The sequence below is a fragment of the Conger conger genome, chromosome 7 (genome assembly GCF_963514075.1).
Source record: "Conger conger chromosome 7, fConCon1.1, whole genome shotgun sequence".
NCBI classification, from domain to species: domain Eukaryota; kingdom Metazoa; phylum Chordata; class Actinopteri; order Anguilliformes; family Congridae; genus Conger; species Conger conger.
In genome coordinates, this window is record NC_083766.1 from 61,022,500 (window position 1) to 61,077,782 (window position 55,283).

The window sequence follows — 55,283 nt, forward strand, 5'->3', positions numbered from 1 at the left end:
AATAGAATTAAAAACTTACAAACGGAATTATCCAACCGTATATATAATTTTCACCAAATTATATATATGGTTAGCGATATGGTTTCTGGCTACGCCATCTAGCAAAACGCCTTCTTTGTCATGTCATGTTTTATTTACATTATTTCAATATCTTTGTCATAGTACCTTAAATTACTTTGCCATCAGGGTTGATTTGGCAGAAGCACCATCACATTACTGGTGTAATTCACTATTTTCTATGATTAGCTGACATTTTCAGTAAAAGCGCACCAACAAGCAAAATGCACCAACAAAAAATCATCCATCCATCCATCCATCCATCCATTATCTGAACCCCCTTATCCTGAACAGGGTCGCAGGGGGGCTGGAGCTTATCCCAGCATACATTGGGCGAAAGGCAGGAATACACCCTGGACAGGTCACCAGTCCATCGTAGGGCACACACACCATTCATTCACACACTCATACCTACGGGCAATTTAGACACAGCAAATGAAATGGAGAAAGGCCATGCAGGACACTGTAGTCTTAAAACTGGAAAATATTGTTACTTTATTCACCGCCACGTCTAACAATATCTCCATTTCCTTTGCTATGAAGCTGTGGGACCGCTTATTTCAGTTTTTTTCCACCATATCTTATGGAAAAAAATAAAATAAAATAAAAAAAGATATATATATGTTGATTTCGTATTGGTGCGTTTTGTGGCGGTGAATAAAGAAACAATATTTTCCAGTTTTAGGACTACAGTGTCCAAAATGAACAAGAAAGAACTATGGTTAAACATTGCTCCAGCACACAGAGAGAGTGGGAAATAGTCAGTTTATTAATATAATTTTAAAGGCAATTAGGCAACATGCATCCTTCGTAATTTACAATTTTATTATTTGCATGAAAACAGTGCCATTAAAGTGGTATTTTAGTAATATTATTAGCCAACTACAACTGTAGAATTATGAGTGTACATATTGCTTAACAGATTGAGATGTAACTAAGAGCAACAGCTGATTTCAGAGGCTTGCGGTCGTAACAGTGGTGGCCACTAGCAGAGTGAGCTGACAACATCGCTAAGATATAGCTAAGAGTGGTCCAGAACAACCTTATGAAAGTACGATGTACAGAAGGTATACTTAGCTAAGAACATTTCGGGAAACAGGCTGAAACGTTCAGGTAGAGCTTAAGGTACAAGTTATGAATGACGTAGCGTTAAGAAGGCTTCGGGAAACGCAACCCTAACCATTCTCCTCTGACTTCTCTCATTAAGAAGGCATTTTTGCCCATAGAACTTCTACTCACTGAATGTTTTTGGGTTTTTTTGCACCATTCTCTGTAAACTCTAGAGACTGTTGTGGTTGAAAATGCCAGGAGAACAGCAGTTTTTAAAATACTCAAACCATTCCGTCTGTCACCAACAAAGGTCAAAGTCAAATTTCTTCCCAATTCAGATGTTTGGTCTGAATAGCAACTGAACCTCCTCGCCATTTCTGCATGCTTGAATGAAGTGAGTTGCTGCTATATGATTGGCTGACTAGATATTTGCATGAACAAGCCGGTGTACAGGTGTGACTAATTAAGTGGTCACTAAGTGTATACGACAGTGTAAGACACTAGTTTAACATGTATTAAGAGCATCCATTATGCTGCAGTTGGTTTAAAGGCCACATTTTTTCATTACTGCAGCTGGGTTACTTTTGGATAAAGTATCTGCACAATCTTGGTCCTTAGTTCCTTGGTCTGTATAGCGTATATGATGGGGTTCATGTTGGCGGGAATGATGAGAAAGAGAAGTGCCGCCAACGTCCGGTAGCCATTGTGAATCTGGAGACGATGCGAAATGATGACGAGGAATCCGGACCAGAGCATGATCAGGTAGAGGACCAGATGGGTTGCGCAGGTCTGCATGGCCTTTCTGTTCAGCTCCTTGTTCTTTTTGGAGACACAGCTGATCAGGATCCTGAAATATGTGAAGGCCACGCCGGTGATGGATGACCCATGGATTATGACACTGGAGGTGAGCTCGGAGATAATGTTGATGCTCAAGTCCTGGCAGGAGAGCTTAAACAGAGATGAATTGTCACAGAAGGCATTAGGAATAATAGAACGGCAGCGTTTTAGCTGTACTGTGAGGCCCAGTGGAACGGATACCAGGGTTATCGCTGCGCTCCATGCGGACACAGTCAGCTTAGCCACCATGGTGGGGCTCATGATGGAGGTGTACCTCAGAGGGTGGCATATGGCCACATACCTGTCAAAGGCCATGATCATCATCACCATGTGGCAGGATGTGCCATAAGTGTGGCTGAAGAAGGCCTGAGAGAAACACCAGGTGTAGCTGATGGACGGGTTGGTGGAGACGATGTCCAACATCATTCGAGGCAGAATCACCGTGTTTCCCAGGACGTCGTTGAAGGACAGGCTGAAGAACAGCAGATACATTGGCTGCTGAAGGCTCCTGTCCATCAAAATAAGCAGCATGACCCCTATGTTGGTGGTCAGGATGATCAGGTAGGCAACCAACAGCAGGGCAAACGCTGGGTAAATGAAAGGATGGGGAATGTCGATGCCCTGAATCAACAGGATGGGACTGTTGTAGGTTACGTTCATCCTAGATCTCCAGGGTAATTCTGTCAGATTGAGAAAAGCAGAATATTATGCAGTGTCTAAGTATTTGGACATTAAAAGTTTTTGGTGTTTTGGCTCCATACACTAGAACATGAAAAGTAATAAAACCATGAATATGAGGTTAAAAATGTAATATGAAATGTGGGCCAAGCCTTGTACGAGATGAAATTCTATTTTGAATGGAGATGGACACAACTTTTACCTCCTCTTGTGCCATCAGGTCGACTTTCACGTTTCCTTAATTAAGTTCAGAAAGCTGCTTGACTGGGTGCCTGAGTGCCCCAGTGTCCCAGAGCAGATCCGGAAAACAGACAAAAAACTGACGTGTGATTAGAGAAATATTATATCAGTGAAATCCCATTATAACTGGAATAACATATCTTTATGTCTAAGGGCTGTAAGAATCATCTGTACTGTTCCCAATGCTCACACAATATCATCTAGCACAACTTGAATCACAGTCACTGAAACATTCTATGGCTGTACTGAGTATAAAGTCGAGGTCATACCTGTCTCAGGTTTCAGGTGGGCAGTCCTCTCTTCCTGATGGGCTCTCAGGTTTTATCCTATCCTTTAGGGGCCCTCTCCTCTCTGTCCTGCCACAAGCCCTCCCCTCTCTGTCCTGCCACAAGCCCTCCCCTCTCTGTCCTGCCATGGGCCCTCTCCTCTTTGTCTCCCCCAGACTCAGTGATGATGTAATGAATGGAAACACGGGTGATGCTGCTTCTGACATATTACTGCAGTGTAACATGCAGCCTAGGGAATCAGAGCCACAGGTGCAGCCTCCCTGTGAGATACATTATTAATGCGATATTGCAGCAGTTCTGTTCTTGCCCTGGATCCAATCAACATTTGTTATTCCCTGTCTCTCCCATTATTTCTCCAGGGCCTGCTCACAGAGGCGACAGATGCTGCAAGCAAAAGGGTAGAGCGAGAACCCACCTGTATTGCTGTGCTTGGCGCCTGGTGGTACTCTTCACTGAAGTGAAATTTTTGCCGTAGCTCAATCCAGCAAGCAATCCAGCAGGTGTCCTCACAATCATTTTTTTTATGTTAAACCAGCTGCAAAACAGTATTGTTTACCCTTCTCTCATGGCACTTAAGTGTTACACTGCGATCTTGCCTGGGCCCAATTCTGTTCAAGAAGAGTTTTGCTTTCTGCTGGAACATGTTCTGTGTATGAGCGCACACATAGATCACATGCACAGAGCACTTATGCATGTGCTTGTTCTCTCTTTCTCTCTCTCACTGGGGTTTGTGAATGGTTCAGTTGGCAGTTTGCCAAGTTATTTTTGAAATGCCATTACCTCTTTATTATCATGTATTACATTGGCCATATTTTAAGAGAAGGCCATTCAGTAATGGCAAAAGAAGTAATGACATGACATACGGCTTGACGCAGGAAACATGTAACACTGGATGGATGCAGCATAGGGGAGGTGGGAGGCTTAGACAGATGGCAGAGGGGGTGAGGACATGGCTCAATGTGCATGCCGGACTTATAGTTGGGCGGCTGGGACCTCCACTTCCCTCTCTTCTTCCGGGAAGACTGGTGGCTGGTACCAGACAACAGGTAAAGGGAGACAGTCCCGTGGAGACAGGGAGCGAATTATGCGCATACTCAATCCACGGAAGGGCGTTGACCCAGGTGGCAGGAGAAGTTTCCAGCAGGCAGCACAATGTCTTTTCAAGTGCCTGCTTCATGGGTTCAGTCTGTCCGCTGGGCTGAGGATGAAACCTGGACAACAGCTGGGCCTTGGGTCCGATGAGTGAGCAGAATGCTTACCAGAAACGGCTGGAGAATTGGGGACCTCAGCGGTCAGCGGTTACCTCCAGGGGGAGGCTGTGCAGGCAGAAGACGTAAGAAACAGCAATTTTGCGGTTTCTTTGGATGAGGGTAGTTTAGGGAGAGCGACAAAGTGAACAAACTTAAAAAAGCGGTCCACAATAGTAAGAACCACCAACATTCCTTTGGAAACTGGAAGCCCAGTGACAAAATCCAGGGCTACATGGGACCAGGGATGGCAAGGGATGGACAGTGACTGGAGTAGACCCTGGGGCCGCTGATTAGTGGACTTCCCTCGCACACGCTCCAGACTGGCAGTGGTAAATTCAGCCACATCTGGTTTCATGGACGACCATCAGAATCAACGGTTCAGGAGAACTAGGGTGCGTCTGACTCCCGGTAGACAGGCCAGAGGGGAAGCATACACCCATTCAAGGACCTGGGGCTGGACAGGTTTGTAAATGTAGAGGCGATTAGCCAAATGTCGTCAGGTGCTGGGCTGTTCCCTAGGGCTTTCTCTACTGTAGTAATAATATCCAGCTTGAGGGCGGCGACTAGGATGTCATGAGGTAAAATGGAGATGGGACCGGGAGTGAGTGTAGCCGGGAGAGGGCGATAGAATCGATTTAAAAATATGGACCAGCGGGCTTGTTGGGGATTGAGTCTTATAGTTCACTTCTGATACTCCAGGTTACAATGATCATTCCAGACGATGACCAGGACAGACAAGCTTTCCAATAGATGCCGCCATTCCTGAAAGTCAAAGCTAGTTTGATAGTAAGAAGCTCCCAGTTGCCGGTGCTGTAATTTCTTTCTGAGGGCTTAAGCCAGTGAGATAAAAATGTACAGGGGTGCATCTTGTTGTGCTTTGAGAAAGTATCGCTCTGACACCTGTATCAGAGGCGTCCACCTCAGGTGTGAACTATTTATCAGGGTCTAGCATGGAGAGAATAGGGGCAGTAGAGATGCGTATCTTGAGATCTTTAAAGGCATGCTGTGCATTACGAGACCAGCGGAAAGTGATCTTGCTGGAAGTTAGAGCTGTCAGAGGGGCAACGCCCAAGCTGTACTTTAAAATAAACCGGTGGTAGAAATTGGCAAAACCCAGGAACCTCTGAAGCTCCTTGTGGTTAGAAGGTGATGGCCAATCTTGTGTTTCCGGATCGATTTCTAAGCGTCCTCGGGAGACCAGGAATCCAAGGAACTGGACCATAGTACGATGGAACTCGCACTTCTCCGCCTTGACAAATAGCCAATTCTCAAGCAGGCATTGGAGAACTTGATAGATGTGCTGTATGTTCTTCCATTGAGGTAGAAAAAAATAAGGATGTCATCCAGGTAGATGAACTTAGAACTCTGAGCACATCGTTAATCAGGTTCTGGAATATAGCAGGAGCGTTATTGAGCCAGAACGGCATCACTGGGGTGTGAAAGGCAGTCTTCCACCAGGCACTCTCTCTTATACACTCTTATGGGCGACCTGTTGTATAGTGGTTAAGGTACATGACTGGGACACAGAAGGTTGGTGGTTCAATCCCTGGTGTAGCCACAGTAAGATCCGCTCAGCCATTGGGCCCTTGAGCAAGGCCCTTAAACCTGCATTGCACCAGGGGAGGATTGTGTCCTGCTTAGTCTAATCAACTGTATGTCGCTCTGGATAAGAGCGTCTGCCAAATTTATGTAATGTAATACGCACCAGATGATAAGCATTGTGTAAGTCCAATTTGGTAAAAAATTTGACAGTCTTGAAGGGAGGAGAAGGCCGATGGGGTATCTGTTTTTGAGCATGATGTTGTTCAATCCCCAGTAGTCGATACAAGGGCACAGTCTTTTTTTCCCCACAAAGAAGAACCTGGCTCTGGCGGATGATGAAGAGGGATAGATAAGACCTCACTCACCTACTACTCCATGGCTTGTGTCTCAGATGCCAACAGGAAAAACAGATGACCTCTGGTGGGCGTGGTTCCCAGTAGCAGGTTCATGGAGCAGTCGTAAGACCAGTGAGGCGGTAGGGAGCCAGCTTATGACTTGCTGAAGACCTGGCATAACTCGTGGCATGGAGGATAGATCAGTGAGCGGCACTTCAGCAGGCAGAGCAGGAGTAACATGTGCAGAAGCTGAGTGGAGACAGGAAACAAGGCAGCTGGGGCTCCAGCCCGTGATAGTCCTTTGGATCCAGTCATATCATGGGTTGTGGTGTAACTGCTAGGATCTGTCCAGAACGACAGGAACATGTGGTGATGTCATGATGTACTGAGAGATCTCCTTGTGATGGTTACTGGAGATCTGGAGACTTGGTTGACTATGGCCAGATGGGCGCCTGTTAGTGCGTGGGTCCAGAGGCCTGTGGCGAGTAGAGATGTGGGGACATTCAGTCAACTGACTAACATGGGAAAAAGTCAATAAGGCCCGCACCCGTTGTTGGAACCCCTTCCAGGACATTCCACTGCAACCAGAGTGGAATAGGAAGTGAAGGGGGTAGGATCAATGGAGGCACCCGTCAGAACCCCCTTGCTTACTGACGGGCATTGCTTTTTACTGGATAGTTGGTTATGTGATGTCCGGGTCCACAATAGAGTCATTCAGGCATCAGTCTTTCTCTACCTTGGGTAGACAATCTGGTTTGGCCAACTTGCATCAGTTCCAGTTCAGGAGTATCCGCCAGGGTCTGGTTGCTGGAGCGTGGGGTGAAGGCTGGTTCCGTAATCGGGTATCCGCCCAAACGGCCAGGTGAATTAGTCCGTTGAGAGTGGAGGGCAGTTTGCACGTGGTTAGTTCACCTTGAATGTGGTCCAAAAGTCCAATGTAGAAAGCCCAATGTAGTGCTTTGTGGTCCCATTCTGCTGATTGCCGATCAAGGTCAGCTGTGTGCCTTTCAATTTAAGTCCCACATCTTGGTTAACCAGGGCTTGTTTGTCATACTTCATCACTGTTGGACTTTTTAATTGAGTTTTTTTTTTATGAGTGCGGTCCACCTCATCTGCACATTCACATTTTTATTTTTAATGCAAAAATGGCTGGGGATTCCTTCTGTCTAGACCAAGAGTTATAGTGGGAGTATATTTCACCCTGTGCTGCACACTTCTCAGTTACATCTCAGTTTTTTTTTTTTTTTGCCTTGTGTTAACTGCTACCTTTGTTAAGTAAGGAACTGAGTTTAAGGTGGATGATGGAAGTGTTGAGGCCTGCTTGTAATTAAGATGATTGGCTCAGACTTCCCCCTCCGAGGAATCGCCACCGTAACGTGGTGGAGGGGTTTGTGTGTCCCGGTGATCCTGGGAGCTAGGTTGTCGGGGACACTGTTAGCCCCCAGTAGGGTCTCCCAAGGCAAATTGGTCCCGAGGGAGGGGCCGGACTAAGAGCGATTCAAAGACTTCCCTGACACGGCCACGCATCGACCCAGTTACCTCGCCCGGAAAAGGGAAACCGGGGCCCCCTGCTGGAGCCAGACCCGGGAGGGGAGCTCGTCGGCGAGCGTCTGGTGGGGTGTACTGCGGGAGTATGGGGTACCGGGGCCGTTGTTACGAGCCATCAGGTCCCTGTATAACCAAAGTGAGAGCTGTGTCCGCATTCTCGGCACAAAGTCAAGCACGTTTCCGGTGGGTGTTGGACTCCGCCAAGGTTGCCCCTTGTCACCGGTCCTGTTTGTGGTATTCATGGACAGGATCTCAAGGCGCAGCCGAGGTGAGGAGAGTGTCCGGTTTGGTGACCTCAGAATCGCATCTCTGCTTTTTGCGGATGATGTGGTTCTGCTGGCTTCATCGGACCATGACCTTCAGCACGAACTGGAGCGGTTTGCAGCCGAGTGTGAAGCGGCCGGGATGAGAGTCAGCACCTCCAAGTCCGAGGCCATGGTTCTCTGCCGGAAAACGGTGGATTGCTCCCTCCGGGTTGGGAACGAGTGAAGGAGTTCAAGTATCTCGGGGTCTTGTTCACGAGTGAGGGTAGAAGGGAGCGTAAGATCGACAGGCGGATCGGTGCAGCGTCAGCAGTAATGCGGGCGTTGCACCGGACCGTTGTGGTGAAGACGGAGCTGAGCCGGAAGGCGAAGCTCTCAATTTACTGGTCGATCTACGTCCCAACCCTCACCTATGGTCTCGAGCTTTGGGTAGTGACCAAAAGAACGAGATCGCGTATACAAGCGGTCGAAATGAGCTTCCTCCGTAGGGTGGCCGGGCTCAGCCTTAGAGATAGGGTGAGGAGCTCGGACATCCGGAGGGAGCTCGGAGTAGAGCCGCTGCTCCTTCGCGTCGAAAGGAGCCAATTGAGGTGGTTCGGGCATCTCATCAGGATGCCTCCCGGGCGCCTCCCTTTGGAGGTTTTCCGGGCTCGTCCAACTGGGCGGAGACCCCGAGGGAGACCCAGAGCCCGCTGGAGAGATTATATATCTCTCCTGGCCAGGGAACGCCTCGGGATCCCCCAGGAGGAGCTAGAATGCGTTGCTGGGGGGAGGGACGCCTGGAATACCCGGCTTTGCCTACTGCCCCCGCGACCCGACTCCGGATAAGCGGGTGATGATGGATGGATGGATGGATGGCTCAGACTTCCTGTGGCTTGGGGCAGGTGTGTTGTGTCGTTGTTCCGTGGTGTGCTGTTCCTAAGGCTGACAGCCACTTTCATTTGTGTCTTTATAGCGAGGTGTTTCTTTGTCACATTATTCAAAATGCAGTGTTTCCGTTCTTGTCATAGTTTAGTTTTGGTTATTGTATCAATTGTACTGAGGCTTTACTCCATTGCCAAAGGTAATATCCCTATGAGAGAACGTTTCCACATTCGGTACCCGGAGATCTAAGGAGGAGGTTTTTGTGGGTTGTGTAGTTAGGTTACTTCTTCGGGCATTGATGTTTATGTGTTTTGTTTCCCTCTCAGTGCAGATCTGTTGTATTTGTAATACTAGGTTAAATACGTGGCGGGGTGACATGGCTCAGGCAGTAAGAGCAGTCGTCTGGCAGTCGGAGGGTTGCCGGTTCGATCCCCCGCCCGGGCTGTGTCGAAGTGTCCCTGAGCAAGACACCTAACCCCCAAATCGGGGCTTTGCATGGCAGCCAATCGCCGTCAGTGTGTGAGTGTGTGTATGAATGGGTGAATGGAGAAGCATCAATTGTACAGCGCTTTGGATAAAGGCGCTATATAAATGCCTGCCATTTACCATTTACGTGGGTTTGGAGTTTTGCTCATCCCAGTAGGAGCGTTGCGAATCTCCCATAGCCCGGAGTTCTATACGGGAGATCTTCGTGGCTGTTCGTTATCTCACTTTCTCTTAGGTCTCTCAAGCTGGCAGTATAGCCTTGAAAAATGTTGTAAGTGTATCAATTGTAATGTATGCTTGCTGTTCATCGCTTTGGCTTTTCATTAAGTCTAACTGCACAGTGTTTGGAGCTCACCCCGCTCGGTTGGAGAGCTCTGCAACTCTCAGTGGCCAGGGGTTTCTGTGTCTGATTCCCATGTGGCTGCTAAAAAGTCCTGTTTTGTCAGACGTAATGTTGTTGTAACGTAGTTGGGACCCTGGGTACCCATCTCCATTGCGCTATAGGCATACCTATGTTCTACTCCCCTCGTCTTGCAACCACCGTGATCTGTAGAAAGTGATGTTGAGTTTCCCTGCCGTTTGTTTCCTCGCTCAACTCAGATTAAGCTTCTCTACCATTTTGATAGGCTGTTTTATTGTTTGGCTAATTGCCGGGGAGTTATTCAATCAGTTTGCCCCCAGAAAATATCAGTAGTTATCTTACATCTTGTGGGTAACTTTTAGAACCCAACTCGGTCGCATTTGGTCCTCCAACCCCGCTCCTTTACACTATATGTACATGCTCTGACATAAATTTGTTCTGTCTAAAAATTCTGAATAGTACAAGCCTCTTCTTTAATTGAAGTCTTCAACCATGTGTGCTGTAAATAGTTTTTGAGGCTTTTATAGGACTAGTACAAAATAGGTGTAAATTGCCCTCTTGTGGGGGGCAAAGTGGAATGGGTTAATAAGAAAGCGAGCACTGGGGAGCTCAGTAATCACAAAGGGCGAGGTACGACAAGGAAGACTCCCAAAGTCGATGACTGAAGAATTCTCACCATAATGAATAACAAAAGCCCAAATACCTGTCCAACAGATCAGAAAAACTCTTCAAGAGGCATATATGGATTTGTTCAGTGATGATAGAATACTTCACAAACAGAACAAAAGAGGCTACACTGCAAGATGCAATCCAGTAGTTAGCTGTAACTACAGGATGGCCAGGTAATAGATACTCAACATTACAACAGTGGTACGCAGAAAGCATGCAGATGGCCCCTAAACTCTGGAACAGTCTGCCACTCGATGTTAGATCTGCTGTGGCTGTCCCTGCTTTTACATCATGTCTTGAAATCCATCAACTGACAGAATGTTAACAAATGTTAGGCAGGTCGAGCAGAGATAAAACGTTGATGGAAAACCGTGCTTGTAACCTAATCGCAAGAGCTGGCATTTCTCAGGTTGCATGACAGCATGCAGGTGACCTTGAGGTGAATTGAATAGACATGTGGAACAGTATGCTATATTTAACAGGATTGGTTAAAAACCAATGCCAAACAAATTGTATTTTTAATCTCTTGGTGGTACAGTATACCAGCGCATACCAGCTTCTTGGACTTGTTAGTGCATTGCAGCGTTGTACTGTGATACTGCCAGGGCCCAGTTCCGACAGTATTATTCAAGAAGTGTCTTGTTCCGTTTTAACACATTCTGTAAATTACAGAGGAAACATGCACAGAGCACACATGCATACGCTCTCTCTCACTCTCTCGCCCCCTAAGTCCCAGATATATCCCTAGACAACCACACGGCACAATCTTAATGACACTACTGTAACAGACATCTTCTCTCTTGATGCACAGTAACATCAAGGCTGATGTCATGCTTGCTGCTCAGGGGAACACAAAGTTCTATAAAAAAAGGAACCATTTAATGCATCCAAGAGAAGGGAAGGATGGGGCCACGCCAGTCACACATTCACTGGGGTAAGTAAATGATAAGTGCTCTTAAATAAATAAAATGCCTACTTGATTGCTCTCTCTCTCTCTTCTCTCTCTCTACAATTGTAGACATATGCTCAGCTTTTATTTATCTATATATTTTGTTATTGATTTTGGTTTCATCATGTAGAAATTGGAGCACTTTTAATTCATAGCCCCCCAGTTCAGGGCACCACGTTTGGGACATATTGACAGTCCTCTATAGCAGTCTTCAGCTCATACTTGTTTTGGGTGCAAATTAGTTGCCTTCTCTTCAGGATATAAAATGCATGTTCAATTGGATGGGTGAATGACTTGGCCTTTGAAGAATTATTCAGTTAGCTGAAGTCACACCAGCCCAGGCTTTTTTTGTATTCTTTGCATTTTTTTAGCTGCAAGGAGAGGGAGTTTGGGACAGACAGGAAGAGGAGGGTGACGGGCGGAGGGAATAAATGGTAAATGGTTGGCATTTATATAGCGCCTTTATCCAAAGCGCTGTACAATTGATGCTTCTCCATTCACCCATTCATACACACACTCACACACCGACGGCGATTGGCTGCCATGCAAGGCGCCGACCAGCTCGTCAGGAGCATTTGGGGGTTAGGTGCTCAGGGACACTTCGACACAGCCCGGGTGGGGGATTGAACCGACTGCCAGACGACTGCTCTTACTGCCTGAGCCATGTCGCCCCTGACAAGTGCAACAGTGCAAACAGGTTAACGCAAAATGCAGTATTTTACACTTCATAAGACGCATGATATTATTTAGTTTCTATGAGTTCCAACTGCCTTGACATAGTTTAGAAAAAACAATGCAGAATGCTCATTTTTGGTGATATTGTCCTCAAATTTGAAAGGAATTTGTCCAATGTTGTGACTTTGCTCCATTGTGTTTCTAAGCACACCAGCCACAGCTACAATAATCTGTATCCAGTCAAAAACAGAAAAAAATTTCAGTCAGAAGAAAAGCTTCCACTTTCACTGTTTCAGTTTCTGTAACTTTGTTTTCGTAATATTTGGAGTAATTCTGACTCTTAAAAAACAAACTTTTCTGTCGAGACCAGAATTATGTCTGTAGTCAAAAGGGTAGACAAGTAACCATTTAATTGCGGGTATGTCATTTTAACATTTTAAGAAAAGGAGTGATATGTAAAGACAAGCTGAAATCAAAATTCACTTTAGTCAGTTCTCTATAACCATACAAACACGTCTTAAATGTTTACAATTGAAAAAAAATTCCATCCACTTACTGGAAAATTACTTTTTATGAGATTTTATGTCATCATGTACCAGTTAGCACGTGTATTGATCAAATGACTGTCAATTTACTGTTCTTCTCCAGTTAATATCCTTTTCACACAGGGGCACGCATCCTCATTTGACATTTCCCCAAAAGAGCTTCTTGGTGTGTGAGTGTGTGTGTGAATGAATGAATGCGAGATATTAATTGCAAAATGCTTTGGATAAAAGCACTATATAACTGAACCAGTTAAGTTTATTAAGTTTAAGGGGGCGATTACCTTTTCACAGGCATGATTTGGGTGATGGGTTTTTTTTCATGAAATAAATTTAATAGATCAAATGTGTTTTCTGTTTACTCTGGTTCCCTTGGTCTAATATTCCATTTTGTCTAAATATCTGAAACTACTCATGGCACTGTATATATATATATATATATATATATATATATATATATATATATATATATACAGTACTGAGCAAAAGTCTTAGGCACCCGAGATATTTTTTTTTAAAATGTGGTCTATTTTTTGTTTTCTGCTTAAGTGTGTCAGTTGAAAAGAGCAAATTTCCAAACATTTATTTCATAATAATAAAAAATCTATGTCAGAGATATTCTTGTACTTTTGCGCATTACCAGTCAGGGGTAATAATAATGTCTAATAATTCTGGAGGCCATTGTAGACATAGTAAAGAGTCAGATACATACATATATTTCAATGTTGCACTAAATGCTGAGTACACTGGATGAATCTTATCTGTAATCTAAAATATTAAACAATGAATGCTACAATACAGATTTGAAATTATGCATTTAAAAAAAAATGTTTTGTTTGCTTTTCATTTTCCCAGCCTGACAAAATTCCCCTGGAAAACCAGGATGAATAACTTGACCCACAACAGCCCCATTCTGGTGATTGAGGGCATCGACGTCCCCCATCGCTTCATTTACCCAGTATTTACTCTCCTATTGCTTATTTACCTGATCATCCTGACCACCAACATAGGGGTCATGCTACTTATTATGATGGACAGGAGACTGCAGCAGCCAATGTACCTGATGTTCTTCAGCTTGTCCTTCAACGACGTCCTGGGAAATTCAGTGGTTCTGCCCCGCTTGATGTTTGACTTGATCTCCACCGACAGGTCCATCAGCTACCCCTGGTGTGTCTCCCAGGCCTTCTTCACCCACACCTGTGGCTCATCCTGCCACACAGTGATGATGATCATGGCCTTTGACAGGTATGTGGCCATATGCCACCCTCTGAGGTACACCTCCATCATGAGCCCCACCATGGTGGCTAAGCTGACTGCATCAGCCTGGGGCACATCGATAACGTTGGTGGCAATCCTGTTGGGCCTCACTGTACGTCTAACGCGTTGCCGTTCTGTCGTTCTCAATGCCTTCTGCGACAACGCCTCCCTGTTCAAGCTCTCCTGTGAGGACGTAACCATCAATAATCTCTACGGACTAACCTTCACTGTGGTCCTGCTCAGCTCATCCATCGGCAGTGTGGCCTTCACATATTTCAGGATCCTGGTCAGCTGTGTTTCCAAAAAGAACAAGGAGCTCAACAGAAAGGCTGTGCAGACCTGCGGCACCCATCTGGTCCTCTACATGATCATGCTCTGGTCCGGATTCCTCGTCATCATTATGCATCGTCTCCAGATCCAGAACAGGTACCGGAAGATGGCGGCTCTTCTTTTTCTTATCATTCCCGCCAACATGAACCCCATCATATACGCCATGCAGACCAAGGAACTAAAGACCAAGATTGTGCAGATACTTAAGTCGAAGGTAACCCAGCTGCAGTAATTGGGAAGTGTGCCTCTGAGCTATCTCTAACACAATATACTGGATGGACATCCACAGATTACAATAGTGGTATACAGAAGAGCAAATACAATTTCTGAGTGGATAGGCTACAGCAGCAGAAGACTTCTAAGAGTCTAAAAAAAATAAAGTGCTCACTGAGTGTATAAGCGCATGTCTCAAGCATCACCAATTTTGTCCATGAACGTATATAACTCTTATGTACAATGCCTATGTGGTGTGTGTAGCGATTTAACATATTGTGCATTATTCTTTGGCATTATCACCTGGTCGATTTCTTTTTTGACATTTTCCAGATGTAGTGCCATACAGTGCAGATCATAAGTATTTGGATACTAGTGCAATTTCCGTTCTCTTGGCTCTGTAGTCCAGCACATTGGATTTAAAATGATCAATCGTCCAATTACATTTGGTCCCCTAAATTGGGGGGGATTATGTATCAAAAAGGATGCAACTCCTATAATTTACACCTGTTATGGATGCAAATACCCTCACATTAAAGATGCCAGTCTGCACCTTAACCTCATTTTTCATTGTTTCATTTGCAATGTACTGAAGTACAGAACAGAAATTGTATTGCTGTCGAAATACTTCTGGACTGCATTGTAATTGTATGTATAGAATTAGGTTGTCTTGCTGTGTTTTTCTTGTTGTTTGCTGAAACACCCTCAAATTGTATATTTTTTGTTCTAATAAAAAAGAATGTTGCTAATATTTTAAATAAATATTTCCTTTCTGTCCTGAAGCTTTAGGTAGTTTTGTTTAAATAACTTAATGTTTAAATAAATTATCATAGAGGGATGTATCCACTACACATCTACCAAATATCTATTCAAAGTAATGTGAAGAATGACAATAACAAACATTTAAAGTCAAATGTTTTTTTTCATCTGTATTGAAAAAGGGCAGGATAGTATGGGCGTGGTCTGAACACCTCAATCCCCCTCCTCCCTCCTCTACCAAAATGTGCCACCCACAAACCAAATAATTTGTGACTAGCATGGCTCCATCACTGTGCTGAAAGAGACGCTGTCTTTCAGATGAAACGTTAAACTCAGGTTCTGACACACCGTGGTCATTAAAGATCCCATGACACTCTTCTCATAGAGTCGGAGGTTCCCCGGGGCCCTGGCTAAATTCCCAGCCCAGGCACTTTAAACCTGCCAACTAATTATCCCCTGATTCAATTGGCAAAAAACCTCCATTGTTCTCTCCCTTTCTTCCTCAGCTGGTGTGTGGTGAGCATTCTGGCACAAAATGGAAGCCATGCATCACCTTGCTGGGTGTTACACATTGGTGGTGGTTGAGACGAGTTTCCTGTACTGCAGGTGCTTTGAGTGTCTAGAAAAGTGCTATATGAATGTAATGATCTATCTATTGAGAAACTAAATTCAACATAGAAAGCCCCCCAGATCCTGGATTCAAACACAGTGACATGAGGGTTTTATCCACTGCACCACCTTGCCACCATGAAACTTGGTCAAGAAGCCTGCTTATAAAAAATCTACTTGTATGATTGCATGAAACTGTGGGAGGAGATATGCAATGAGACAAAAACATTAGGACCTGGACCAAACAGCTCAGTTGGACCCAAAATGCACAACTCAGACAAAAGGGATGTAATGAAGTCCCATCAGGGCTTTATTCAGGGAATGTCCAGTGAGCGTAGTCAAAAAAGGCAACAATTTGGCAAAGACTTGACATGAAACTGAGCTTATATGCAGGTGTAGACAGGTGTAGACAATTAGCTTGAGAGCAGCATGAGAATGGAAATCAGATGTGGAGGATTGGCAAGTTCACAAGATAATTAGTAATCATTAGTAATAAACCTATCCTGCCCTAGTGTTAGTAAATTAGTAAATGACATGCACAAGAAACGTAAGGTAAACATGAACACATGGTTAGAATGTTAGTATTACCCAATCCGTTAGTAGATTAGTAAGAAGACAAGGGAAATTGAAACAATTAGGGAAGCGTGAGTGACAGAGAGAGAGAGGCATGAATGCAAGGTTTGCAGAAAGACACGAAAAAGTGTATGCTAAACAATGAACAGAACAAAATAACATGAAACAACATAAATCGTGACGTAAGTTTGCGAACTATGACATGAATAAACTACATAACGTGGCTAGACAAGACTAACAATTAAATCATAACAACTAAACCTGAAAATTAAATGTAACAAGAAATAAAGCGGCCACACAAAGACCCAGTTACCTCGCCCGGAAAAGGGAAACCGGGGCCCCCTGCTGGAGCCAGACCCGGGAGGGGAGCTCGTCGGCGAGCGTCTGGTGGCCGGGCCTTATCCCATGGGGCCCGGCCGGGCACAGCCCGAACTGGTCACGTGGGGTCGCCGCCCTGTGGGCTCACCACCTGCAGGGGTCGGCATCGGAGTCGGGTGCTTTGCCCAACGGGCAGTAGGCAAAGGCGGGGATCCGGGCGTGCTGATCCTCGGCGTCGCAGACTGGTTCTGGGGACGTGGAACGTCACCTCTCTGGTGGGGAAGGAACCGGAGCTAGTGCGGGAGGCGGAGCGGTACCAACTAGATATAGTTGGGCTCACCTCCACGCACAGTACTGGTTCCGGAACCAAACTCCTGGAGAGGGGCTGGACTCTGTTCTTTTCTGGAGTTGCTCAAGGTGAGAGGCGCCGGGCGGGTGTGGGGATACTCACAAGCCACCGGCTGAGCGCCACTGTGTTGGAGTTCCACCCGGGGAACGAGAGGGTCGCTTCTCTGCGACTACATGTCGCTGGGGGGAAGGCTCTGACTGTCATTTGTGCGTATGCACCAAATGGCAGTTCAGAGTATCCGGCCTTCTTGGAGTCACTGGGTGGCATCCTGGAAAGGGTGCCACCCGGAGACTCCATAGTTCTGCTGGGCGACTTCAACGCTCACGTGGGCAATGACGGAGAAACCTGGAGGGGGGTGATTGGGAGGAACGGCCTGCCTGATCTGAACCCAAGCGGTGTTTTGTTATTGGACTTCTGTGCTGGCCATGGATTGTCGATAACAAACACCATGTTCGAGCATAGGGTAGCTCATAAGTGTACTTGGTACCAGAGCACCTTAGGCCAAAGATCGATGATCGACTTTGTGGTCGTATCATCAGACCTGCGGCCGTATGTCTTGGACACTCGGGTGAAGAGAGGAGCAGAGCTGTCAACTGATCACCACCTGGTGGTGAGTTGGATCAAGTGGCCGGGGAGGCTGCCTGACAGACCCGGTAAACCCAAACGTGTAGTGAGGGTGAACTGGGAACGTCTGGCGGAGGCCCCTGTTCGCGAGGTCTTCAACTCCCACCTCCGGAAGAACTTCTCACGCATCCCGGGGGAAGCTGGGGACATGGAGTCCGAGTGGGCCATGTTCAAAGCCTCCATTGCAGAGGCGGCAAGCAGGAGCTGTGGCCAGAAGGTCATCGGTGCCTGTCGGGGCGGCAACCCAAGAACCCGCTGGTGGACACCAGCGGTGAGGGAGGCCGTCAAGCTGAAGAAGGAGGCCTTTCGGGCTTGGCTGGCCCGGGGGTCCCCTGAAGCAGCAGACAGGTACCGGGTGGCCAGAAGGGCTGCAGCTTCGGCAGTCGCTGAAGTAAAAACCTGGGTATGGGAGGAGTTCGGGGAGGCTATGGAGAAGGACTTTCGGTTGGCCTCGAGGAAGTTCTGGCAAACCATCCGACGACTCAGAAAGGGAAAGCAGGGCTTGTCTCAGGCTGTTTTCAGCAGGGGAGGAGAACTGCTGACCCGGACTGGGGATATTGTCGGGCGGTGGAAAGAGCACTTCGAGGAGCTCCTGAACCCGAACAACACGTCCTCTGTGGAAGAGGCAGAGCCTGAAGACTCGGGGGAATCTGCACCTATATCCCTGGCGGAAGTTGCTGAGGTAGTCAAAAAGCTCCTCAGTGGCAAGTCGCCGGGTGTAGATGAGATTCGCCCTGAGATGCTGAAGGCTCTGGACATTGTTGGGCTGTCTTGGCTGACACGCCTCTTCAGTGTCGCGTGGAGATCGGGGACAGTACCTGTAGAGTGGCAGACCGGGGTGGTGGTCCCCATTTTCAAGAAGGGGGACCGGAGGGTGTGCTCCAATTACCGGGGTATCACACTCCTCAGCCTCCCTGGGAAAGCTTACTCTAGGGTACTGGAAAGGAGGCTCCGACCGATGGTCGAACCTCGGATTCAGGAGGAGCAATGTGGCTTCCGTCCTGGCCGTGGAACAGTGGACCAGCTCTTTACCTTGGCAGGGTTGCTGGCGGGGTCATGGGAATTTGCCCATCCAGTCCACATGTGCTTTGTGGACTTGGAGAAGGCTTTCGACCGTGTCCCCCGGGGAACCCTGTGGGGTGTACTGCAGGAGTATGGGGTACCGGGGCCATTGTTACGAGCCATCAGGTCCCTGTATAACCAAAGTGAGAGCTGTGTCCGCATTCTCGGCACAAAGTCAAGCACGTTTCCGGTGGGTGTTGGACTCCGCCAAGGTTGCCCCTTGTCACCGGTCCTGTTTGTGGTATTCATGGACAGGATCTCAAGGCGCAGCCGAGGTGAGGAGAGTGTCCGGTTTGGTGACCTCAGAATCGCATCTCTGCTTTTTGCGGATGATGTGGTTCTGCTGGCTTCATCGGACCGTGACCTTCAGCACGCACTGGAGCGGTTTGCAGCCGAGTGTGAAGCGGCCGGGATGAGAGTCAGCACCTCCAAGTTCGAGGCCATGGTTCTCTGCCGGAAAACGGTGGATTGCTCCCTCCGGGTTGGGAACGAGTCTTTGCCCCAAGTGAAGGAGTTCAAGTATCTCGGGGTCTTGTTCACGAGTGAGGGTAGAAGGGAGCGTGAGATCGACAGGCGGATCGGTGCAGCGTCAGCAGTAATGCGGGCGTTGCACCGGACTGTTGTGGTGAAGAAGGAGCTGAGCCGGAAGGCGAAGCTCTCGATTTACTGGTCGATCTACGTCCCAACCCTCGCCTATGGTCACAAGCTTTGGGTAGTGACCGAAAGAACGAGATCGCGTATACAAGCGGCCAAAATGAGCTTCCTCCGTAGGGTGGCCGGGCTCAGCCTTAGAGATAGGGTGAGGAGCTCGGACATCCGGAGGGAGCTCGGAGTAGAGCCGCTGCTCCTTCGCATCGAAAGGAGCCAATTGAGGTGGTTCGGGCATCTCATCAGGATGCCTCCCGGGCGCCTCCCTTTGGAGGTTTTCCGGGCTCGTCCAACTGGGCGGAGACCCCGAGGGAGACCCAGAGCCCGCTGGAGAGATTATATATCTCTCCTGGCCAGGGAACGCCTCGGGATCCCCCAGGAGGAGCTAGAATGCGTTGCTGGGGAGAGGGACGCCTGGAATACCCGGCTTTGCCTACTGCCCCCGCGACCCGACTCCGGATAAGCGGGTGACGATGGATGGATGGATGGATGGAAGAAATAAAGCATAACAACAGGCGAGACTAGACTAACATAATACGTGACCTGACAATAACGTAACTAAGACAATAAGTAAACATGGAACATGACGTGACAAGCATAAAACGTGACACTAACTGGAGTGTGATTGATTTCTCTGCTGTTGCTTAATGCATATCCTAAGCACTCCATACAATGTAGTCTGAAATCATTCATGGATTTACCTTTAGTCACTTTAATTAAATGGGCATTTGAATAGTACAGGCATTTTGACCCTTTGAATATTATTAGGAGTCCAAGCACTATTATTATATCGCCCCTATTTTATGACTAAAAGCTGTTTTATATGTCTGCGTAGGGACTGTGCGGAATGTACAGCAAGTTGCAGACCACGTACACCATGTAGATGTACCATACATCCTAAAAAAAAAAAAAAGACTTAAGTTACCAACCACTGCTCGTATACAATGCACAGGTGATTCGTTGAATGATAACGTGACTTTGTATGATATTTGTATGATATTACCTCACTGTAAAATCCAGTTATACCAGTTTGAAAATTCAAGTTGGTGATGAACTGGTATAAGCTGGTCAACCAGCATGGCCAAGCTTGTCATGAAGTTGGCTAGCTGGGTATGAGCTGGTCAAACCATGTAAAGCTGGGAGCTGGTCTGAACTGAGCTACCTTTATCAAAAAATAGATCTAAAAACGTTTATATTTTACACCAGATGTGATTACGCAGCGTGTTCAACCTGCGCAACATGCTACATGAAAACATAAATTCTCTGCCCGATCGCAAGTGCAGCACACAACAGAAATCACGCAGCCTATGCAGAAAATGCAGACATATAAAACAACTCCATTCTTCAGTGGCATACTGTGTTACTGCCAGGGCCCAGTTCTGACAGTTCAAGACGAGTCATGTTTTGTTCTAACACATGTTCTATAGATGACTGCAGACATGCACAGAGCATGCATGCATAAGCGCTCTCTCTCGGATATTATGCTACTTGATGCATTGCATCTTGGTGTCTATAGTAACAGACATCCTCCCTTTCCTCTTCATGTACAAGTGGTTGGTCACATTTTCAAAACTGATGTCATGCTCGCTTCTCAGGGGAACACAATCTCCTATAAATAAGAAAGGTTGAATGTAACAGAGAGAGGAACAACTCAAGCAGCCACGACATCCACACATTCACTGGGGTAGGTGATAACTGTGTTGACTGTGACATTGCTTCCTGAACTTGAATAATGAAGAAAAGGCTAAGGGTTAAGCCTACCTGATTGACTCAGTGGAATGTCTGCTTGGAATTTCAGTTTCTAAGTTGGATCCAAACAAATTTCAAAAGTGCTCTAAATTGTTCATATGGTGTGCAAAAATTAAGAAAAAACATGGTTGTAAAGCTTGTTTTATGCTTTTCTTATTGGATTAATTCATATTTTATTTTGATTTAAAAGAGTGGCAGAATTATTTGAATGAATGTGTACATTTATTACACCTTATTCATGGGATTACCTAATCAGTCAATTGTGTGGCAGCAGTGCAATGCATATAATCATGTCGATACGGATCAGGAGCTTCAGTTAATGTTCACATCCACCATCAGAATGGGGAAAAAATTTGACTTTGGAACTATTGCTGGTGGCAGACAGGGTGCTTTGAGAGACAGTGGAGAATGGCCAGACAGGTAAAAGCTGACAGGAAGGTCACAGTAATGCAAATCCACATATTACAACAGTGGTATGCAGAAGAGCATCTCTGAACACACAACGCATCACAACTCTAAGTCGAGAGGTTACAGCAGTAGAAGTCTAAAAAATACATAAAAATACGTAATAAAGTGCTCACTAATTGTATCATATAAATCACAACAGGACTCAACATTAAAACAGGTCATCCTGAATTGATGACCTGATTAATGCTTAACTGGAGTTTAATATAAATTATATAAAACATGTCAATGTAGATTGCTATGAATACATATGTATAATAATGCAATTACATTATTATAAGATTCGGCGCATGGCGTACTTCAGAGTGTATCTTCAAAAACCGAGCAGATTTGTTGAGTGAGGCTCACGCAGACACCTCCTTCTGCGTCTGTGCAACACACTGGCCCCAGAAGATCCACACGCCTGTGCAATGCTACACGCTCAGGTGCTTCCTGTCCTCAGCTTCTTGGGGACTAGCACAGGACACGGACAACATATCGCTGTCACCCTCCAGGCATCTCTCCTATTTGCCCAATGTGTCCATCCAGTGCAGACAACTGGGAAACACCCTGTGCGTGATGTGCTTCCTTTAGGATTATCTTATTTTCCTCCAGTTTAATGTGAACCCATTTTTGTTTGCATAGTATGTGGAACCGCAGACAGTTTACAATAGCTATAAACCCCCCCACCCCCAATATCCCTCTTCTATACCCTGAAAAACAAAACTACACTTACTATGACAATTGTTTTTGTTCATGACTACTCTACTCCTTTTTTTGCTATCTTATTCACTTGTATGATGCTTTGAATTAAAAGTGTCTGTATCTATGTGTGTATGACAAATCCGGCAGAATTTTTCGCTCGGTTCTGATTACACATTAATTTACAAATAGATTTATGAAAAAAGGCCCTGGAATAAAGAACATCCAAAACATTAGGAGACAAAAAGTTACGGTCATTCAAAAATACTAAATCATGCCACTTATGTGCAATTATGTTTTAATATTTGATGGCTTACTCCAACAGTTCTACTTGGTGTATGACTTCCAAACTTCTGACTAGTACATATTTTGGTTAAAAATAGCCGCAAGGAAAATGAAGTCAAATAGATTATTTATTCAGAAATTATCCAAATTATGCCAAATTTGGGTCTGGCCAGAAAATGACCAAAACATGTTGTGTGTCATAACATAACATAACATAACATAACATAAACATAACATAAGGTAATGGCAAGAACAGGTAATTCAGCCCAGCAATGCTCACCTTTTCCTACCCCTAAGTGTACCTTCTGCCTAAATTGCCTAAAAGCTAAATAAAATCTAACACCATATCAAGCCTGGTCTTGAAAACCGCCAGTGTTTCTGCATCCACTACATGCACTGGTAAGCTATTCCACACATTGACCACTCGCTGTGTGAAAAAATACTTCCGAATATCCATCCATCCATCCATCCATTATCTGAACCCGCTTATCCTGATCAGGGTCGCAGGGGGGCTGGAGCCTATCCCAGCATACATTGGGCGAAAGGCAGGAATACACCCTGGACAGGTCGCCAGTCCATCGCAGGGCACACACACCATTCACTCACACACTCATACCTACGGGCAATTTAGACTCTCCAATCAGCCTAACGTGCATGTCTTTGGACTGTGGGAGGAAACCGGAGTACCCGGAGGAAACCCACGCAGACACGGGGAGAACATGCAAACTCCGCACAGAGAGGCCCCGGCCGACGGGGATTCGAACCCAGGATCTCCTTGCTGTGAGGCGGCAGTGCTACCCACTGCACCATCCGTGCCGCCTACTTCCGAATATCTGTATGGAATTTCTCCTTTGCAAATTTCCATTTGTGCTATCCGAACTCAAGAAGAATCCCCTAAACTTCACTTTGTTAATCCCTTTAATTAATTTTAAAGCCTCAATCAAATCCCCCCTAAGCCTCCTTTCACAAAATTTAAAGAGATTAAGCATCCTAAGTCTATCCTCGTAATTTATCTTTTATTCCAGGAATCAATCTGGTTGCCATTGTCTGAACCTTTTCCAGTGCTTCTATGTCCTTCTTATAGTGCGGTTCCCAGAACTGCACACAGTACTCCAAGTGTGGTCTAACAAGAGTATTGTATAAGGCGAGTATAGCTTCCTTGGACTTATAATCAATACTCCTGGTTATGTATCCTAACATCCTATTGGCCTTCTTTACTGCTACCGCACATTGACTAGAACCAGAAAAGCTTTGGTCAACTATGTCCCCCAAGTCTTTTTCTACTTGAGCACTATCCAATTTTGTACCCCCCAATAAGTTTTCCCACGTGTAGAACTTTACATTTAGTTGTATTTCATTTGCCAGGTTTCCGCCCACTTCTGGATTCTGTTTAAGTCTTCCTGGATTACTTTAGTAGAGTGTATACTATTAGCTAAACCTCCTAGTTTTGTATCATCTGCAAATTTAACTAAATTACTTTCAATGCCCATGTCTAGGTCATTTATGTAAATGAGGAAGAGCAGTGGCCCCAGCACCGATCCCTGTAGGACCCCACTTCCCACAATACCCAGCTCAGATAAGGCCCCTCCTACTACTCCTCTTTGTGTCCTTTCCAGTAGCCAATTCCAAACCCACTTCAAAATGGCTCCAACAATTCCTAGTGTCCTCATTTTGATAATGAGTTTGTCATGTGGTACCTTATCAAATTCCTTTTGGAAATAAGCCCTTCTATCATCAAAACACTTGGTAGCTTCCTCAAAGAATGCCAAAAGGTTTGTCGGGCATGACCTACCCTTTCGAAAACCATGCTGGCTATCCCTTAGAATGTTCTTCTTTTCAAGAAATAATTCCAGTTTGTCCCTAAAGATAGATTCCAGTATTTTACATGTGATACAAGTAAAGCCCCCTTTCTTATATATTGGTATTATATTACCATGTTTCCAGTCATCTGGTATTTCTCCAGTTTCTAAGGACTGTCTAAAAATACTTGCCAGTGGTTTAAAAATGATCTCACTTAACTCTTTGAGTACCCTTGGGAATATGCCATCTGGGCCTGCTGTCTTTAGTTTAGGTAATTCATCCAATATTTCTTTATCCCCTATCTCAATATTCGCTAAAATATTGTTAGTATTGAGTATTGCCTTCCAGCCTACTAGTAATCTCCTCCCTGGTAAAACTCTCTACAAAGTAGCCATTTAAGGCCTCAGCAATTTCTTTATTCTTATACAGCAGTTCTCCTTTGTTGTTCTTAATGCACTTGACCTCCTCTTTAATTTTCCTTTGCCTACTGCAGTATTGAAATAAGTGTTTTGGATTACATTTAGCATCATCTGCAATTTTCCTTTCAAATTGCCTTTTGGCTAACCTTAGTTATTTTTTAACCTCTTTTCCTCTTACACAAAGAGCAACACCCCCACCTCTGTCCTTCCTAATACGTTTATATATATTATATTCATCCCCATCTTCATCCCCAAGCCATGTCTCTGTAATCCCTATGATGTAGCTAATAGCCCCCACTAATAATAGCTGCCTTGACATTTCAGTTTGTTGCTTCTACACATCCTTTCCTGTTCCCTCACTCCCAGCTGTCCCAAGCCACCATTACTTTATTTTTGCCCTGAAAAGATTTTATTGTTGCTCTCACCATTACATGTAGCCTTTGCTGTTTCTGTCTGGGCAGTTTGTACCTCCCTGCCCATTACCCTCTCTATCCTCCCTGCCCCCCAAGTCCCTAGTTTAAATAATCCTGCGCTACCCTAAACATATGCTGACCCAGTGCAAAGGTTCCCTGCCACTGAGATGCTCTTTTGAATACCACTTTTGTATTGTGTGCTTATTTGCATTACTGTCACCTTTCCTCAGCTTTGACCAGTCTGGACAGTCTCCTCAGACCTTGCTGCTTTTTTTCCACACCATTCTCTGCAAACTCTAGAGACTGTTGTGCATAAAAATCCCAGGAGATCAGGAGTTTTAGATACTCAAAGCACCCAGTCTGGCATTACCAATCATTCCACAGTCAAAGTTACTTAGATCACATTTTTTCCCCATTCTGATGGTTGAGGTGAACATTAACTGAAGCTCCTGACCCCTACCTTCATGACCCGTATGCATTGCACTGCTGGCACAAAAATGGCTGGTTAGATCATTGAATGAAAACATAGGTGTACAGGTGTTCCTTAAAGTGTGCAGTGAGTGTACTATATTGTATATAAACATGCTTTTTATTTTGCAGTCTGACAGAATTTCACAGGAAAATTGGGATGAATAACCTGACCTACAACAGTCCCATCCTGGTGATCGAGGGACTTGATGTCCCCCATCGTTTAATCTACCCAGTGTTTGTCCTGCTGTTGGTCACCTACCTGATCATCCTGATCACCAACATAGGGGTCATGCTGCTTATTGTGATGGACAGGAGCTTGCAGCAGCCAATGTACCTGCTGTTCTTCAGCCTGTCCTTCAACGACGTCCTGGGAAACACTGTGGTTCTGCCTCGGCTGATGTTCGACATAGTCTCCACCGACAGGTCCATCAGCTACTCCTTGTGTGTCTCCCAGGCCTTCTTCAGCCACACCTATGCCGCATCCTGCCATACTGTGATGATGATCATGGCTTTCGACAGGTATGTGGCCATATGCCACCCTTTGAGGTACACCTCCATCATGAGTCCTACAATGGTGGCCAAGCTGACTGCATCTGCCTGGAGTACATCGATAACCCTGGTGTCCATCCTGCTGGGCCTCACCGTACGACTATCACGCTGTCGTTCCGTGATTCTGAATGCCTACTGTGACAACGCCTCCCTGTTCAAGCTCTCCTGTGAGGATGTGAGCATTAACAATATCTACGGACTGACCTTCAGTGCAGTACTGCTCAGCTCGTCCATTGGCAATGTGACCTTCACATATTTCAGAATTCTGGTCAGCTGTGTCTCCAAAAAGAACAAGGAAGTGAACAGAAAGGCTGTTCAGACCTGCACCACCCACCTGGCCCTCTACCTGATAATGCTCTGGTGCGCATTCCTCATCATCATTTTGCATCGTTTCCAGATCCACAACAGCTATCGGAAAATGGCAGCTCTTCTCTTTCACATTATTCCCGCCAACATGAACCCCGTCATATATGCCTTGCAGACCAAGGAACTGAAGACCAAGATTGTGCAGATACTTCATTCAAAAGTAAACCAGCTGCAGTAATTACAAAATTAGCCTCAGAGTTACCTCTGCCAATATATACTGGATGCACTTCAAGGCATCTTGACCCAGCTTTAGAGGAAGTTCCTGTCCTGTTTTATATCAAAGGGAAGTGTGACCTGTGTACATTTTATTCAGTGATAAAACAAACATAATATATTGTATAATACAGAGCTTTTGCACTGTTTGATAGACAGTTGGTCTGCAACTTCCATCACTTCTGTATGTAATATAATTGAATAATTTCATGAAATACAACAAATTGCACATACCTTTGATGAATGTTGGTAGTAATATTGCATTAATAAAACCATTTTACAAAGCATTTTCTGTCATCTATCTTCATAATTATGCTTATGCAGTCCTATAGAACTTTACTGTCACACACTTCTGACTTTCCCTGTTTGTTAATTTACAGCCATAAAATATAAATTATCAAGTTTCTTTTCAGGCTTAAATTAGTTTCATTGTTTTGGTTGTTTTGGTTTGGTTCAAATATCCATGAAATATACACTGAGTGATTAATCAGCCAATCATGTGGCAGCAAGTAAATGCATAAAAGCATGCAGACATGATCAAGAGATTAGCAGTTTCTGAGATATTAAAACCACCCTGTCTGGCACCAACAATCATTCCTTGGTCAAAGTCACTTAGATCACATTTCTGCCCCACTGTGAAATTTGGTCTGAACATCTTGACCATGTTTGCATGCTTTTATGCGTTTTGTTGCTTCCACATGACTAGCTGATTACATTACATTATTGGCGTTTGGCAGACGCTCTAATCCACAGCGACATACATTTGATTAGATTTAGCAGGAGACAATCCTCCCCTGGAGCAATGCAGGGTTAAGGGCTGTGGCTGTGCGGATCTTATTGTGACACCGGGATCAGAACCACCGACCTTGTGTGTCCCAGTCATTTACCTTAACCACTACGCTACAGGCCACCAGGATTCAATATTAGCATTAACAAGTTCAGGTGTACAGGTCTACCTAATAAAGTGCTCAGTGGGTGTATATATGAATGCACATGCTTACTTCTTTTCAATGATGCATAACCCAGTGCAGTTTGATGATGCAATATTAACATGCATCTTCCCTCTTGCTGTACAGCAACAACTGGTTACTGGTATTTTCAAGTCTGATGCCACTCTTGCTGCTCAGGGGAACACAGAGTTCTATAAAAAAGGAACCAGTGAATGTAACCGAGAGAGAGGAACAAAGGACGGGCTATGACATCCACACATTCATTGGGGTATGTAATAACTGTGATGGCTCTGACAATACCCAATTGCTTTCTGGACTTAAACAACCTTAAACAAACATTCAGTCACACTTCATAATAAGGTTCATGAATTAGCATCAACTAATGTAGTCGTTAACATGAGTCAATGATGGACAAATACACGAATTAAGCATCAAATTAACTTTTCATTAGTTCATGCATTTGTTAACTTACTAACATATTTGTTACATATATTTACATTTACACATATTTACAAACCAGGGGATGAACTTGTAATTAGTTAACCATTAACAAATACATTAACTGACTTTTAAATTCCAATATGAATTGGCAATAACTAATGTAGTTGTTAACATGAATTCATGATGTACAAAAACATTAAAATACCTATACAGATTTACTTCTCAGTAGTAGTTAGTTAACAACTAAATTAGTTAATTTCCAATTAATGGAACCACATTGTAAGGTGTTACCAAAACTGATATATACTTTATACACTCAGTGAGAACTTTATTTGACTTAATTTTCTGATTTATTGGTCTGCTGCTGTAGCCTATCCACCACACCAGGTTTGACGTGGTGTCTGTTCAGAGATGTTTGGAGAAATGGCAGCAGAGGTATTTCTGATTAATGTACACTCAGTGAGCACTTTATTAGGTATTTATTAGACTTATTTTGTAGACTTCAGAAGTCTTCTGCTGCTGTAACCTATCCACTTAAGAGCCCTGGAACTAGTCCTTGTAGATTTGAGATGTAGTATATCTACTGAAGTTGTGCAACATCTGACATATAGGTCGGAGGTCAAGATAAAATAGCCAAATGAAAAAGAGGTGCGACACAAAATTGCACTTTTTTTGGCCTACAATTGTCTATTCTGTATGTCATTGTTCATCAGAGATGTATATTTAATGAAGTTGTGCAACATCTATTTGTTTTGTGACCTTAACCTACTTTCTGTCCAATAGCGCGGCCATCTAAGAAAATGTTTTTGCTGAGAACTCAAGAACTATATATCCAATTGGGACAAAGTATGAACTTGAAGCTTGACAGGGCACATATTTCTATATATGTCAAAATTGGTATATTGAGGCTAAAATTGTCTATATATGCCGTGGCGTAAAAAGGAGAAATGCATATAGCCCGGTTATTCAATCTGGACCTAAACATACTTTCAAAATGCATTTCAACTTAACAGCCTAGCATAATTTACCCATCTCAGTGTCCCAACATACCTACATATTTACAAGGCATAGTTCTTGTTAAGATTTTTTTTATTGATGTTTCTCCGCATTTGGAATGTTTTGTAGTCTGTGAACTTCAAAAATGTATAAAAGGTGAGGTCCCACACTTATTTTGCACCCCACATTTTACAAAATAAGGAACTGTTGTTGCTAAAACAATTATATTGTAAAAGTTTATACGAATAGAACTATTTTCTTCATCAATTTCATGTTAAAAAATGATTGAATGGAATTAATGCAAATAAACACACTGTCTACTTCAAGGGTTAAACTGAATTCCTTTCTTGTACACGTCACTGTGCAAAGGTCAAAAAATGAGCAGTTGCACGAGCAGGCACAACGTATCCAATCTCATATGCATACTAATAATGTTCTGTTAACAAAGTCTACGGTTAAAAGAATAGACAAGGTTTAAAATGATGTTTTTTTGTCAGATTTTTCCATTTTTTAAATTAAGAATAAACCCCAAAAACAATGAGTCATTACAATGCAATTGCATTACAATTTCACTTATTTATATATACCAATGCCATGAATTCTTTTTTTGCCTTTCCCTTTCCCAGTCTGAAAAAACTTCCCAGGAAAACCAGGATGAATAACATTACCTACAACAGTCCCATCCTTCTGATCAAGAGCATCGACATCCCCCATCGTTTCATCTACCCAGTGTTTGTCCTGCTGTTGGTCACCTACCTGATCATCCTGACCACAAACTTAGGGGTCATGCTGCTTATTATGATGGACAGGAGACTACAGCAACCAATGTACCTGCTGTTCTTCAGCCTGTCCTTCAACGATGTCATGGGAAACACGGTGGTTCTGCCTCGGCTGATGTTTAGGGTAGTCTCCACCAACCTATTCATCAGTTACACCCATTGTGTCTCCCAGGCCTTCTTTAGCCACACTTATGGCACGTCCTGCCACACGGTGATGATGATCATGGCCTTTGACAGGTATGTGGCCATATGCCACCCTCTGAGGTACACCTCCATCATGAGCCCCACCATGGTGGCTAAGCTGACTGCATCAGCCTGGAGTACATCGGTAATACTGGTGTCCATCCTGTTGGGCCTCACAATACGGCTAAAACGCTGCCACTCTATCATTATCCATGCCTGCACCAACCCATCCCTGTACAAGCTCTCCTGTGAGGACGTAACCATCAATGACATCTACGGACTAACTTTCACTGTGGCCCTGTTCAGCTCATCCATCAGCAGTGTGGCCTTCACGTATTTCAGGATCCTGATCAGCTGTGTCTCCACAAAGAACAAGGAGCTCAACAGAAAGGCTGTGCAGACCTGCGCAACCCATCTGGTCCTCTACATGATCATGCTCTGCTCCGGCTTCCTCATCATCATTTCAGATCGCATCAAAATCCTCAACAGGTATCGGCCAGTGGTGTCCATGCTCTTTCACATCGTTCCCCCCATCGTGAACCCTGTCATATATGCCATGCAGACCAAGGAACTAAAGGCAAGGATTGTACAGATACTTCATTCAAAAGTATCCCAGCAGCAATAATTCCCTGAGCTAAATTTCACACTGTCATAGATATATACAGTGAGCGCCATAGGTCTTGCACAATATTATATTTTTCATCAACAATTCACGTGTTGTGCAGATTTTCAGCTTTAATTAAAGCATATTTTAATAAATTTGGTTTCACCATATAGAAATAACAGCACGTTATATAATGCCCCCCCCCATTTCAGGGCCCCACAATATTTGGGACAAATGGCTTCACAGGTGTTTGACCCAGTTTCCTTGATTGATGCTTAGTCCGGGAGTCATTTGTCTTTTCTTAATCACTGTGTAGTCTCTTTTTGCACTTTGCTGTCTTCATTTTATCTGTGATTACGACCTGTTATTTATTTTTAAAATAAAGAGGTTAATCTCTCGACAATAAACATAAACCCTGAAATTCCAAATCCGGCTCTGTGGTAAGTCTCAGAAATTTCAACTTCTGTAAGGATTTGGATTGTAGCAGAGGGAGAACAAGTTCATTTGGCTCAAATTTTGGCTTAAATGTTTTTAAATTGGTCAAAGGTGCAGTGGAACCATGAGAAGCTCAGAGATAGCTTGATGCATGTCCTCTGGTGCTGCACATCATACCTGCACCTTACAGTCTATGCCTGGCACCAGCACCCCCAACACAACAGAGGCCCCACAAGGCATGAAGTCATGGTTACTGCCTGCCACCAGAGGGAAACATAGGACTGAATATGTGTTTGTCCTCCTTAGTGAACCATCTGAGACGGGTGCGTGGGGTTTGGACCCAAAATGCACGACTCAGAAACAAAGGTTAGATAAAGTCCCGTCAGGGCTTTATTCGGGACGAATCCCAGGAGCGTAGTCAAAACAAGCAATGTCCATACACGTAGATCTAGCCAAACAAATATTAAACAAACAAACAGCACGGTGCCGAGGGAAGAGGCAAACTCGTAGTCGGTAGACGTGGAGGGAGGTCCGGTAGCAGGAAAGCTGTCAGCGGGGCTGAAGTACAGGCGGACGGCAGGCAGGGTCGTAGTCGTGGGCGATGCGGAAGTCGAAACCATAAAACAAACAGCGAGGCAAAAGTACAAAATCGGTAGGCGAGGACGTGGTCAAAAACAAACGATGGTCAACAAAACAGAAATCAATAATCAATGGTCGGTAAAACAGGCTTGGATCGTAACGTGTAATCAATAATGTAAATGCTCAAGAGTTGCTTTGATAACAAGAGGCAGACAATTTCGCCAAGAACAGTTGCGCGACTGGGCTATAAATGCGGGTGTAGACAGGTGTAGACAATTAGTTAGAGCGTAGCAAGGAAATGGAAAACAGGTGCGATGGATGACAAGTTTAACAAGGAGATTAGTAATCGTTAGTAATAAACCTATCCTGCCCTAGCATTAGTAAATTAGTAAATGACATGCACGAGAAACGTAAGGAAACATGAACACATGATTAGTCTTGTTAGTTTCTACCCAATCCTGATCTAGCGTTAGTCGTTTTAGTAAATAGACAAATGGAAATAATTAGGGAGTGAATGACAGAAGGAGCGAGAGAGAAAAGGCGGAACGCAAGGTTTGCGGAAAGACATGTAAATGTGTATGTATAAACAACGACCAGTTAACGTAACAATAAACATAAATCAAAACATAATACAAAACGAAACTAAGACGATAACCATTCAACATAACAAGGTAATATAATCGTAACGAAACATAACTAGACATGACGAGAAAATAAATCGTAACAAGAAATAAACTAAACAACATGACGAACCTAGACTAACATAATACATGATAAGACACTACGTGACTAAGACAACATGAATAAACATAAAACATGGCGAGACAGACCTGAAACGTGACACCATCCCTGTGATCATTATTTCTGCCTGTGTATCCAAGTTCCCTTGTTTGTCACTGAGTGACGGAGTCCCTTGTTCTGTTCTTGTTCCAGTCTTTTGATGTTTTCATTGTCTTTGTTTATTGAACCCTGTGGGGTAATCTGCATTTGATCCATCCTTGCTACTTTGGAGTGTTGAACAGCCACAGAGGAGTGCCTGGGGACTAACTCCAGTTTTGAGGCCGATGCCTAGGTCAAGGCCAAGGCATTCCTAACCCAATACACAAATAGACCAATAGTCAAGGCTAATGGACAGTACAAATCACTCTTTCCCCCTACACACAACACACATCACAAATAAAAATCCAATAAAATCCCTTTGCAACAGACATCATTAATTTGGTCCAGCTCTCTCATCCACATCAGTCAACCCAACACAACCTCCACTGCTTGGTATGGATAAGTTGTACTAAGGAGTACAAGAACATTTAAAATAAGGTAGGAAAACATAATAAGCATGTTAAACCACATACAGTATGTCTCAATGAAACAATCACTCAAGCCAACTTTGGACAACTTGCAAGTGTTGGAAAAGAGAACACAATGTTTCTATTAGGATTTAGCCACGCCAAGCCATGTAAAATATGCCTTCAGCAGCCTTCATAATTTACCATGCTGTAGGCTACATGCTGTAGGCTAATTTTGTTTACTTTGTGCACAAATTATCTGTTTAAGCTACATGTAACTTGCTTAAACAGTCAAAGATGATTTTATGCGTATCCTGTCAAAATATCTGGTCACTATTTGGTCCCAAAAAAACTCCATGGTTGCTTTAGCTGTACTTTTTGGATCATTGTCCTGTTGCATGATGAAGTGTCCAATCAGTTTTGATGATTTTCTTTCTGTATACTTTTAAGTGAGCAAGTTCCAGTGGCAGCCATACATGCCCAATCCATAACACTACATCCACAATGTTTCACAGGTGGGGGGTACTTTGGATCAAGGACCTCCACACTTTCCTCTTTCCATCACTTTGGTTGAGCTTCGGCTCATCTGTCCATGAGACTTAATTCCAGGTTTTTAATGTATGTTTTTGCAAACTGTAACCTGGCCATTCCATTCCCGAGGCTTGCCAGTGGTTTGCACCTTGTGCTGAACCCTCTAAGGTTATGCTTGATCTTCTCTTGATGGTTGTCTGTGACACATCTATGCCTACATCGTGGAGAGTAAGCGTAGATGTGTCTGAACAGTTGAACAGTTACAAAGGGATTTTTCTTCACAATTCAAAGGATTTTTCTCTCATCCACTACACTGGTCTTCCATGGTCGGCCAGGTCATTTGCCATTGCTGAGCTCACCAGGGCGTTCTTGCTTCTAATGTACCAAATAGTTGATTTTGACACACCACATTTTTTGGTTAAGTGGTTAATTTATTCAGATTTCTCAGCTTAATGATGGCCTGCTTTACTTGCACTGACAAGACTGCAGATGGCACTCTTAGAATCAACTCCAGACCTTTTGCTAGCTCTTCGATGCATGAACTAACATTATATTACATTATAGGCATTTGGCAGACGCTCTTATCCAGAGTGACGTACAGTTGATTAGACTAAGCAGGAGACAATCCTCCCCTGGAGCAATGCAGGCTTAAGGGCCTTGCTCAAGGGCCCAACGGCTGCGCGGATCTTTTTGTGGCTACACCGGGATTAGAACCACTGACCTTGCGTGTCCCAGTCATTTACCTTAACCACTACGCTACAGGCCGTCATGATTCAATATTAGCATTAATAAGTTGGTGTACAGGTCTACCTAATAAAGTGCTCAGTGGGTGTATATATGAATGCACATGCTTACTGCTTTTCAATGATGCACAACCCAGTGCAGTTTGATGATGCAATATTAACATGCATCTTCTCACTTGCTGTACAGCAACAACTGGTTACTGGTATTTTGAAGTCTGATGCCACTCTTGCTGCTCAGGGGAACACAGAGTTCTATAAAAAAGGAACCAGTGAATGTAACCGAGAGAGAGGAACAAAGGACGGGCTATGACATCCACACATTCATTGGGGTATGTAATAACTGTGATGGCTCTGACAATACCCAATTGCTTTCTGGACTTAAACAACCTTAAACAAACATTCAGTCACACTTCATAATAAGGTTCATGAATTAGCATCAACTAATGTAGTCGTTAACATGAGTCAATGATGGACAAATACATGAATTAAGCATCAAATTAACTTTTCATTAGTTCATGCATTTGTTAACTTACTAACATATTTGTTACATATATTTACATCAGAAAACCAGGGGATGAACTTGTAATTAGTTAACCATTAACAAATACATTAACTGACTTTTAAATTCCAATATGAATTGGCAATAACTAATGTAGTAGTTAACATGAATTCAGGATGTACAAAAACATTAAAATACCTATACAGATTCACTTCTCAGTCGTAGTTAGTTAACAACTAAATTAGTTCATTTCCAATTAATGGAACCACATTGTAAGGTGTTACCAAAAATTATATAAACTTTATACACTCAGTGAGAACTTTATTCGACTTAATTTTCGGATTTATTGGTCTGCTGCTGTAGCCTATCCACCACACCAGGTTTGACGTGGTGTCTGTTCAGAGATTTCATAATGTTTGGACAAATGGCAGCAGAGGTATTTCTGATTAATGCACCCTCAGTGAGCACTTTATTAGGTATTCATTAGACTTATTTTGTAGACTTCTGAAGTATTCTGCTGCTGTAACCTATCCAATTAAGAGCCCTGGAACTAGTCCTTGTAGATTTGAGATGTATTATATCTACTGAAGTTGTGCAACATCTGACATATAGGTCGGAGGTCGAGATCAAATAGCAAAATGAAAAAGAGGTGCGACACAAAATTACACTTTTTTTGGCCTACAATAGTCTATTCTGTATGTCATTGTTCATCAGAGATGTATATTTAATGAAGTTGTGCAACATCTATTTGTTTTGTGACCTTAACCTACTTTCTGTCCAATAGCGCGGCCATCTAAGAAAATGTTTTTCCTGAGAACTCAAGAACTATATATCCAATTGGGACAAACAAAGTATGAACTTGAAGCTTGACAGGGCACATATTTCTATATATGTCAAAATTGGTATATTGAGGCTAAAATTGTCTATATATGCCGTGGCGTAAAAAGGTGAAATGCATATAGCCCGGTTATTCAATCTGGACCTAAACATACTTTCAAAATGCATTTCAACTTAACAGCCTAGCATTATTTACCCATCTCAGTGTCCCAACATACCTACATATTTACAAGGCATAGTTCTTGTTAAGAAATTCTGGTTAAGATTTTTTTTATTGATGTTTCTCCGCATTTGGAATGTTTTGTAGTCTGTGAAGTTCAAAAATGTATAAAAGGTGAGGTCCCACACTTATTTTGCACCCCACATTTTACAAAATAAGGAACTGTTGTTGCTAAAACAATTATATTGTAAAAGTTTATACGAATAGAACTATTTTCTTCATCAATTTCCTGTTAATTAATGCAAATAAACACACTGTCTACTTCAGGGGTTAAACTGAATTCCTTTCTTGTACACGTCACTGTGCAAACGTCAATAAATGAGCAGTTGCATGAGCAGGCACAACGTATCCAATCTCATATGCATACTAATAATGTTCTGTTAACAAAGTCTACGGTTAAAATAGACAAGGTTTAAAATGATGTTTTTTTTGTCATATTTTTCCATTTTTTAAATTAAGAATAAACCCCAAAATCAGTGAGTCATTATAATGCAATTGCATGACAATTTCACTTATTTATATACCAATGCCATGAATTCTTTTTTTGCCTTTCCCTTTCCCAGTCTAACAAAACCTCCAAGGAAAACCAGGATGAATAACATGACCTACAACAGTCCCATCCTTCTGATCAAGAGCATCGACATCCCCCATCGTTTCATCTATCCAGCATTTGCCCTGCTGTTGGTCACCTACCTGATCATCCTGACCACAAACGTAGGGGTCATGCTGCTTATTATGATGGACAGGAGACTACAGCAGCCAATGTACCTGCTGTTCTTCAGCCTGTCCTTCAACGATGTCATGGGAAACACGGTGGTTCTGCCTCAGCTGATGTTCAGGGTGGTCTCCACCAACCTCATCAGTTACACCCATTGTGTCTCCCAGGCCTTCTTTAGCCACACGTATGGCACATCCTGCCACACGGTGATGATGATCATGGCCTTTGACAGGTATGTGGCCATATGCCACCCTCTGAGGTACACCTCCATCATGAGCCCCACCATGGTGGCTAAGCTGACTGCATCAGCCTGGAGTACATCGGTAATACTGGTGTCCATCCTGTTGGGCCTCACAATACGGCTAAAACGCTGCCACTCTGTCATTATCCATGGCTGCAACAACCCATCCCTGTACAAGCTCTCCTGTGAGGACGTAACCATCAATAATCTCTACGGACTAACCTTCACTGTGGCCCTGCTCAACTCGTCCATCGGCAGTGTGGCCTTCACGTATTTCAGGATCCTGATCAGCTGTGTCTCCACAAAGAACAAGGAGCTCAACAGAAAGGCTGTGCAGACCTGCGCAACCCATCTGGTCCTCTACATGATCATGCTCTGCTCCGGCTTCCTCATCATCATTTCAGATCGCATCAAAATCCTCAACAGGTATCGGCCAGTGGTGTCCATGCTCTTTCACATCGTTCCCCCCATCGTGAACCCTGTCATATATGCCATGCAGACCAAGGAACTAAAGGCAAGGATTGTACAGATACTTCATTCAAAAGTATCCCAGCAGCAATAATTCCCTGAGCTAAATTTCACACTGTCATAGATATATACAGTGAGCGCCATAGGTCTTGCACAATATTCTATTTTTCATCAACAATTCACGTGTTGTGCAGATTTTCAGCTTTAATTAAAGCATATTTTTATAAATTTTGGTTTCACCATATAGAAATAACAGCACTTTATATAGTGTAGTCTCTTTTTGCACTTTGCTGTCTTCATTTTATCTGTGATTACGACCTGTGATTTATTTTAAAAATAAAGAGGTTAATCTCTCTTGACAATAAACATAAACCCTGAAATTCCAAAAACCGGCTCTGTGATAAGTCTCAGAAATGTTAACTTCTGTAAGGATTTGGATTGTAGCAGAGGGGGAACAAGTTAATTTGACTCAAATATTTGGCTTAAATGTTTTTACATTTTGTAAGAGTGGTCAAAGGTGCAGTGGAACCATGAGAAGCCCAGAGATAGCTTGATGCATGTCCTCTGGTGCTGCACATCATACCTGCACCTTACAGTCTATGCCTGGCACCAGCACCCCCAACACAACAGAGGCCCCACAAGGCATGAAGTCATCCTTACTGCCTGCCACCAGAGGGAAACATAGGACTGAATATGTGTTTGTCCTCCTTAGTGAACCATCCCTGTGATCATTATTTCTGCCTGTGTATGCAAGTTCCCTTGTTTGTCACTCAGTGACAGAGTCTCTTGTTCTGTTCTTGTTCCAGTCTTTTGATGTTTTTATTGTACCCATGTTAACTTTGTTCTTGTCTTTATTTGTTTATTGAACCCTGTGGGGTAATCTGCATTTGATTCATCCTTGCTACTTTGGAGTGTTGAACAGCCACAGAGGAGTGTCTGAGGACTAACTCCAGTTCTGAGGCCGATGCCTAGGTCAAGGCCAATGGCAGCATTCCTAACCCAATACACAAATAGACCAATAGTCAAGGCTAATGGACAGTACAAATCACTCTTTCCCCCTACACACAACACACATCACAAATAAAAATCCAATAAAATCCCTTTGCAACAGACATCATTAATTTGGTCCAGCTCTCTCATCCACATCAGTCAACCCAACACAACCTCCACTGCTTGGTATGGATAAGTTGTACTAAGGAGTACAAGAACATTTAAAATAAGGTAGGAAAACATAATAAGCATGTTAAACCACATACAGTATGTCTCAATGAAACAATCACTCAAGCCAACTTTGGACAACTTGCAAGTGTTGGAAAAGAGAACACAATGTTTCTATTAAGATTTAGCCACGCCAAGCCATGTAAAATATGCCTTTAGCAGCCTTCAGAGTTTACCATGCTGTAGGCTACAGCAGGAATTTTGTTTACTTTGTGCACAAATTATCTGTTTAAGCTACATGTAACTTGCTTAAACAGTCAAAGATGATTTTATGTGTATCCTGTCAAAATATCTGGTCACTATTCCTTGCTTCTAATGTACCAAATAGTTGATTTTGACACACCACATTTTTTGGTTAAGTGGTTTTTGCTAGCTCTTCGATGCATGAACTAACATTATATTACATTATTGGCATTTGGCAGACGCTCTTATTCAGAGTGACGTACAGTTGATTAGACTAAGCAGGAGACAATCCTCCCCTGGAGCAATGCAGGCTTAAGGGCCTTGCTCAAGGGCCCAACGGCTGTGCGGATCTTATTGTGGCTACACCGGGATTAGAACCACCCACCTTGCGTGTCCCAGTCATTTACCTTAACCACTATGCTACAGGCCACCCTATATAACAATGAAATATATCACACCTGTCCAATAAATATTTGAGTAGCCAATTGTCCAATTACTTTTGGTCCCCTAAAATTGGGTGGGACTATGTATAAAAAGGGCTGTAACTACTACACTCACCAAATATGGATGTCAAATTAAAGCTGAAAGTCTGCACTCTAGTCATAGGTATAATAGTAATTGTTGGTTTGCTAGAGTACAGAGTGAAAACAAAAAACGTATCACTGTCCAAATACTTATGGATTGCACTGTACAGTGGCTTCAGAAAGTATTCAGACCCCTTCACTTTTTGCGCACTTTATTGTGTTGTAGATTTAATTTTAAATGTAACCATAGGATCGATTTTAATCTTTAAAAATTATGCATTTTCTGAATCGTCTTTCATTTCTCTTGGCCGCTATCAGTGACTCCGTGTGATCCCAGAGTTATGTAAATGTGTGAATATGTCAACCCTGCTTGCAGTTTAATTGGGGGCCAAGGAGCGAAGCTGCATAGGCATATAGTGTGTTTCTACATTTTCTTATTATTCATCATAATCATCTTTTTCTTCTGGCTAGGGTGTGTATTGCAGCCCCTAGAACTGGATGGTAAAATGTTTTACCATACAGCATGCATGCATGCATAAGTGCTCTCTCTCAGATCTATTGCTACTTGATGCATTGCATCGTGGTGATTCTATAGCAACAGACATCCCCCCTTTCCTCTTCATTTACAACAAGCGCTTGGTCACATTTTCAAGACTGATGTCATGCTAGCTCCTCAGGGGAACACAATCTCCTATAAATAAGAATGGGTGAATGTAACAGGGAGAGGAACAGAGAGACGAACAACAAAGGGGCCACGACATCCACACATTCACTGGGGTAGGTGATAACTGTGCTGACTGTGACATTGCTTACTGAACTTGAATAATGAAGAAAAGTCTCAGGGTTAAGCCTACCTGATTAGTTACCTACCTAGTTGGATCCAAACAAATTTCACGAGTGCCCTAAATTGTTCATATGGTGTGTGAAAATGAGGAAAAAACATGGTTGTAAAGCATGTTTTGTTTTTATTATTCATTCATATTTTAATGATTTAAAAGAGTGGCACAATTATTTGAATGAATGAGTAAATTTAATATGATATCATTACATATCATGTAAATAATCACAACTGGATTCAACATTGAAAGAGGTTATCCTGATTAATTCTGAATTGGAGTTTTGTATAAATTCTATAAAACATGTCAATGTAGTTTGCTATGAATAGTGTCATAGAAGTCATAGCTTGGGCCTTTGTTGCCATTAGTTGTAAATGCAATTACATTATTATAAGATTTGGCGCATGGCGTACTTCAGAGTGTATCTTCAAAAACCGAGCAGATTTGTTGAGTGAGGCTCACGCAGACACCTCATTCTGCGTCTGTGCAACACACTGGCCCCAGAAGATCCACACGCCTGTGCAATGCTACACGCTCAGGTGCTTCCTATCCTCAGCTTCTTGGGGACTAGCACAGGACACGGAAAACATATCGCTGTCGCCCTCCAGGCATCTCTCCTATTTGCCCAATGTGTCCATCCAGTGCAGACAACTGGGAAACACCCTGATTATCTTGTTTTCCTCCAGTTTAATGTTTGAACTGTTCCATAGTATGTGGAAGTTCAGACAGAATTTACAAAATACAGTTATAACCCCCACCCCCAATATCCCTCTTCTATACCCTGAAGAACACAACTACACTCACTATGGCTATTGTTTTTGTTCATGACTGCTCTATGTGAATGTTTGGCTATTTATGGATTTGATGTTTTTCAATTGTTGAGGAATTATAAACTGTAATTCCAAGACAAAAAGTTATGGTCGTTCAAAAATGCTAAATTGTGCCACTTGGCAATTATTTTTCCATTTTTGATGGCTTACTACAAATGCTCTACTTGGTGTATGACTTCCAAACTTCTATGACTAGTAGATATTTTGGTTAAAAACAGCCACAAGGAAAATTAAGTGAAATAGATCATTTATTCAGAAATTATACAATGCTAAATTTGGGTCCGGCCAGAAAATTACCAAAACGTGTTCCATGTTCTACCAAGTAGTTGGTAAGGTGGAAAGTTTCCAATCAGAATTCAACTTTATGTAGTACCAAAGGTATAATTGTCATACTGATGCACAAACACTACTATGTCTTGGCATGTTTTCATAATTTCAAAGAGAAGCTTAATTCACAATAAAACCTATTTTGTTGGCTTCCTACATCAGCGTTACTTCGCTTAAGGTATCCAAACTTGAAATACTAGTGGGAACATCCACAAACAAAATGAAGTCAACTGGAAAATTCCAAAAAAAAAAATACAATGCCAAATTTGGGCCTGGCCAGAAAATGACAAAAAAGTGTTAGATGATCAACCAAGTAGATGGAAAGGAAGATCCTGCAAAAGATGCCTACTGAAGAAGCATTCATAATTTGTCACTTTTTTTCAAACATGCATATTAATGGATTTCTAACGTGACTTATACACAGTGAGCACCTCATTAGATATTTAATACTTATTAAGTCTGCTGCTGTAGTCTATCCCCTTTGAGGTTTCATGCATAGTGTGTTCAGCGATGCTCTTCTGCATACCTCTGTTGTAATGTGTGGTTATTTGTGTTACTGTTACCTACTACTACTGTCAGCTTTGATTTTTGTTCCGCACCATTCCGCAGACTCTTGTCCATAAAAATCCCAGGAGATCAGCAGTTTTAGATACTCAAAGCACCCTGTCAGGTATTACCAATCATTCCACAGTCAAAGTTACTTAGACTACATTTTTTCCCCATTCTGATGGTTGATGTGAACATTAACAGAAGCTCCTGACCAGTACCTGCATGACCTATATGCAGTGCACTGCTGGCACAAAATTGGCTGATTAGATAACTGCACGAAAATGTAGGTGTACAGGTGTACTATATTGTATATAAACATGCTTTTGTTTTTTGCTTTTGCAGTCTGACAGAATTTCACAAGAAAATCGGGATGAATAACATGACCTATAACAGTCCCATCCTAGTGATCGAGGGAATCGATGTCCCCCATCATTTCATCTACCCAGTGTTTGTCCTGCTGTTGGTCACCTACCTGATCATCCTGACCACAAACATAGGGGTCATGCTACTTATAATGATAGATAGGAGCCTGCAGACGCCAATGTACCTGCTGTTCTTCAGCCTGTCCTTCAACGACGTCCTGGGAAACACGGTGCTTCTGCCCCGCTTGATATTCGATGTGGTCTCCACCGACAGGTCCATCAGCTACTCCTTGTGTGTCTCCCAGGCCTTCTTCAGCCACACCTATGGCACATCCTGCCATACTGTGATGATGATCATGGCTTTCGACAGGTATGTGGCCATATGCCACCCTTTGAGGTACACCTCCATCATGAGCCCTGCAATGGTGGCTAAGCTGACTGCATCTGCCTGGAGTACATCGATAACCCTGGTGTCCATCCTGCTGGGTCTCACCGTACGACTATCACGCTGTCGTTCTGTAATTCTGAATGCCTACTGTGACAACGCCTCCCTGTTCAAGCTCTCCTGTGAGGAGGTAACCATCAATAATCTCTACGGACTAACCTTCACTGTGGTCCTGTTCAGCTCATCCATTGGCAGTGTGGCCTTCACGTATTTCAGGATCCTGGTCAGCTGTGTCTCCAAAAAGAACAAGGAGCTCAACAGAAAGGCAGTGCAGACCTGCGCCTCCCACCTGGTACTCTACCTCATCATGCTCTGGTCTGGCTTCCTCATCATCATTTCGCATCGTCTCCAGATCCACAACAGCTACCGAAAAATGGCGGCTATTCTCTTTCACATCATTCCTGCCAACATTAACCCAATCATATACGCCATGCAGACCAAGGAACTAAGGAACAAGATTGTGCAGATACTTCATTCAAAAGTAAACCAGCTGCAGTAATCACAAAATTAAAAGTGGAACTACTGCTGGGTAATATATACTGGATGCACTTCCAGGCATCTTGACACTGCTTTAGAGGATGTTCCTGTCCTCTTTTATATCAATGGAAAGAGTGACTTGTGTGCATTTTATATAGAGATAAAACAAACGTAATGTATCGATTGTTTTATTGTCTATAAGCTTTAAAATGTATGTATACACTGTTTGATAGAAGTTGCAGACCAACTTGTTTATCACTTGGGCTCTTCTCTATGTAATATCATTTAATAATTTGATAAAATACAACAAATTGCACATTTTTAACTCCATATTATCATAGCACATCTCCCCTATTTTACGAGGAAAGGCTGTTTTATATGTCTGCGTAGGGACATTTTTACATTTACATTTTTGTCATTTAGCAGACGCTTTTAATCCAAAGCGACTTACAAGTGCATAGGTTCTTCCACAAGTTAAAGCATTAACTGTGGGACTGTGCGGAATGTACAGCAAGTGTGAAGGTTTCAGACCATGTCCATGAAGATGTACCATACCTCCTCAAAATAAGGCTTAAGTTACCAACCACTGCCCATATACACTGCACAGGTGATTGGTTGAAAGGTGACGTGACTTGGCCATTTGTATGATATTACCTCGCTGTAAAATCCAGTTACACCATCTTGAAAATTCAAGTTGGTGATAAACTGGTCTAGCTGAGTATAATCTGGTCAACCAGCATGGCCAGCTGGGTATGAGCTAGTCAAACCATGTCAATCTCTGAACTGGCCAATCAGCTGAACCATGTCGAGCTGGGAGCTGGCCTGATCTGAGCTACCAGCTGTTTCAAAACCTAACTTGAGCTGTTAGTTACTAACAGCTATAGTTACAGACATCCTCCCTTTCCTCTTCATGTACAAGTGGTTGGTCACATTTTCAAAACTGATGTCATGCTCGCTTCTCAGGGGAACACAATCTCCTATAAATAAGAAAGGTTGAATGTAACAGAGAGAGGAACAACTCAAGCAGCCACGACATCCACACATTCACTGGGGTAGGTGATAACTGTGTTGACTGTGACATTGCTTCCTGAACTTGAGTAATGAAGAAAAGGCTAAGGGTTAAGCCTACCTGATTGACTCAGTGGAATGTCTGCTTGGAATTTCAGTTTCTAAGTTGGATCCAAATAAATTTCAAAAGTGCTCTAAATTGTTCATATGGTGTGCAAAAATTAAGAAAAAACATGGTTGTAAAGCTTGTTTTATGCTTTTCTTATTGGATTAATTCATATTTTATTTTGATTTAAAAGAGTGGCAGAATTATTTGAATGAATGTGTACATTTATTACACCTTATTCATGGGATTACCTAATCAGTCAATTGTGTGGCAGCAGTGCAATGTATATAATCATGTCGATACGGATCAGGAGCTTCAGTTAATGTTCACATCCACCATCAGAATGGGGAAAAAATTTGACTTTGGAACTATTGTTGGTGGCAGACAGGGTGCTTTGAGAGACAGTGGAGAATGGCCAGACAGGTAAAAGCTGACAGGAAGGTCACAGTAATGCAAATCCACATATTACAACAGTGGTATGCAGAAGGGCATCTCTGAACACACAACGCATCACAACTCTAAGTCGAGAGGTTACAGCAGTAGAAGTCTAAAAAATACATAAAAATACGTAATAGAGTGCTCACTAATTGTATCATATAAATCACAACAGGACTCAACATTAAAACAGGTCATCCTGAATTGATGACCTGATTAATGCTTAACTGGAGTTTAATATAAATTATATAAAACATGTCAATGTAGATTGCTATGAATACATATGTTGTAAATGCAATTACATTATTATAAGATTCGGCGCATGGCGTACTTCAGAGTGTATCTTCAAAAACCGAGCAGATTTGTTGAGTGAGGCTCACGCAGACACCGCCTTCTGCGTCTGTGCAACACACTGGCCCCAGAAGATCCACACGCCTGTGCAATGCTACCTTCCTATCCTCAGCTTCTTGGGGACTAGCACAGGACACGGACAACATATCGCTGTCACCCTCCAGGCATCTCTCCTATTTGCCCAATGTGTCCATCCAGTGCAGACAACTGGGAAACACCCTGATTATCTTGTTTTCCTCCAGTTTAATGTTTGAACTGTTCCATAGTATGTGGAAGTTCAGACAGAATTTGCAAAATACAGTTATAACCCCCACCCCCAATATCCCTCTTCTATACCCTGAAGAACACAACTACACTTACTATGACAATTGTTTTTGTTCATGACTACTCTACTCCTTTTTTTGCTATCTTATTCACTTGTATGATGCTTTGAATTAAAAGTGTCTGTATCTATGTGTGTATGACAAATCCGGCAGAATTTTTCGCTCGGTTCTGATTACACATTAATTTACAAATAGATTTATGAAAAAAGGCCCTGGAATAAAGAACATCCAAAACATTAGGAGACAAAAAGTTACGGTCATTCAAAAATACTAAATCATGCCACTTATGTGCAATTATGTTTTAATATTTGATGGCTTACTCCAACAGTTCTACTTGGTGTATGACTTCCAAACTTCTATGACTAGTACATATTTTGGTTAAAAATAGCCGCAAGGAAAATGAAGTCAAATAGATTATTTATTCAGAAATTATCCAAATTATGCCAAATTTGGGTCTGGCCAGAAAATGACCAAAACATGTTGTGTGTCATAACATAACAGAACATAAACATAACATAAGGTAATGGCAAGAACAGGTCATTCAGCCCAGCAATGCTCACCTTTTCCTACCCCTAAGTGTACCTACTGCCTAAATTGCCTAAAAGCTAAATAAAATCTAACACCATATCAAGCCTGGTCTTGAAAACCGCCAGTGTTTCTGCATCCACTACATGCACTGGTAAGCTATTCCACACATTGACCACTCGCTGTGTGAAAAAATACTTCCGAATATCTGTACGGAATTTCTCCTTTGCCAATTTCCATTTGTGCTATCCAAACTCAAGAAGAATCCCCTATACTTCACTTTGTTAATCCCTTTAATTAATTTTAAAGCCTCAATCAAATCCCCCCTAAGCCTCCTTTCACAAAATTTAAAGAGATTAAGCATCCGAAGTCTATCCTCGTAATTTATCTTTTATACCTGGAATCAATCTGGTTGCCATTCTCTGAACCTTTTCTAGTGCTTCTATGTCCTTCTTATAGTGCGGTTCCCAGAACTGCACACAGTACTCCAAGTGTGGTCTAACAAGAGTATTGTATAAGGCGAGTATAGCTTCCTTGGACTTATAATCAATACTCCTGGTTATGTATCCTAACATCCTATTGGCCTTCTTTACTGCTACCGCACATTGACTAGAACCAGAAAAGCTTTGGTCAACTCTGTCCCCCAAGTCTTTTTCTACTTGAGCACTATCCAATTTTGTACCCCCCAAGAAGTTTTCCCACGTGTAGAACTTTACATTTAGTTGTATTTCATTTGCCAGGTTTCCGCCCACTTCTGGATTCTGTTTAAGTCTTCCTGGATTACTTTAGTAGAGTGTATACTATTAGCTAAACCTCCTAGTTTTGTATCATCTGCAAATTTAACTAAATTACTTTCAATGCCCATGTCTAGGTCATTTATGTAAATGAGGAAGAGCAGTGGCCCCAGCACCGATCCCTGTAGGACCCCACTTCCCACAATACCCAGCTCAGATAAGGCCCCTCCTACTACTCCTCTTTGTGTCCTTTCCAGTAGCCAATTCCAAACCCACTTCAAAATGGCTCCAACAATTCCTAGTGTCCTCATTTTGATAATGAGGTTGTCATGTGGTACCTTATTGAATTCCTTTTGGAAATAAGCCCTTCTATCATCAAAACACTTGGTAGCTTCCTCAAAGAATGCCAAAAGGTTTGTCGGGCATGACCTACCCTTTCGAAAACCATGCTGGCTATCCCTTAGAATGTTATTCTTTTCGAGAAATAATTCCAGTTTGTCCCTAAAGATAGATTCCAGTATTTTACATGATACAAGTAAAGCCCCCTTTCTTATATATTGGTATTATATTACCATGTTTCCAGTCATCTGGTATTTCTCCAGTTTCTAAGGACTGTCTAAAAATACTTGCCAGTGGTTTAAAAATGATCTCACTTAACTCTTTGAGTACCCTTGGGAATATGCCATCTGGGCCTGCTGTCTTTAGTTTAGGTAATTCATCCAATATTTCTTTATCCCCTATCTCAATATTCGCTAAAATATTGTTAGTATTGAGTATTGCCTTCCAGCCTACTAGTAATCTCCTCCCTGGTAAAACTCTCTACAAAGTAGCCATTTAAGGCCTCAGCAATTTCTTTATTCTTATACAGCAGTTCTCCTTTGTTGTTCTTAATGCACTTGACCTCCTCTTTAATTTTCCTTTGCCTACTGCAGTATTGAAATAAGTGTTTTGGATTACATTTAGCATCATCTGCAATTTTCCTTTCAAATTGCCTTTTGGCTAACCTTAGTTATTTTTTAACCTCTTTTCCTCTTACACAAAGAGCAACACCCCCACCTCTGTTCTTCCTAATAAGTTTATACCCCTCTATATTATATTCATCCCCATCTTCATCCCCAAGGCATGTCCCTGTAATCCCTATGATGTAGCTAATAGCCCCCACTAAAAATAGCTGCCTTGACATTTCAGTTTGTTGCTTCTACACATCCTTTCCTGTTCCCTCACTCCCGGCTGTCCCAAGCCACCATTACTTTATTTTTGCCCTGAAAAGATTTTATTATTGCTCTCACCATTACATGTAGCCTTTGCTGTTTCTGTCTGGGCAGTTTGTACCTCCCTGCCCATTACCCTCTCTATCCTCCCTGCCCCCCAAGTCCCTAGTTTAAATAATCCTGCGCTACCCTAAACATATGCTGACCCAGTGCAAAGGTTCCCTGCCACTGAGATGCTCTTTTGAATACCACTTTTGTATTGTGTGCTTATTTGCATTACTGTCACCTTTCCTCAGCTTTGACCAGTCTGGACAGTCTCCTCAGACCTTGCTGCTTTTTTTCCACACCATTCTCTGCAAACTGACTGTTGTGGATAAAAATCCCAGGAGATCAGGAGTTTTAGATACTCAAAGCAGCCAGTCTGGCATTACCAATCATTCCACAGTCAAAGTTACTTAGATCACATTTTTTCCCCATTCTGATGGTTGAGGTGAACATTAACTGAAGCTCCTGACCCCTACCTTCATGACCCGTATGCATTGCACTGCTGGCACAAAAATGGCTGGTTAGATCATTGAATGAAAACATAGGTGTACAGGTGTTCCTTAAAGTGTGCAGTGAGTGTACTATATTGTATATAAACATGCTTTTTATTTTGCAGTCTGACAGAATTTCACAGGAAAATTGGGATGAATAACCTGACCTACAACAGTCCCATCCTGGTGATCGAGGGACTTGATGTCCCCCATCGTTTCATCTACCCAGTGTTTGTCCTGCTGTTGGTCACCTACCTGATCATCCTGATCACCAACATAGGGGTCATGCTGCTTATTGTGATGGACAGGAGCTTGCAGCAGCCAATGTACCTGCTGTTCTTCAGCCTGTCCTTCAACGACGTCCTGGGAAACACTGTGGTTCTGCCTCGGCTGATGTTCGACATAGTCTCCACCGACAGGTCCATCAGCTACTCCTTGTGTGTCTCCCAGGCCTTCTTCAGCCACACCTATGCCGCATCCTGCCATACTGTGATGATGATCATGGCTTTCGACAGGTATGTGGCCATATGCCACCCTTTGAGGTACACCTCCATCATGAGTCCTGCAATGGTGGCCAAGCTGACTGCATCTGCCTGGAGTACATCGATAACCCTGTTGTCCATCCTGCTAGGCCTCACCGTACGACTATCACGCTGTCGTTCCGTGATTCTGAATGCCTACTGTGACAACGCCTCCCTGTTCAAGCTCTCCTGTGAGGACGTGAGCATTAACAATATCTACGGACTGACCTTCAGTGCAGTACTGCTCAGCTCGTCCATTGGCAATGTGACCTTCACATATTTCAGAATTCTAGTCAGCTGTGTCTCCAAAAAGAACAAGGAAGTGAACAGAAAGGCTGTTCAGACCTGCACCACCCACCTGGCCCTTTACCTGATAATGCTCTGGTGCGCATTCCTCATCATCATTTTGCATCGTTTCCAGATCCACAACAGCTATCGGAAAATGGCAGCTCTTCTCTTTCACATTATTCCCGCCAACATGAACCCCGTCATATATGCCTTGCAGACCAAGGAACTGAAGACCAAGATTGTGCAGATACTTCATTCAAAAGTAAACCAGCTGCAGTAATTACAAAATTAGCCTCAGAGTTACCTCTGCCAATATATACTGGATGCACTTTAAGGCATCTTGACCCAGCTTTAGAGGAAGTTCCTGTCCTGTTTTATATCAAAGGGAAGTGTGACTACATTTTATTCAGTGATAAAACAAACATAATATATTGTATAATACAGAGCTTTTGCACTGTTTGATAGACAGTTGGTCTGCAACTTCCATCACTTCTGTATGTAATATAATTGAATAATTTCATGAAATACAACAAATTGCACATACCTTTGATGAATGTTGGTAGTAATATTGCATTAATAAAACCATTTTACAAAGCATTTTCTGTCATCTATCTTCATAATTATGCTTATGCAGTCCTATAGAACTTTACTGTCACACACTTCTGACTTTCCCTGTTTGTTAATTTACAGCCATAAAATATAAATTGGAATTATCAAGTTTCTTTTCAGGCTTAAATTAGTTACATTGTTTTGGTTTGGTTCAAATATCCATGAAATATACACTGAGTGATATTTAATCAGCCAATCATGTGGCAGCAAGTAAATGCATAAAATCATGCAGACATGATCAAGAGATTAGCAGTTTCTGAGATATTAAAACCACCCTGTCTGGCACCAACAATCATTCCATGGTCAAAGTCACTTAGATCACATTTCTGCCCCACTGTGACATTTGGTCTGAACATCTTGACCATGTCTGCATGCTTTTATGCGTTTTGTTGCTTCCACATGACTAGCTGATTACATTACATTATTGGCGTTTGGCAGACGCTCTAATCCACAGCGACATACATTTGATTAGATTTAGCAGGAGACAATCCTCCCCTGGAGCAATGCAGGGTTAAGGGCTGTGGCTGTGCGGATCTTATTGTGACACCGGGATCAGAACCACCGACCTTGTGTGTCCCAGTCATTTACCTTAACCACTACGCTACAGGCCACCAGGATTCAATATTAGCATTAACAAGTTCAGGTGTACAGGTCTACCTAATAAAGTGCTCAGTGGGTGTATATATGAATGCACATGCTTACTTCTTTTCAATGATGCATAACCCAGTGCAGTTTGATGATGCAATATTAACATGCATCTTCCCTCTTGCTGTACAGCAACAACTGGTTACTGGTATTTTCAAGTCTGATGCCACTCTTGCTGCTCAGGGGAACACAGAGTTCTATAAAAAAGGAACCAGTGAATGTAACCGAGAGAGAGGAACAAAGGACGGGCTATGACATCCACACATTCATTGGGGTATGTAATAACTGTGATGGCTCTGACAATACCCAATTGCTTTCTGGACTTAAACAACCTTAAACAAACATTCAGTCACACTTCATAATAAGGTTCATGAATTAGCATCAACTAATGTAGTCGTTAACATGAGTCAATGATGGACAAATACATGAATTAAGCATCAAATTAACTTTTCATTAGTTCATGCATTTGTTAACTTACTAACATATTTGTTACATATATTTACATCAGAAAACCAGGGGATGAACTTGTAAGTAGTTAACCATTAACAAATACATTAACTGACTTTTAAATTCCAATATGAATTGGCAATAACTAATGTAGTTGTTAACATGAATTCATGATGTACAAAAACATTAAAATACCTATACAGATTTACTTCTCAGTAGTAGTTAGTTAACAACTAAATTAGTTAATTTCCAATTAATGGAACCACATTGTAAGGTGTTACAAAAAACTGATATATACTTTATACACTCAGTGAGAACTTTATTTGACTTAATTTTCGGATTTATTGGTCTGCTGCTGTAGCCTATCCACCACACCAGGTTTGACGTGGTGTCTGTTCAGAGATGTTTGGACAAATGGCAGCAGAGGTATTTCTGATTAATGTACACTCACTGAGCATTTTATTAGGTATTTATTAGACTTATTTTGTAGACTTCTGAAGTCTTCTATCCACTTAAGAGCCCTGGAACTAGTCCTTGTAGATTTGAGATGTATTATATCTACTGAAGTTGTGCAACATCTGACATATAGGTCGGAGGTCAAGATCAAATAGCCAAATGAAAAAGAGGTGCGACACAAAATCGCAAATTTTTTGGCCTACAATTGTCTATTCTGTATGTCATTGTTCATCAGAGATGTATATTTAATGAAGTTGTGCAACATCTATTTGTTTTGTGACCTTAACCTACTTTCTGTCCAATAGCGCGGCCATCTAAGAAAATGTTTTTCCTGAGAACTCAAGAACTATATATCCAATTGGGACAAACAAAGTATGAACTTGAAGCTTGACAGGGCACATATTTCTATATATGTCAAAATTGGTATATTGAGGCTAAAATTGTCTATATATGCTGTCGCGTAAAAAGGTGAAATGCATATAGCCCGGTTATTCAATCTGGACCTAAACATACTTTCAAAATGCATTTCAACTTAACAGCCTAGCATAATTTACCCATCTCAGTGTCCCAACATACCTACATATTTACAAGGCATAGTTCTTGTTAAGAAATTCTGGTTAAGATTTTTTTTATTGATGTTTCTCCGCATTTGGAATGTTTTGTAGTCTGTGAAGTTCAAAAATGTATAAAAGGTGAGGTCCCACACTTATTTTGCACCCCACATTTTACAAAATAAGGAACTGTTGTTGCTAAAACAATTATATTGTAAAAGTTTATACGAATAGAACCATTTTCTTCATCAATTTCATGTTAAAAAATGATTGAATGGAATTAATGCAAATAAACACACTGTCTACTTCAGGGGTTAAACTGAATTCCTTTCTTGTACACGTCACTGTGCAAACGTCAATAAATGAGCAGTTGCACGAGCAGGCACAACGTATCCAATCTCATATGCATACTGATAATGTTCTGTTAACAAAGTCTACGGTTAAAAGAATAGACAAGGTTTAAAATTATGTTTTTTTGTCAGATTTTTCCATTTTTTAAATTAAGAATAAACCCCAAAAACAATGAGTCATTACAATGCAATTGCATTACAATTTCACTTATTTATATACCAATGCCATGAATTCTTTTTTTGCCTTTCCCTTTCCCAGTCTGACAAAACTTCCCAGGAAAACAAGGATGAATAACATTACCTACAACAGTCCCATCCTTCTGATCAAGAGCATCGACATCCCCCATCGTTTCATCTACCCAGTGTTTGTCCTGCTGTTGGTCACCTACCTGATCATCCTGACCACAAACTTAGGGGTCATGCTGCTTATTATGATGGACAGGAGACTACAGCAACCAATGTACCTGCTGTTCTTCAGCCTGTCCTTCAACGATGTCATGGGAAACACGGTGGTTCTGCCTCGGCTGATGTTTAGGGTGGTCTCCACCAACCTATTCATCAGTTACACCCATTGTGTCTCCCAGGCCTTCTTTAGCCACACTTATGGCACGTCCTGCCACACGGTGATGATGATCATGGCCTTTGACAGGTATGTGGCCATATGCCACCCTCTGAGGTACACCTCCATCATGAGCCCCACCATGGTGGCTAAGCTGACAGTGTCTGCATGGAGCACATCGATAACCCTGGTGTCCATCCTGTTGGGCCTCACAATACGGCTAAAACGCTGCCACTCTATCATTATCCATGCCTGCACCAACCCATCCCTGTACAAGCTCTCCTGTGAGGACGTAACCATCAATAACATCTACGGACTAACTTTCACTGTGGCCATGCTCAGCTCATCCATCGGCAGTGTGGCCTTCACGTATTTCAGGATCCTGATCAGCTGTGTCTCCACAAAGAACAAGGAGCTCAACAGAAAGGCTGTGCAGACCTGCGCAACCCATCTGGTCCTCTACATGATCATGCTCTGCTCCGGCTTCCTCATCATCATTTCAGATCGCATCAAAATCCTCAACAGGTATCGGCCAGTGGTGTCCATGCTCTTTCACATCGTTCCCCCCATCGTGAACCCTGTCATATATGCCATGCAGACCAAGGAACTAAAGGCAAGGATTGTACAGATACTTCATTCAAAAGTATCCCAGCAGCAATAATTCCCTGAGCTAAATTTCACACTGTCACAGATATATACAGTGAGCGCCATAGGTCTTGCACAATATTATATTTTTCATCAACAATTCACGTGTTGTGCAGATTTTCAGCTTTAATTAAAGCATATTTTTATAAATTTGGTTTCACCATATAGAAATAACAGCACGTTATATAACGCCCCCCCTAGCCCCCCATTTCAGGGCCCCACAATATTTGGGACAAATGGCTTCAAAGGTGTTTGACCCAGTTTCCTTGATTGATGCTTAGTCCGGGAGTCATTTGTCTTTTCTTAATCACTGTGTAGTCTCTTATTGCACTTTACTGTCTTCATTTTATCTGTGATTATGACCTGTGATTTATTTTTTAAAATAAAGAGGTTAATCTCTCGACAATAAACATAAACCCTGAAATTCCAAAAACCGGCTCTGTGGTAAGTCTCAGAAATTTCAACTTCTGTAAGGATTTGGATTGTAGCAGAGGGAGAACAAGTTCATTTGGCTCAAATTTTGGCTTAAATGTTTTTAAATTGGTCAAAGGTGCAGTGGAACCATGAGAAGCCCAGCGACAGCTTGATGCATGTCCTCTGGTGCTGCACATCATACCTGCACCTTACAGTCTATGCCTGGCACCAGCACCCCCAACACAACAGAGGCCCCACAAGGCATGAAGTCATCCTTACTGCCTGCCACCAGAGGGAAACATAGGACTGAATATGTGTTTGTCCTCCTTAGTGAACCATCCCTGTGATCATTATTTCTGCCTGTGTATGCAAGTTCCCTTGTTTGTCACTCAGTGACAGAGTCTCTTGTTCTTTTCTTGTTCCAGTCTTTTGATGTTTTTATTGTACCCATGTTAACTTTGTTCTTGTCTTTATTTGTTTATTGAACCCTGTGGGGTAATCTGCATTTGATCCATCCTTGCTACTTTGGAGTGTTGAACAGCCACAGAGGAGTGTCTGGGGACTAACTCCAGTTCTGAGGCCGATGCCTAGGTCAAGGCCAATGGCAGCATTCCTAACCCAATACAAAAATAGACCAATAGTCAAGGCTAATGGACAGTACAAATCACTCTTTCCCCCTACACACAACACACATCACAAATAAAAATCCAATACATTTACATTTTTTACATTTTAGTCATTTGGCAGACGCTTTTAATCCAAAGCGACTTACAAGTGCATAGGTTCTAACATAAGTCAGAGCATCACATCCAGAAACTAGCAAAATGCAAAATACACAGGAAATGCTGTTCTAAACATAGTTGTCATCAGAAGTGCTTTTTTTTTTTTTTTTTTTTTTTTGGGGGGGGGGTTAGACAAGGATAGGGATATCAGAAAGGAGGGGCAGGGGAAATCAGGAGGGAGGACTAAGGTAGAGTTTGAAAAGGTGGGTTTTGAGTCTGCATCGAAATAGGGGGAGGGATTCTGCTGTTCTGACAGTGGTAGGCAAGTCATTCCACCACTGAGGAACCAGAACGGAAAACAGGCGTGAACGTGCAGCTCGACCGCCAGGTGCACATAGAGAGGGAACCGTAAGGCGACCAGAGCTGGCAGACCGGAGTGGTCTAGCTGGGGAGTAGGGAGTCATCAGGGATTGTATGTAAGGTGGGGCAGTCCCCTTAACAGCCTGAAATGCCAACACTAGGGCCTTGAAACGGATGCGTGCGGCAATAGGAAGCCAGTGGAGGCCAATGAGAAGCGGAGTGACATGAACCGACCTGGGCTGACTGGTGATCAGGCGCGCTGCAGCATTCTGGACCAGCTGGAGGGGCTTGATGGCACATGCTGGGAGACCGGCTAGGAGGGAGTTGCAGTAATCCAGGCGGGAAATGACGAGCGCCTGGACTAGGAGCTGGGTGGCTTTCTCAGTCAGGAGATGACGGATACGGCGTATATTATACAGAAAGAACCTGCAGGTTCTGGC

General features: G+C 42.9%; 8 protein-coding genes across 8 annotated transcripts; 7 read left to right on the top strand and 1 right to left on the bottom strand.

Annotated features, from left to right (window-relative positions):
• Positions 1–1,671: 1,671 nt before the first annotated feature.
• Positions 1,672–2,604, bottom strand: LOC133133563 (olfactory receptor 7C1-like). The gene has a single exon (XM_061249663.1). It carries the CDS (start codon positions 2,602–2,604, stop codon positions 1,672–1,674), a length of 933 nt encoding a protein of 310 aa, XP_061105647.1.
• Positions 2,605–13,516: 10,912 nt separating this feature from the next.
• LOC133133564 (putative gustatory receptor clone PTE03) lies at positions 13,517–14,452 on the top strand. Its single transcript, XM_061249664.1, has one exon. The coding sequence runs from the start codon at positions 13,517–13,519 to the stop codon at positions 14,450–14,452; it is 936 nt and encodes a 311-aa protein (XP_061105648.1).
• An 11,363-nt stretch (positions 14,453–25,815) lies between these two features.
• LOC133133565 (olfactory receptor 52N5-like) lies at positions 25,816–26,751 on the top strand. The gene has a single exon (XM_061249666.1). It carries the CDS (start codon positions 25,816–25,818, stop codon positions 26,749–26,751), a length of 936 nt encoding a protein of 311 aa, XP_061105650.1.
• A 3,076-nt stretch (positions 26,752–29,827) lies between these two features.
• Positions 29,828–30,760, top strand: LOC133133566 (olfactory receptor 7C1-like). The gene has a single exon (XM_061249667.1). The coding sequence runs from the start codon at positions 29,828–29,830 to the stop codon at positions 30,758–30,760; it is 933 nt and encodes a 310-aa protein (XP_061105651.1).
• A 5,700-nt stretch (positions 30,761–36,460) lies between these two features.
• LOC133133567 (olfactory receptor 7C1-like) lies at positions 36,461–37,390 on the top strand. The gene has a single exon (XM_061249668.1). It carries the CDS (start codon positions 36,461–36,463, stop codon positions 37,388–37,390), a length of 930 nt encoding a protein of 309 aa, XP_061105652.1.
• Positions 37,391–42,133: 4,743 nt separating this feature from the next.
• Positions 42,134–43,069, top strand: LOC133133568 (olfactory receptor 1496-like). Its single transcript, XM_061249669.1, has one exon. The coding sequence runs from the start codon at positions 42,134–42,136 to the stop codon at positions 43,067–43,069; it is 936 nt and encodes a 311-aa protein (XP_061105653.1).
• Positions 43,070–48,429: 5,360 nt separating this feature from the next.
• Positions 48,430–49,365, top strand: LOC133133569 (olfactory receptor 52N5-like). Its single transcript, XM_061249670.1, has one exon. The coding sequence runs from the start codon at positions 48,430–48,432 to the stop codon at positions 49,363–49,365; it is 936 nt and encodes a 311-aa protein (XP_061105654.1).
• A 3,065-nt stretch (positions 49,366–52,430) lies between these two features.
• LOC133133570 (olfactory receptor 7C1-like) lies at positions 52,431–53,363 on the top strand. The gene has a single exon (XM_061249671.1). It carries the CDS (start codon positions 52,431–52,433, stop codon positions 53,361–53,363), a length of 933 nt encoding a protein of 310 aa, XP_061105655.1.
• The last annotated feature ends 1,920 nt before the right edge of the window (positions 53,364–55,283 follow it).

Coding starts and splice junctions, on each gene's coding strand:
- LOC133133563 (XM_061249663.1), bottom strand. CDS start 2,604: ATGAACGTAACCTACAACAGTCCCATCCTGTTGATTCAGGGCATCGAC.
- LOC133133564 (XM_061249664.1), top strand. CDS start 13,517: ATGAATAACTTGACCCACAACAGCCCCATTCTGGTGATTGAGGGCATC.
- LOC133133565 (XM_061249666.1), top strand. CDS start 25,816: ATGAATAACCTGACCTACAACAGTCCCATCCTGGTGATCGAGGGACTT.
- LOC133133566 (XM_061249667.1), top strand. CDS start 29,828: ATGAATAACATTACCTACAACAGTCCCATCCTTCTGATCAAGAGCATC.
- LOC133133567 (XM_061249668.1), top strand. CDS start 36,461: ATGAATAACATGACCTACAACAGTCCCATCCTTCTGATCAAGAGCATC.
- LOC133133568 (XM_061249669.1), top strand. CDS start 42,134: ATGAATAACATGACCTATAACAGTCCCATCCTAGTGATCGAGGGAATC.
- LOC133133569 (XM_061249670.1), top strand. CDS start 48,430: ATGAATAACCTGACCTACAACAGTCCCATCCTGGTGATCGAGGGACTT.
- LOC133133570 (XM_061249671.1), top strand. CDS start 52,431: ATGAATAACATTACCTACAACAGTCCCATCCTTCTGATCAAGAGCATC.